At 37.9% G+C, this 72,089-nt stretch overlaps 1 protein-coding gene across 1 annotated transcript; it reads left to right on the forward strand.

Annotated features, from left to right (window-relative positions):
- Positions 1-2,568: 2,568 nt before the first annotated feature.
- On the forward strand, positions 2,569-31,273 carry LOC129238870 (putative tyramine receptor 2). The gene is made up of 3 exons (XM_054874097.1): positions 2,569-2,580; positions 5,400-5,558; positions 30,116-31,273. The coding sequence occupies exons 1-3, from the start codon at positions 2,569-2,571 to the stop codon at positions 31,271-31,273; spliced, it is 1,329 nt and encodes a 442-aa protein (XP_054730072.1).
- Positions 31,274-72,089: the final 40,816 nt, after the last annotated feature.

Genomic DNA, 72,089 nt, shown 5'->3' on the forward strand with positions numbered 1-72,089 from the left:
TGGTGAAAGAGCCAAATGAAGAAAAAGTTTCTCTAATAGCGGTCCTCCCTCGGCAGGCAATGGCAAACCTCCAAGTGTATTTCTGCCATGAAAAAGCTCCTCATAAAAAATATCTGCCATTCGGAGTCGGCTTGAAAGACGCATGCCACAAATAGTAGGAAGAGGTCGGCCAAACACCCAAAGAGGGTGTACGCGCCAATTTAATATTTATATATATATAAATAAATCAGTAAAGTCAACTCAAGCTCAGTTGAATTTTCTACAGGGACGACAAAAATTTCACATCGTAAGCATTTAAAACTTATTTGAATCCCACTGCTGGGTGTCTACTGCCCAGTCCCAGCGCACTGGTTAATAGTAATTAAAATTTTACACAACAAAACACAAATAAGCTTTCACTTACCTACACACCCATACCGATTTATGGCCTTAAAACAAGTATTCATTCATATCAAAGTAGCCACTTGACTATTGCGGAATTCGGACTTCGGTAAAGTTTCTTTCTCAGCTTCTATGCTGTGTGTGCGGGATATCTCAGAAGTCACACATACACACACCAATACGAGTAAGCGAATGTTTGCGAATTTACAAATTAGGAAATTGTAAAGTTTCTATCCTTCACTACGTGCATCGAATATTTGAAACAACGAAGATCTACTAGAACTTCCTGTATAGCAAAAATTATACATCTGCCTGTTGAGCAGCTTAAGTGTGGTAAAGTGGAAACGAGGGTCAGGGCCATCAGTGCTTCTTCGAACTCTGTTTTAATTAAATGCAGATTATGCACATCTATCCAAAGTTGTGTTTTTCTTTTCATTTCGCAACTCAGTATTTGTTTTGTTGAACTTCAGTCGAGCTCACAGTATCCACGCTTCAATGTGTTTACATATACGAGTAAAAGTAAATTAAATTTTTAGTAAAGCATTCGAAACTGTTACACATTGTTATTACACATAAATGCACTGAGATACAGTGCCGCTCAACTGAATAGGGTTGACTTCTTTTTTAGACTTAGAACATAATATCTTCATAACGAGCACTCGGATTTAAATTTTTTTTATATTTTTTTATTATATTTTCAAGAACATAGCTGAAAATCTACATTATTTTTGGCTCAAGTGAATAGGTTTGAACAACAAAACTATAAAAAAAAATTATTCACAGCAATATTTCATGGCAGCTTAAATAATAAAATACACTATTTCTGCATTATTTATTATTTGGTATGACCACCCTTATTCTTAATTATTTCAAACATTCGAGTTGGTGAGGAATCGTAATATTTTTCAATTTCACTCAGTGAAATAGTTGACCAGGCTTTTCTTATCGCTTCAACCAGGGTCGCCTAGTCTTGAAATTGTCTTCCCCCTTCATACACTCTCCTGGACAAAAGTCCCCAAATGTTCTCGATAATATTTATGTCTGGGGAGTATGGCGGCCACTCGAGCACATTCTGGTCCTTAATCCACCGTTTTGTAACCCGGGCTGTATGGATGGGGGCGTTGTCTTGTTGGCACGTCCATTGAATAGGTCCAAAAATTTCGGAAAACTGGGGAAAACCCTTTTGGAGCGCAGTCTTGTAGACATTTGCATTCATCTTTGATGAAACAAACTGCAGCTCGCAACTTCCATAAAACGATATGGCTCCACAAACCATTACGCCTCCTGTACAGGAGTGATGACGACTCAAAAAGCATTCCTTTTTTTCGCATATCGTGAAGATAATAGTTGTAGCCATCCGGTACGTCGAGATTGAACTTTTTTTCGTCGGAGAAGACCACAGCCTTCCACTCCTTGTTCCATGTCATGTGATCCCGCGCAAATCGAAGACGCGCTTCCTTCCGTGCATCATTTTTTTTTATTTTTAATCTTTTTAAGTGTTTAGCACTCCGAATAACCCGTTTTACCGTTGCCAAACTAGCATTTGCACCGCATTCACCCTGATTTTACTCGCAGAGAGGTGGGAATTCGAAGCAGTTCGAAGGATTAGTCGCCTCTCTGATGCCGTTGTAGCATATTTTTCTCCTCCTTTCATTTTTTTCCCAAAATCGGCTTCATTACGAAGAAAATTGCTTACCACGTTTTGGCTTCGACCAATCTTCTTTGCTATTTCATTATGTTTTAGGCCAGATTCAATATAGCCTTTAATTTGACCTTTTTCAAAATCGGTTAAAGATTTTCCCCGACCCATATTAAAAAAAAGGGAGCAATTACTTTAAATTTAAGTAGACCAAAGAAATTATATGTTCCCAATCACTCAGTCAATCAAAAAGTGAAGTCAAAGTTGTCAAATCTAATCAGATGAGCCAAAAATAGACCACAAATTTAGCGAATTTCACGATGAAAGCCAAATTCTGATATACCGTTGCATTTTTTTGTCATATTATGAGTAAACAAATGAATGTTCAAAACAAAAAAGAAAGAAGGAAAAAATACCATAGGAACAAAGAGGGAAGAAAAAATACAAGAAATAATTTTCAAACCTATTCAGTTGAGCGGCACTGTATATCCCTCTACTTAGATGAGTGTGGCGTTAATACAATTTGCTCTTTTAAAGCATCCACAGTAATGCAACAGGCAGTGGGTAACTAACAAAAATAGTAATTGTAAAAAAACAAAATAAAAATAAAAATAAATATAAATATAAATATAAATATAAATATAAATATAAATATAAATATAAATATAAATATAAATATAAATATAAATATAAATATAAATATAAATATAAATATAAATATAAATATAAATATAAATATAAATATAAATATAAATATAAATATAAATATAAATAAATTATATTAGGTGCGCAACTAAGTTCCCGCTGTTAGTCGATTATACAATAACATAACCTAAAGGTCATAAACCAAGCTTAGACATATGGTAAATAAACTGTTTCGACACATTAGTGATTTTGTTTTGGTATCATATACTTTTGATTTCGTGCAAATGTGTGATTTTTTGTCATTTGCGAGAAGTGTTTATTTCCCTCTTTCATTCGAAAAAAAACGGCGGCTGAAGCGCATCGAGAACTACAAAAAGTTTATGAAGATGCTGCTTTAAGTGAAACAACGTGTCGAGACTGGTTCCGTCGCTTCAAAGACGGTGATTTTAATGTTGACGACCTTCGAAGACGCTGAATTGGAGGCATTGCTCAATGAGCATCAGTGTCAAATGCAAGAAGAGCTTGCTTCAATATTAGGAGTTGCCCGCCAATCGGGGCGATTGCATGCTTTGGGAATGATTCAGAAACAGGGGCCTTGGGTTCCTTATGAGTTAAAATCTTCGCCTGTGAACAACTGCTCTAGCGGCAAAACAGGAAGGGTTTTCTTCATCGCATCGTGACGGGTGATGAAAAATGGATAATGGATTCATTACAGCAATTCAAAGAAATGAACGTCATAGAGACTGCCTGGTCATGCTTCTACCTCGTCACCTCGTCCGAATATTCACGCTGCGAAGGTTATACTATGTATTTGGTGGGACCAATTTGGTGTTATTTATTATGAACTATTGAAACCAAGCGAAACCATCACTGGGGATCGGTATCGATTTCAATTGATGCGATTGAGCCGAGCACTGCGCGAGAAGCGGCCGCAATACACGGAGAGGCATGCAAAAGTGATTCTACAGCATGACAATGCTCGCCCTCACGTTGCCAAACCCGTTAAAACCTACCTGGAAACATGAAACGGGAAATCCTACCCCACCCGGCGTATTCTCCAGATGTTGCGCCGTCCGAGTATCACCTGTTCCGATCGCTGGCACATGGTCTAGCTGACCAGCAGCTGCATTCATATGAAGACATCAAAAAATGGCTTGATCCGCGGATAGCCTCAAAAGATTAACAGCTTTACCGCCACCAGAAAGATGGGTAAAAGTAGTAGCCAGCGATGGGCAATACGTTCAATGATCCACTTGTAACCATTTTTTCAGAATAAAGTTGTATTTTCATAAAAAAAACAGCAAGAACTAGTAGTAACCTTCTAGTAGTACGATCTTTCTCATTTAGGTAAAAGATATATATTTTTATATTCTCAATGTAATTTCAATACAGGTGAACTTCCCAAAACCAATTCGAAGCAGAAGCAAATTTAAAAACCACTAGATAAATTGTGAAAGAACTGAAAGAACAAGGCTCCACAGCTCTTCAGTTTATAACCTTAATAAATCTGAATTCAACGAATTTGTAGTTGGCAAAATTTAAAAAGTCTGCAAAAAGGACGGCAGCTTTCAAAAATATTTTGATTTTACTTTGTCTCTCTGCCTCTTTCTTTTGATAACCAATTTTTCTCATTTCAATATATATTGGAGCTATTTGTGCACAAACTCACGCTCAAGCACCTAAATTATTTATTATTTAAACGCTCTTCCATATGTGTGTGTATGGCCCATAAATGTTTAACGGGCACACCCAAAGGTGTGTGGCTTCACACTATCCAATTTTTTAAACCGTTTAGGGATATTTACCTTAATTTCTTGCTATTTTACATCGTACAAGCGCAGCCCAAAGATTATTGCTTGTTTTATGTGTTTTCTGCCACGTACACTTTCCGGTGCCGAGATTTATTACCGCAAATACAATTCCAATTCCGACTCGCCTTCATCAAACTGTCAGTGCTGTTGTCACGTGTCCTATGAGTGACTTTAATTTTATTTTATTTCATTTTCATGCCATGCAATTTTTAATAAATATGTCGTTTTATGTTGTTGTTGCTCCTTTTATTGGTCTCTTCTGTTATTCCTTATGCTCGACTACGTGCCAATCCAGCGACCATTTTAATTGTTGTATATGAAGTCGTGGTCCATCCAACTCGTGTGCGAGCAATGTGGTCAGTGTGAGCTGCAATAAAGGTAGTTATACACCATAAAACAGTTATAAAACACACTTTTAATTGCTACAAAAATAAAATGCGTTATCGTTCAAGCCAAATTGCTAGCGCATTCGTCCGTTGCCTCAAGCAAAGCTGTTGCCACCGTCTGCAACACCACAATAGTTTTACGATTATTTAATCCAGCCACACTGTCATCGCTTATACATATGTACTTGTATAACAATACACACACAAGTTCATTTTTTTCGCCTATGCGTACGTAAATTCACATGCATTGCCATCTTGCATATGGATTCGCCTTTAAAATATTCAAAAAATGATTACTTTGAGCCGCAGCAATTTTTGCCTTTGTATTTTTTTTGTTTTTTCTGAGTACGCTGCAATGTACAAGTACAGTAAGTAGTTGTTGGTATGCGTGGATATATTTCGTTAGTACCCAAAGACGATAGGTAGATTTAGAAAAGCTTAGGTTAGGGTAGGTTTAGAAGACTAATTTAATCGAAAATATTCATTCAATAGTTATAAATATCTTCGTTAATTACTCAAAAACATTTTTATTTGCAGCTAAGCGAAGACATCGGTTACGTGTTATACTCAGCATTAGGCTCTTTCTACTTACCCAGCTGCATAATGGTTTTTGTCTACATACGAATTTATTTTGCCGCCAAGGCGAGAGCGAGACGCGGCATTAAAAAGCATCCTCGTAAAACAAACAACGAACAGGTGAGTGACAAATATACTTTTTTGTAGAATAAAGCCGCGCTTAGAGATAAATAGTAACTTTTTGAAGTATAATTGCCGGTAAAAATTATTTAGAAATGTCCTACACATTTTTCTTTCATTTGATATGCAACTGGCCATATTACATACTTTTATAGATGCAAGCAAATTTTTCGAATGCTGGGTCATAACTGAGCTTAACAAAGTCCTGACGCCTTGTGTAGTAACTCATTAAAGTTGCATGGTATTTTAACTAGAAGCCTTTTGAGTTGGTTTTTATTCTTAGATGATCGACTGAACATCCGCAAATTATCATTGTTAAGGGTTTAAGGTTTATTTTCGCACAATTTGGGCTCACCCTAACTTTATTTTCGCATCACCCACAATTTTGGGCTCACCCTATTCCTTTCACTTCTCTATCGCTCACATTTCATTTCATCGTTCACTTCGCTCTTCGCTGCTTTACATATTGTTGTTATCGCTCACATTTCATTTCATCGTTCACTTCGCTCTTCGCTGCTTTACATATTGTTGTTATCGCTCACATTTCATTTCATCGTTCACTTCGCTCTTCGCTGCTTTACACATTGTTGTTATCAATAACTGATCATTATTTTGTGCAGAATTTAGTACATCTGCATTGCCAACAACATACATGCACATCGATACAATGTATGCCGAAAAAATACATAAATCCCACGTCGCATCGCCTTCGCATGATCTCCCCTTCACCTAGCATCGATAAAGGGATAGCGGTGCCCAAAACCATTATAAAAGGACCAGCCTACGCACCTTTTGATACAGTTTGATACAGTTTCGTTTTCGTTTGCCATCACGGCTCCCCCGGTACTTGTAATTAAATTAAGCAAATTACTTCGTCGCCCCTTTTTTGCATCGGGTCTAAATATTGTACGTTTTTATAAAATAAAGAATTAGTTTTTGGATCTAATTTCGTGTTTCAATTTTGCGGATAAACCTAAGTCAACTGGGCTGGCCAGTCATCATCCATAAATTGGTCCTTCGAGCCGGATTGAAGAGCTGGCCATCGCCATCGTTGTCAACCAATTGACTTAAGTTTTAATCATCACATACAAGTATTGGAAATGGAGCCTCACAATATACCTGCGGTTACATCACCACCATCAACAACCCCCTTTAGAGAAAGCGATTCGGTGCATCATGAGGCGGGAACACCACGAACTTCCCAATCCGTGTGGTCTCAGGGTAATGATGCGTCTGCTCATTTGAAAACGCAAAATGAGTACCGCATCAAGGTCAAACAGCGTCAACAAATTCTGGATAGAATCAACATCGATCGCATACTTCCGCATCTTAGCAGTATTTCCGTGCACGAGCTCGAGGCAAAATTATCGGTACTGGAACGTCAGTACGAATCATTTCACCATCTACAATCAGAATTGGAGCTAATGAACGATGAAGAACTCAATCAACCACATCGGGATACATTCGATGAATCCTTTTGTGCAGCGAAGGCAATAATAGTGCAGCGCATAAATGTGCTTAACCCCGCACGCCGAGAAACTATATTCAACAGCATAGCGATTGCATCTCCGTCACATCGAGTCAACCTTCCGAAACTTCAACTCACGAAATTCAATGGTCATCATCGAAATTGGATGGATTTTTACAACATGTTTTTAGCGCTCGTTCACAACAACAGCCAATTAGCAAACATCGAGAAGTTTCAGTACCTCCGATCATGTCTCGTCGACTCAGCAGCTAGCCTCATACAATCGTTTGAGGTGACCGATGAAAATTATATCAAGGCGTTGGATCTGTTACAGTCTAGATATGGAAACAAGCGGCTAATTTTCCAAGCTCATATCCAACATATTTTCGAAGTACAGGGAGAAACAAGGCCGAATGCATCATCGATGAGGGCGTTCATAGACGTCGTCAATACCAACTTACGAGCTGTGCAATCACTAGCTTCAAATCAGCAAGTATCAGATGGCATACTCTTGCATCTGGTATCCTCAAAGCTCAATACAGACACGAAGGCCAAGTGGGAGGAAGAGGTTACCCACTTGTTTGATCAGCGATCAACTGCCATGAGTTTTCAACTGCCCACTTGGGAGGACTTAGCAAAATTCTTAGAACGTCGTTGTCAAATTGCAGATATTTTGGAAGCCGGGCAGCCTAAAACACTCGTACCAAGAACTCAGCTAACAACACATAGGCACAACAAACGTGACGCAAAATGGGCCATGGTGAGTACCAAACAAGCAAGGTGTGAATTTTGCAATGCGGTTCCCCATCATAATGCCTTCAAATGCGACACGTTCCGTGCCATGGATCCACTTGCAAGATATAACTGTGTGAAAGGACTGAACTTGTGCTTGAATTGCCTTGGATCAGGTCATAAATCGAATGATTGTCCTTCAGTCCATCGCTGTAAACACTGCAATGTAAAACATCATACACTATTACATCGAAATGATTCCCCCATTACCAACATATCACCAAGAGCAGGTTTGCTCTCATCATCTGCTCTTAAGGTGAGTCTCGATCAATCAGAAGTTATTCTTGGAACAGCAATTATTCATGTTTTTAATTCTCGGGGAGTGAGCATCCGAGCTCGCGCTCTGCTAGATTCCGGATCTCAACTGCATTTCATCACGGAGAAATTGGCACAACATTTAAGAGTAACTCGAAAGGGCGTAGATATCGACGTCAGTGGAATAGGTCAAAGGAGAGCAAAGGCGCAACATTTATGTTGCATAACGATTAAATCTCTAACCGAAGAGTATAGTGCTACCATTGATGCACTAATCATACCATCCATTACGTCTTGTCAACCTAGTCGTCGCATCGATCAGTCAACCATTTCGATTCCAGATACCATTTCCATCGCTGATCCGACATTCAACATACCAGGACAAATTGACATACTCATTGGAGCAGGATTATTTTTTGAGATACTTAGTAAGGGCCAAATACGTCTCAATGGTCCAGTAATACAAAATACCAAATTTGGTTGGGTGGTTGCAGGAGCAATTCCTGCGCACGTAACATCAGCAGCTGATCCATCACCTCCATACAAAGCATTCACATCAGTCACATCAGAGTCCATTTTAGATAAGCTCCTGGAAAGGTTTTGGGCAATCGAAGACATTCCAGCATCGTCATCGTCGACTCTATCATCGGATGAGCTCGAATGTGAATCCTATTTCAGCTCTACTACTCACAGGTGTCCCGTTACCAATAAGTTCATTGTTCGCCTTCCATTTCGTGAAGAACCGCATCACCTGGGTGCTTCAGAAGAAACCGCAGGCAAAAGAATGTTTTCGTTAGAATCCAAACTGAATCAAAACTCAAATCTTCGCAGAGATTACAATGAATTCATGGAAGAGTATATCGATATGAAGCATATGATTCCAGTTAATTTAGAATATTCACCAAGAAATCGCCTAAACTATATTCCCCATCACGGGGTCACAAAACTTGATAGCTCGACTACTAAGCTGCGGGTAGTCTTTGACGCCTCCTGCAAAACCTCAAATGGATATTGCCTAAACGATATGTTGAGAGTTGGTCCCCAGCTACAAGATACGATATTCACAATTTTAACCCGATTCAGAAGACACAAATATGTCATCATGGCTGACATTGCCAAAATGTATAGGCAAATCTGGGTCGACGAACGAGATACCCAATGGCAATGCATTTTCTGGCGCCCTACCTCTCAACAACCACTTACCACATATCAGCTACAAACAGTTACCTATGGTACTAGTTGCGCACCGTACCTTGCTGTAAAATGCCTTCAACAGCTGGCAATTGATGAAGCGAAAACTTACCCAATCGGATCAAAGGTAACATTAAGCGACTTCTATGTAGACAATTTAATAAGTGGCGCAGCTAGTATCGGCGAGGTCATCGAAATCAAAAATCAAACCATAAACTTACTGAATTGCGCGGGATTTCCTTTACGAAAATTTGCATCGAACGCATCCGAAATTGTTGCCGATATTTTACCAGAAGACAAAGAAGAGACAATTCGTTTCCATGACACTGAGTTTGTAAAAACGTTAGGGTTAAAATGGTCACCAGTTGAGGATTGCTTTCTATTTCATTTGGTAGCGGATAATAGCGTTAAAACTACAAAGCGTTCAATTCTATCAAAATTGGCAAGTTTTTTTGATCCGATAGGTCTCCTCAATCCTCTGATTGTAACATGCAAAATTTTGATGCAACAACTGTGGAAGCTGAAATCGCCATGGGATGATGAGGTCCCACCCGGGATCAAGGTTCATTGGGAACTATTCAATAAACAACTACCGCTTTTACAAACATTAAAAATACCCAGGTATGCTAATATTGATATCGATACTAAACTTCACGCATTTGCAGACGCAAGCACTAAGGCATATGGAGCATGTGTGTATGCAGCATGGAGTGATGCATATGGTGAGCATTCGTCACTACTCTGTGCTAAATCTCGAGTGGCACCAACGAAAGAGATTACATTACCCAGGCTAGAACTTTGTGCAGCCCTAATGGCCGCAGAACTGATGTCAGCAGTTAACAACATACTCAATCTTCCTGGCGCAAATGTATACTGCTGGTCAGATAGCACAATTGCGCTTGCTTGGATAGCAGCTGAACCGTCGAGATGGAACGTTTTCGTGGCCAACAGGGTAGCAAAAATACAACAATTAACGAAAACCTTTTCCTGGAATCACGTACCAACAGACCAGAATCCCGCTGATATTGTATCACGTGGAGCATGTGCCAACGAACTTTTACGAAATACACTTTGGTGGCACGGACCAGAATTTATCCAACAGAGCTGTGATTATTGGCCTTCAGCAGTGCATGTATCACAAAACGAATTACCAGAACAGCGGCTTCAAAGAACTGCATTAATTGCTATTCCAACTTCTGACTTCATTAGTAAACACAAGTATGTTAATAGCTACATGAAATTGCTGAGAATTTTTGCTTATGTAAGTCGATTTATTCGTGGATGTCGAAAGCAGTCATCAGCTAATGATTGCATCAACATATCCGCACCTGAAATGGATGAAGCATTAGAATTGATATGCAGACACATTCAATATATTTCATTTTCAGAAGACATCCACGCCCTTGAGATTGGAGAACAACATCGCAACTTAAAGCTAATTTCATTGTCGCCATTCTTGCATAAGAACTTACTCAGAGTTGGAGGACGACTTAAAAATTCATTATTGCCTTTTAACAGTAAACATCCAATTCTACTTCCATCATCACACGCATTTGTAAATACATTAATTCGACATTTTCATCATCATCACTTGCACGCCGGAGTCCAAACGCTTCAAAACATTTTGAGAGACAAGTTCTGGATAACAAACGCACGCCATGTTATAAGAAGGGTAATTCACGATTGCGTATTATGCTACCGCAGTAACCCAATTATTGCTGAGCAAATTATGGGGCATCTTCCAGCCGATCGAGTCCAGCAAACTTACCCGTTCGAAGTGACAGGAGTGGATTATTGTGGACCTGTCCTTATAACTCAACGAATTCGCGGCCGTTCACCAATTAAGTCTTATATTGCAGTATTTATTTGTTTTGTAACTAAGGCAGTACATTTAGAAGTTGTACCCAATTTGTCCACACAGGCATTTATAGGTACCTTAAAGAGATTTATTGCTCGACGGGAGAAAAGTCGCAAAATAGTGTCCGACAATGCTACCAATTTTGTGGGTGCCAATCGAGAACTGCGCCAGCTTTTGTCCGCTTTCGTTACCAAGGAACATGTAGAAGAGGTTCAACGTACATGCCTGGAGAATGGAATCGAGTGGCAGTTCATACCTCCCAGGTCTCCACACTTTGGTGGACTCTGGGAGAGTGCAGTTAAATTAGCAAAGTACTTTCTTCGTCGTGCTATCGGAACCACCACCCTAACGTTGGATGAGCTTCAAACTGTTTGTTGTCAATCCGAGGCAATAATCAACAGCCGTCCACTTACACCGATGTCGACAGATGCTAATGACATGCGCCCATTAACACCGGCTCATTTTTTAATAGGACGGCCTCTGACAACAATTCCAGACTCGAACTCTTTGGGCCGCAATGATAACTTACTGAAGCGCTACCAAATAGTCCAGCAAATACACCAAAGTTTTTGGGAAAGATGGCACTGCGAGTATCTTAAAAATTTACAACAGCGAACAAAATGGAAAACGGAATCTCAAAATTTACAAACGAATGACATGGTCTTAATAAAGGAGGAAAATACACCTCCACTCAAGTGGACAACAGGTCGCATCACTGAAGTCAAGCCTGGCGACGATGGTCGTGTTCGTGTAGTGGTAGTAAAAACCAGAAATGGTCTACAAACACGAGCAATATCAAAGATTTGCAAATTACCAGTATAATTTGCTGATTATTTTGGAGTAGTTGACTCCAACCGGGGGAGGATGTTAAGGGTTTAAGGTTTATTTTCGCACAATTTGGGCTCACCCTAACTTTATTTTCGCATCACCCACAATTTTGGGCTCACCCTATTCCTTTCACTTCTCTATCGCTCACATTTCATTTCATCGTTCACTTCGCTCTTCGCTGCTTTACATATTGTTGTTATCGCTCACATTTCATTTCATCGTTCACTTCGCTCTTCGCTGCTTTACACATTGTTGTTATCAATAACTGATCATTATTTTGTGCAGAATTTAGTACATCTGCATTGCCAACAACATACATGCACATCGATACAATGTATGCCGAAAAAATACATAAATCCCACGTCGCATCGCCTTCGCATGATCTCCCCTTCACCTAGCATCGATAAAGGGATAGCGGTGCCCAAAACCATTATAAAAGGACCAGCCTACGCACCTTTTGATACAGTTTGATACAGTTTCGTTTTCGTTTGCCATCACGGCTCCCCCGGTACTTGTAATTAAATTAAGCAAATTACTTCGTCGCCCCTTTTTTGCATCGGGTCTAAATATTGTACGTTTTTATAAAATAAAGAATTAGTTTTTGGATCTAATTTCGTGTTTCAATTTTGCGGATAAACCTAAGTCAACTGGGTTGGCCAGTCATCATCCAATCATCAACAAATTATTTTGCATAAATCAAAATACCAAATTTTACATGTAAATTGAAATTTAATTCAATCAACTTCCATGGTATTTTTTTTAACTTGTACTATCAGCTGGAATATGCCGGGTATTCTTAATCCTCCGTTGGACACCTTTTTTTAAACCTTTAGCTGGGCACACGAGTCTGGCCAATATTTTGATTTGTGAAAAAAATAGTTGTTTGTTTTCTTCTTTTTTTTTGACTCATTTCGAAGAAGGTTGCAGAAAAAAAAGTTGATTCGGTGGAAGGCTAGTGAAACATGTATAAGAGATTTTTGAGTGCTGTTGGCATAGTGGATTTTTGCGTTGTGAATTTATCGACTCCGGTTGATTGTTTGACTACAATATTCCCAGGGATAGTAATTGGTTTGTTGAAAAATGATTCCGTAGCCAAACGAGTAGTGAATTGAGAAATAACTCCAAGATTATTCATACGATTTTCAATGCTTGCAAGAATCAATGTGCTCGATAAAGTCGAAAAAAAATTGCATCTCGTGGCTATTATTGCACTGACACTGTTCGCAAATTAGTTCAATAATGGTACTATCACATTTTGCTCATGCTCAAATTCAAGCTCTTTTCCTTCTAGTCGGCCACAGTATAGTTTTCCTTGCACTGCTATTTTGTTTGGGAGTCACAGGCACACCGGTTTTGATGGAATATATTGTGTAAATTTAGTTCGGCCTCGATGTGAAAATAGTTGCTCGTCAGTAGTCATATTTTCATGCGGATCCTTGTTGTTGTTGTTGTTGTAGCAGTAATACAAGCCCGTCAGTGTAGGATATATTACCGGTCGTCTTCGTCTGGCTCATCTAAAAATAGGCCAAAGAAACATGCTGTTTCGACGGGTTGGGTCCAGAGGAAGAGGGGTGTTGGATGAGTAGGTTTTAGAGGGCATGTGAAAAGGTGGTTGGTGTCATGCGGGGTGCCTTCACATGCCAGACATATGTTTGGTATGTCGGGGTTAATTCTGGATAAGTAGGAGTTTAACCTGCTACAGTATCCAGAACGTAATTGTACCAGTGTTACGCGTGTCTCACGGGGAAGCTGGAGCCCTTCATTTATAATAGGTGCGGAGCCTAATTATCTTTGATGTTTTCATTCAAAAAATCCAATAAATCACGGTTGGCCACAGATTTTTCGGTCCTTTGAGAAACACGTGCTGAACCGTTATCCAAACGAAAATGTCGGGTCAACATTTTTAATCGAAGATAGGATATTGCTGCTTAAAAAATGGGCAAAGCATGCGAATGCAACAAAACTTCCGCTTTCTGCATATTATTGTGAGTTACACCCTTGGCCAAAAGAATACCAATAAATGCATCGAGCCAGGGCTAGTCAGATCAATCCAAACTCTTTGTTTTGCATCTGAATGTGTTTCATTCTATTTTTGAATGGCTTCACTTCGAAATCGATTACTTCCCAAAATGAATTAAATATTGGATGTACAAATTTTTTTAATACCCTAATAGCAACGGAATTTTCATGCCTTGGCCCGGAGCGAAGTCATATAATATTGTGTGGAAAAAAAAGGATTTGTGGGAAAACAACTCGTGGCTTTTGCTCAAGATAAGCACTGTCGGGCAGTGCCACACTATCCGCGAATTTTTGGCAAAGAACGAAACGAATACCATTCAACAGCCCACGAGTTCACCTGAGCTATTTTTGTTTTTTGACTCAAACCACTACGGGGAACGCATTTTAATAACCGCAAGGAAGTAACGAAAAAATCGAAGACGGCTGTGATAGCTATAAATATAAAATTTTATAAACCTAGCCCGAAATGGTTTTGCTTTTTGGGATTACGGGTAGTCCAAATTTTCAAAAATTGAATATTTTTTGCATTTTCTTAAATTGCAATAACTTAAATACATTGTATGAAAATTTGAAGTGAATCTGACGAATATTTTTCGAGTTATTCAAAAATTAGCAAAGGGCGTTCAGGCGCTTGAGCGCTCCAGAGTGTTTGAGGGCAAGTAGCTAGCAGCTGCAAGCAACCGGCATATGAAACAACATTTTTAAGGCGTCTGAAGCCGAAATTTTGTTGGAATAACAAAATTTCAAACAAATTCTTTGTTCAACTTGAATTTCCATCGTTAAATTCGAAGAACACACTCGAGCTTGACTTGTTTACAGTAGCACAGAAAACAAACTATGTGACATATCACGCTGAAATTTGCCATGTAAGCTTATAACAGTCCTACCAAAAAACAAAAAATTTATTTTTGCCATATGTCATCCGCGGACTGTTTTATTGATACCGTCTCGTTCATATTTGAGTAGAAGATATAACCTACATGGCAATATATAATTCGTGTCAATGGAAGTCGTAGTTTTCGCAAAACAGCTGTTGAAAGTTAAAAATAAGGCATTTTTGACGTTTTTTACTAAATTATCAAAGTTGATTAACTTTTTTCTGGAACAAAAATTTCTTTATACCGACATAAGATAGGTTTTCTGAAAGACAATTTTATCGCCTACATTTTAAGTCTAAGTTTGTCTGAATCGACGAAAAATTGTAGAAGTTATAACGTATTATGTGAATGAAGACAATTTCATCGTCTGTCGTATATCCTTTTCATATATACAATACGGTTTCGAACAAAAGTAAATCATGCCAGCCTGCGTATTGAGTCACGCAAAATAACTGTTCTTAGGCTCACAATATATATATATATATAATATATATAAATATATATGTCGCAGAATAGGCTTATTTGCCCATTCTACCAATTCCTGCTAAATAAGAGCTCGGTATGACCATTGTACGTCTGTGTATATTTTTCGGTGGCGCCATATTTCTGCCAGTATAAATTTGTGCACGACGACAGAGGGCTAATGAAGAATTTTGTGAAAGCTTTGGCAAAAAAACCGGAAAACACAGCCCTTAAGTACTTGAAAACCAAGTTCCCAAGATTGTTAACAGAGAAAATCAAAGCGGGTATATTCGTCGGTCCAGAGATAAAGAAATTGTTTACGGACACAGAATTTCAACAATGCCTTGACAGTTCCGAAGCTAAAGCTTGGAAAGCTTTCCAAAAAGGTATTCATGAATTCTTGGGAAACAACAAGAGCAACAACGACCGTCAATTGATTCATACAATGATGAAATACTTTAAAACTATTGGTTAGTATTGTAAAACGTCAAACATAGCCAAGTCAAAAGCTGCAAGTCTAACGACTTGTAATGATCACCGCAAGGGACTTCTGGAGAAACGGGCTCCATACAAACAGCCACAAACATTTTTTTTTTTTTTTGAAATCTTGCTAAAGTCAAGTTGAAACATGATGTATTAATACATAGGATTTTTGTAAAATAAAGCAATTGACTAGCAAACAAAATTTTGAAAATCATCATTTTCGGGCCTCTGACTACCCCTAACCCCTTATGGAAGAGGGCATTGTTTTGAAATAAGAGAACTTTTACCCTTCTTCCTTCTCTTATTTATCTGATATAAGTTTCTTGCCTTTTTTCTGCAAGCAATATACTAAATTACACTTCATTGCACGAACGAACATAAATTTTTTTAAAATCACAGTTCCAATATCATCATCATCATCATCAATAGTACTACAGTCTTGTGCAGACCATTGCTTCCACAAATATGATTATCCACTCCGATCGATCCTTTTCGACGCCTTGCGTTTTCGGTCTTCATCGATCTCTCCGTCCAACCATTGCCTATGGAACGCTATACTGACAGCTCTCCATTTGGGCATTCTGCACATGTGCCCCTGCCATCTGAGATAAAATTTGGGTAACCTCACATATACATACACCTCATTTTTTTGTAGGCGATTCCATACTTCAAACGAGGATAAATATGTGGGTTTAATATTCACAAACAATTTTTTCGTCTTATTGGATATTTTGATTTTTCAATAATGCACAATTTTCAGCCAACTACATTAAAATTCAGGTTCTTTGTTAAAAGTCTAAAGGCACTTCAGCCTATTGCAGCAATCCGACGTTTTTAGCGTAGTTCCGCGCACGAGAAGCCAAAAATTGCCAAGCCAAATGCAACGAACCAAAAATGCACATAACGATTTATGCCGCGAGCATGTAAACCCGTGCGCACAAATTAGACGTCGATATCGCAGAGTTTGTATGGAATACTACATATAACATTTTTTCCAATTATTCACCCGCTTGATGGAGTCTGAACAACGCATAAGCACCATCAGCAAGGCACACAGACATTGGATTCGCTCAACCACACACATACGACTCTTGAATGTATGTATATACACACATACACGTGTCTACTTATGCGCACTTATGCATACAAAGTCAGAAACGTCTATGTAGAGGTATTTCCGCAGGTGTTGCACCATTTCTACCATTCAATTGCCGCTATTAGTGCAGATTTTCAAAAAAAAAAGCCCATATTTGGCGCATTGAATTTTCCATAGCGCAGCATATGCCGACAGCTAAGCATTAAACTACTGAATCATAGGGTTATCGCCATGCATTGGCTGACATTGCAACTTGCCACCGCAACTGCATACAAATCATCCATCACCTAAGCAAGGGCTAGAACTATACACAGGTATTGTCGATTCGCTGCAAGTCAAACAGCTGTGGAAAATATTGTTGGAAAAGCTGTTGAAAATTCTGCTGTGATTTCTATTGGAAACGCTTTGCTGCGGTGGCAAAATGATTTGTTAGTTACAACACAACTTCAGCTGGATAAAATAGCAACATACGAATATTGGCAGCCTCCCTCATGGCGAACAGCAAGACATGCTCAACAGGAACTAGAGTTTTTGAAGAATGGTGATTGATGTTATTTTTGGTATTTTCTTTTACTAATGGTTAAAATTTAAATATTTTAGTCGTGTGAGTCTTAATGTCCTATGCAATTCATTTTCCATCGCCTATTCCAAATTAAATCGACTTCGTTTCAATCATACAAATACGAGTAGAGTTTTGAACCAAATATTAGTTTGGCCCTGGCAACCTTTTTCGTTCAAAATTGAGTTATTTTATTAAGTTGACCAAAAATGGTTTTCCGCCTATTCTTCAGTTTCGGTATAATGGAATGTTACATAGTAACATGCTCGCCCGATTCCACGTTTTCCATTAGTTTATCGGGGCCCCATTAAACCAGAAATCAAATTCATTCCTTGTGATACCATTGCAGCGGCAAAAGTAGGAAAAGGACATGAAAATAGAATATATGGTGGGGTTACGGAAATTTAGGGTTGTTTATTTATTTTTATTTATCTAAGATATATTGGTATATATTAGGTAGTCGAAAAAGTCTTTTCGTATTTTGTCAACAGATGTCTTTGGAGTCATCAATCTCCAGTGCTACCAATCACATTGTGCCATATCGTATGGTGTTAGAAAGGTGACATTTTAAGCTTCATTTAACCAAAAAAAAATTAAATTCGGATAACTTGAAAAAAAGTTATAGCTGTTCAAAAATGAATGAAAATAATGAAGAAATTCGTTATATTTTGAAATTTTTGTATAAAAAGGGAAGAATGGAGACGAAAACTGGATCAAATACGACAATAATGTGCGAAAAAAATCATGGTGCAAGGGTGGTGAAGCTCAACAAATGGTCGCAAAGCCAGGATTGACGCCTCGAAAGGTTATGCTGTGTGTTGGGTGAAATTGGAAAGGAATCATCCACTATGAGCTGCTCCAGCCTACTCGAACGATTGATTCTACACTTTACTGTCAACAATTGATGAGATTGAAGCAAGCAATCGAAAAAAACGGTCAGAACTGATCAGCAGAAAGGGCGTCGTCTTCCATCAGGACAACACTAGGCCACACACAGCTTTGATGACTCGGCAACAACTGGGAGAGCTGGGCTTGGCTGGGAAGTTTTGATGCATGCACCATATAGCCCTAACTTTGCACCATCGAACTACCATTTGTTTCGGTCAATGCAGAACTCCCTTAATGGAGTAAAGTTGCCTTCAAGAGAAGCCTGTGAAAATTACTTGTCGCAGTTTTTCGCCGAGAAACCAGAAAAGTTTTACACTGATGGAATAATGTCTCTAGAAGAAAAATGGCAAAAGGTGGTCAACCAAAATGGTACATATTTGGTTTAATAAAGTTCATTATAAATATAAAAAAAAATAGTTGAAGTTTGATTAGAAATACGAAAAGACTTTTTCGACTACCCAATATAAGACTTTTAGTCTTTTATAATACATTTACAGAATGGGGGTTACAAAATTTAAGAACTTAATTTTAGCACAATACAATGTAAACTCAAATCTCAAAACCCATCATCATAGCAATTACAGCTCAGGTGAGCCAATTCTTTCTTTCCAATCGCGCTCCATACGTGTCGGCTCGTTAAGTCGCTTCTCCTAGCAATTATAAGGCGTAAATCTGGATCAACATCCTCTGCCCATTTTTTTGGCGGTCTTTCACGCTGTTCACTGCCCATTGTAAGAGAGTTGAATGTCTATATCGTAATTCTATCGTCCATCCTGGGTAGGAGTCCAAATCAACACAGCCTCTGAGCTTTAGCGAATCGCTCAATGTTTTGACTTTATATCAGCGTTTCGATTTCACCATTGTATCTGATTCTGTAAGATCCATTAGCTTCCCTTATTGGTCCAAATATCCTTTATAGGATTTTACGCTCAAAACGGAGAAGGAAGTTCCCATATTTCGCGGCCAGAAGTTGCTACTACTGGTATTAGCGTCCTGTAGATTTTCAGCTTATACGACCTCGATAGTAACTTATTTTTGAGCAGCTTCAAGTGAGCAAAATGAATTCTATTAGCAGTTTGTAGTCTATCATTCACGCCGCTTAGGTCTACAGCGCAATAGCTCAAAAGTAGCTTTTCTCCAATTCCTTATCTCAAGTTTTTTGGTGTCTTCCTCTGGTTCGTCGGCCCAAATTGTTCTTGGTTTTCATCTGCGCCCCCATACTGCTCATTCTTGGTATATGAACCAGCCATCCAGTGATGAAACCTATAGAATTGTTGCCATTTATAAGCTGGCTTAAGTAGATCATCATTACACCATATACGCAAGATCACAGCGAGTATCTTTGATTACTCTAAAACATTTTCTCAATATTTTTTCGTTCGAAAATTTGCAGTTTTGCTTTATCTGCTTCAATTGGCGTCCACGATTCAGCTTCTTAGCAAAAGACTGGTCTGATGTTGGTTTTGTACCGAGTCAATTTGCATTGTCTGTTTAGTAGTTTCAATTTGAATATCTGTTAGTTGCTATTGGATATGATGGTAAAACCCTAGTTTGCATTATATCTACAAAAATGAATGTCGAAAAATGCATAGAGCTGATGCGGTCCTTATTGACTTTGAGGATGATGTAATTGATCCGGAATAGATACGAGGTTTGTTCAAAAAATATCGCGAATTTTGTGTTTTTTTCAAAAATTATTTATTTATTTATTACTATCTATTTTGTCCCCTTCAAAGTAGCCCTCATGAGATATTATGCACTTGTGCCAACGTTTTTTCCAATCTTCGAAGCACTTGAAAAAAATCTTTTTTTTTTTATCTTGTTCAGCCGTCTGTATCTCGTCAATCGTAGCGTAGTCCTTTCATGGGTCTCTTCAGTTTCGGTGGCTGTGGCATCATTAGTGTGTTGTTGTTGGCCAAGAAGTCGCGCACAAGCAACGAGCAGGGGCGTTATCGTGATGCAAGAGCCAATTTTTGTTCTTCCACAAATCCGGGCATTTGTGACGGATTGCTTAGCGCAAATTACACATAATTCGCAGGTAATATTCCTTATTGACCGTTTTACCCTGTGGCAAGAACTCATGATGCCCAGTGCCGCTGCAATCGAAGAAAACGGAAAACAAAACTTTTACATTCGACCGAACTTGGCGCGCTTTTTTCGGTCTTGGCTCGTGCGGCAGGCCATCTCCATTGAAATGATTGAGCTTTGGTTTCCACGTCATAACCATAAACCCACGATTCGTCACCAGTTATGACCCTCTGAGCAAATTTGGGTCATCTCGGACAGAGTACAACATTTCATTAGCGATGCTGCTTTTGGTCGAAATAGAGCAGTTTTGTTACGAATTTTGCAGCGACCCGTCTCTTGCCCAAATCATTGAAAAAAATCGAATTGCACGAGCCAATCGATATGTCTTCTTTTCTAACGGTGATTTGACGATTGGCCAATACCATTTTCTGCACTTCACCAATTTTTTCGTCTGTTGTTGGAGCGCTCGGGCGTCCGGCACGCTTTTCGTCGTTCACATCTTCTCGGCCTTCTGAGAACATTTTCTGCCACCGATAAACGTTGCTTTGGTCCAAAGTAGCTTCTCCATATGACACAGTCAACATTCGGAATACATCCGCAGACTTAATTTCATATTTCACACAAAATGTGATACAGGTTCTTTGATCCATCTTTTTGAATAGGTACAAATCGAAGACGAGTCGAAACACGTGCAAGCAAAGCACCTGTCAACAATTAACTGAACATTCAAAATGGCCGAACTCGTCGTCGTCGGCATGAATGAGTACCAACATATCGCCACAAAAAAATCGAAATTCGAATATGCGTAACCTACGAAAATTCAAAATTCGCAATATTCTTTCAACAAACCTCGTATTTCAACAGGATAACGCAGCAGTTAACAAAGTGAAAAAATCTACATTTTTTTTTAAGTCCCATGGAATCCCATTATTCGAATGGCCCAACTTCTAAAAAAATGGGTGACAATTTGATAATGTTAAGCAATTGAAAGATGTAATCCGAGTTTAGTGGTGTCGGATTGATCAAAACACCGTCACGAAGCTGATGGATTCAATACCACGACTACTGTAGTAAGTCATAATTACCAAGAGCTCATCCACAAAATATTGAAATGCTGACGTTAATCTTAATCGGTTAATTTTTATAAAACTTGTCAATTTCTTGTATTTGGCTCTATCACCCTTGTATCATTTCGTGAAATTATTTTGTTAATTTCTATTGCTTAAATACTCACCATAATTGATGTTTGGTTAATTCAAAGAGCTAAAATAAGCTACATATTAAAAATAAAAAAATACATTTCCTTCAGATATAAAAAATACGAATTTTTAATTCACTTCATTTGACCCTATCATCATTTCGTTAAGTGTATATGCCGTCAGCACTTGCTGCACTCTGCACAACAGGTGCATTGAGAACTACTCCAACGATAGCGCTTAAAAGAATACTCAACTTGTCACCGATTGATATTGCGACGGAATGCCTAGCAGCTGAATCCGCCGGAAGACTCAGCGCGACAGGCGAATTTACCGGTAAAATATTCGTACAAAGCTCAATAGGCATTAGTTATAGGGTCCAAACGCACTATATGACTCCGAAATGCAATTGGGTGAAGAAATCCCGAACAACAATAGAAGAAGAGGCATGGAAAAAAGGAATGAAACCTAGCCCAAATACTCTTAATATATTTACTGATGGCTCGAAAATGTTAGACGGAGTAGGGGAAGGGATCTATTGCGCAGAGCTAGGCATCTTAGAGCTAGGCCATTTAAGCTTCCTGAACACTGCAGTATCTTTCAAGCAGAAGTCGCTGCGGTAGGAAAGGCTGCAGGAATAGCAATCGCAAAGACATCAAGCAACTCCAAAATAAATATATGTATACGTTGACAGCCAAGCTGCGATAAAAGCAATAAGCTCATGTGAAATTTCATCTAAAAATGTTCTAAGAAGCAGGGAAGCCATAGAGAGATTTGCCGCAGACAGACGGTTGCATATCTATTGGGTACCCGGACATAAGGGCATTGCAGGCAACGAAATTGTAGATGAGATTGCCAAAAGCGCTATTTACAGACAATTCGAACAAGAAAACTACATACTGAAACCTTTAAATATGGTATACAAAGACATCGCTGCGGACATGAAAATACGGATAGGAGGTGGAATAATCTAGCCACTTGCAGAACCGCGAGAATTATGTGTACACAGAGTGCAGATAAATACGTCCGATTCGTACTAGCCCTGTCTAGAAAAGAAAGCAGAACTATCGTAGGTATGCTGACAGGCCACAATTTGCAAGCGGCGCACGCATACAAGATAGGAATTACAAACAATGATAGCTGCAGATTTTGCAATGAATTGGAAGAGAGGGAAACGCTAAAACACCTTCTATGTTCCTGTCCTGCATTAGCTAGAATCAGATTAAAATGCTTAGGAGCTTTACAATATGAAAAGTTAAAAAACCTCTCGGAGATAGAGCTCCAAAGTTTACTTAGATTCGCAAAAGACGCGGACGTGTTACAAGATGTCTACTACAAGGAAACATAAGAGTCAGGCTCCCCCTGGTAACACTAAGGATCATTAGGTTTATGTAATGGCTATCAGCCAGCCATGTCAACCTAACCTAACCTATGCCGTCAGCGTCAAAATATACACCAAAAGATTGGTTTCGTTAAAGAAAAGTTTAGTTAGTAAGGAAGCAAAACGTGAAGAAGAGATGTGAAAATACATATAAGTAGGAGAGGTAAGGAGAGAATATGTAAGGGAGTGTGTGTTGTTGGTAATGGCCGCATGGGTAAGTTACTATATAAGAAAGATGTGGAGGCACAACCAAATGGTAGTCATGCACTAGCCCAATCGGCTATGGTGGCCGAGATATTTAGAGGAACAAGAACTACCGCATACAACTAGGTTAGGTTAAATGGCTGCCCTAGCTTAGGGCACACTTGGACAAGTATTGAAAATTCGTCCGTTGTGATGCCATACATGGAAGAGAAGAAAGGAGAAGCGAAGGAAGAAGGTGCCTTGAGATTAGAGACGATGTTGACCATGCATTTTACAACGACGCCGGCATGGCTGATTTGCGTTCATAGTTAGCCGCAACAAGCTACTGATGAACTTCTCCAAATTTATGATATTTAGACGCGCTATATCCGCAGGCCTAGCGAGAAAATGAGAGCCCAGGTGTCTAAATCTTTGCCAGACGAGAGCAGGACAGCTGAGAAGAAGGTGTTGAGATGATTCCACCTCGTCCTCAAGACAGCTTCTGCAGAACTGACTTGAGGCAATCCCAAGTCTCACGGCATGAACACCTTACGGACAATGTCCGGTAAGTAAGCGAGAGCTGGGGCTTTGTTAGCCTTAGGAGAACCCTGGCCAGAAGGATCTCGCGACCTTGCACGTTTGCGCACTACCCCAGAGCTCGCTGAGTTGACTAGAGGCCCATCTTTCCAGGAGCAGACCACAGGTTCTTAAGGAAACCCCAATTCTCTCATTTCGCGACGAAACCATCTCCAAAGTTCCCTGTTTAGCCAGCTCATCATCCCAGCAGTTTATCCTATGCCGCTGTGACGCGGAACCCAAATGAGCCTGATGTCGAAGTATTCGGATGCAATCGAGAGAGAAACCAGACATTCCCCGACCAATCTCGAACCCACAAACAACGAGCCCAATGCCCTAATTGCTGCTTGGCTTTCGGAGTAAATATTTACTTCCTTAACGGTAATTACCGAGGTAAGCAACTAGTCCATCGCTTCCTTAATTGCGGATACCTCCGCATACATATTAAACCAGTTAATCCATTAGTTGCTGAGAAATGTATGCTGACAATTTAGATGTTTTTCTATGGTTTTATGTATGAAAAAGCTAAATTTTTTAAGTTTCAATTTAGAGTACTAAAAAAGTCATACTGATTAATTATGGCAATTAAGAACTTTGCACACCCAAACAGCTCCTGATGACAGCTGCAGCTAAATCTAAGTTTATTGGCCAAAGTTTATTACAGCTTAAAAGCCACTTAAAATAATGTAAGAGATATTAGAATCAGCTAATCCAAAACCAATTGCAAAATTTGGCAAATCGAATTTCAGCCAAAATGGCAGGAAAAACTACTCAAGTATTCCCATTAAAAATGCTACTTTAAGTGGTGATTAGCAATCGAGTGCTCAGAACATTTAAGTGGCAAACGGATTTCCATGTCAGCTACACTTTAGTTCCTACGCTTTTTACTTTTTCATTACCTTTCTTGGATATATGTCGACAGAGTTATAAATGAGTGCAATTAATTCGAATATCTTATGGAAGCACAAAAAGAATTTGAACGTCAGAGCAACGGGAACGGGTTGTTGGATTGCATGCAGTTCGCCTGCGAGTAGAATTCGATATGTACCCAACTCAGCTCATTATTATTCTCTTTTTTTATTTGCTTATTTTAATGACAGAGACTACGAGTAATGAAAAATGGCGTACGTGCTACTTTGACGTAGTCGTTCATAGTCGAATAACGCTGATAAATGAACTACCATCGTAGTAATATGTCAATTACAGCAACAACTGCAGCAGTTATGATGAAATCGACTACGCCAAAAAACCACGAAAAAAATATTATATTGTAATCGGAAATTTTCCAATTCGATACATTTGTACTGCTTGGCGTTTTTTTTTTCTTTACTGTGTTTTTTGCTTCTTATTCATTTTGCCGCCATAGGGAATTCGCTTATGCTTAACTTTTGTTGGAGTATTCGCTGTGCGGATTATTAATGAATTTGCACGATGAAGCCTGTATTTATTGTCAAATGGATTTCCAATTTGTGTTTGCAGCTCATTATGGTCGAAAGCGACATATTCAAATATAAATTTGCACATGCGTACATACATACAAATGTCACTGTAAATTATGTTGGTATGTAAATTAGGATGGTCGCTAATTTTAAATTTCTTCCTTTAGAAAAGGTAAGTTATCAAAAAACCACTAAATACTGTATCTTCTACCGAATGAGATCGGATAAAGTTTAAAGCTTCCAACTTAAGCCCGACGTTCGAGATATTACGATTTTTCTAATGTACGCATTAGGGCGGGTCGACTTAAAAATCGCTCATTGCTCTGTGAAAATCGTATTCTAGGGATCAAAATAAGAAAATTTGCCAAAGGAACCATACCTCTAAAACGAATTCTGATGTCCCCCAATTTAAAAATATCACCATTTTTGGCCTTTACATGAAAAAATCAGCTGAATGGCTATGTTTTTTCTTTATTTTTATTTATTTATTGTATAATAATATTTATTATTTATTTATAATAATATCTATTTTTTCTAAATTTTTAAATGAAAAAATTAATTTAAGTGAGTTATAGAAAAGAAACTAAAAAGTTCGACCCAAATTGGGGGGCATCAGAATTCGTTTCAGAGGTATGGTTCCTTCGGCAAAGTTTCTTATTTTGATCCCTAGAATATGATTTTCTCAGAGCAATGGGCGATTTTTTTTGCCTCCCACAAAACGACTCGGCCTAGTACGCATATATAATTGGCTCATATACCATTTGTGGTGTGCGTCCTGATGTTGTTCCACAGTTTTAAGGCAACTCCAAACGGCAAATGTTTTTTTTAGTTATGTTTAGTTTTCTTTATTTTTCAAACAATAATTGCATTGCTGTTAGATCTTGACGTTTTTAACCTCAATGGATAGTCAGAACTGTCAGAAGCATAACGACTGTGAAGTCGAGATGAATCAGGAAATTAGAGCAATGAACTACTCCTCTAAAGCTCTAAAGCTCCTCTACTTCTCTAAAACTGATTTTTTTTACTGACTTGCTGAAAGCATTTGACTACAACTTTAAAAGTTATCGGGATTAGCGAGCGTGGTCTAGATTATTATACAAAAATAAACAAAAAAATCTGAAATCTGAAAATCTTGAAAAATAGCCAAAAAGAAAATGTTTTTCTTTTACATATAAAGCTTCTAAATCTTCTCCGATCGGGTTCATATTTAGTAGTTGGAATGTGTGTGTTTTTTCGCTTCATACAAATTATGATCACCCTAATGCACATACGTATTAACACTATATGCAGTAAATTAGAAATGCAAGAACCATGGAGGCAAACTCACTGGTCCTGAACTACTTTACTACCTGCTTGCTTTGCAGCTGAAGTAATTTGTCTGCTATCTTTCTTCAGTGCTAGAAACTGTTTCTTTTAACATGGCCATATCTTACGAAATGTCAATTGTCCGCCTATGCATCAACGTCATACCATTTAAAGAATTTTGCGTAGTCATCTTTTCAGGATACAGCAATCCTTCTTCTCGAATATGACGTTAAAGCGTGAAGAAGCTTGAGGCATCTCGGCCGAATACTGCCGGAAGAAAAGCACATACGCTCAGCCAAACGCAATTCAATCTCACATCTATTAAGGGAACTTATATGAGATACCATGGTCATGAGTAATGCAAACCTCATTTGCATTCATTGATTTATTTAACGAACCAGTAGGCCTAGTCCAATTTGTGGCGAAAAGCAGCAGTTTTTGATGAGTTTAAAAAGGGAACAAAAATTTATAAATGAACATTTTAAAAGTATTTTGCATAAATAAAATATTGCACACATTTTTTTTTTTCATTTCGTAAAATTTGTTGTTCAAGTAAATATGATTTTATTTTTAGAAATTTCATATACTTACCCATTTTTATTGCGTTCAAAGCCGGATGGAAGCAATTTCAAACAAAAGTTATTAAATATTTCGGTTAGAAAAATTGTTTTTAAAATTAAAGAAATAGAATAGAATAAAATAAATAGAAAATTAGTTAATATTATATATATATATATTATGTATATATATAATATATATAATTGGCGCATACCCCTTTTTGGGTGTTTGGCCGAGCTTCTCCTCATATTTGTGTTGTGCGTCGTGATGTTGTTCAACAAATGGAGGGACCTACAGTTTCGAGCCCACTTCAAACAGCAGATATTTTTTATGAGGAGCTTTTTCATGGCAGAAATACACCATTGCCTGCCGAAGGGCGACCGCTATTAGAGAAAACTTTTTTTTAAATTTTGTTCCTTCACCAATAATCGAACCTACATTCTCTCTGAATTCCGAATGGTAGTCACGCACCAACCCATCCGGCTACGGCGCCCGCTATTATATTATATAGTGACCACTTACTCCGCAACTGGTACAATTCTAGACACTCTCCACCTAATATCAAATACCTGTTCATGCATGGGAATTTTCGCTGATTTGTTGGGCTCTTCATTGCAGAAAAAAAACAACAGTAACGAGCAAAGACATGCTGCTAGTATTGGAATTTGTAAAACATTCGTTTCTTTCACACATACATACACACATGCATGTGTCGTAGGAATGAGTTCAGGTCTCAATCATTTTTGTGGCGCAATCTGTTTACTTATGCGCGGTCTTATCGTATATCTTTTTTGCTTGTAAATCTAAAATACTTTCATAATGTTGTGTATGTGTAATATATGTGGTTCTTTGTGCAAACGCAGAGTATTAGCGCCAAACATTGAAATGTGATTTCTCATGAGACCATACATGGCAGCACCGAAGGAATGCTTGCAAAGCAATCGCAATGTATTAAATATTCATTTTATTTTGTATGTGAATCCTTAGGAAGGCTCACACACTCTAGTAATAATTGCTAAGCACGTCCCAGTTATCTAATGTACAGTTATTTGTACTAGATTATGAATATAAATACGTACATACATATTAATATGTGCATAATATCTCGGCATAATGAACAATCTAATGAGAGTAAATAAATTTTTGTGAGATGGAGTTCTGTGAAAACGAAACGTGGTATGAGTGTAGCTTCAATTGGTGAAGTATATATGTAGTAAAAATGTCTCATTACTCTTCAGAAATTATTCTGAAACTTTATCCGTAGCACTCTAAAATAAACCAAAGGTAAATTACCCGGCAGCTGTAAGCATTGGAACTGCGAAAAATATCAGATTTTATATATTTAATATATGTAAATGACGGTGGTTCATGCATTAGCTCCTATGCAAAATATGGTCAGTCGAAAGCATGCCTGCCGATTGGAACTTAAGTGTGCTCTGTCCAATCCATAAAAGGGCGATCCTGCAATTTGTGCCAATTACCGCGGGATTAGTCTACTAAATATCGCCTATAAGGTTCTAGCGAGCGTCAACCAACTGATTGGACCTTATCAGTGTGGCTTTAGACCTGGAAAGTCTACCATCGACCAAATATTTACAATACGCCAAATCTTGGAAAAGACCCACGAAAGGAGAATCGACACACACCATCTTTTCATCGATTTCAAAGCTGCATTCGACAGTACGAAAAGGAGTTATCTGTGTGCCGCGATGTCTGAATTTGGTATCCCCAAAAAACTAATACGGCTTTGCAAGATGACGTTGCTCAACACCAGCACCGCCGTCAGAATTGGGAAGGACCTCTCCGAGTCGTTTGATACCAAACGAGGTTTCATACAGGATGACTCGCTGTCGTGTGACTTCTTAAACCTGATGTTGGAGAGCACCGTACAAGCCGCAGAACTTAATCGCTCAGGCACAGTATTTTATAAGAGCGTACAATTGTTGGCGTATGCCGATGATATTGACATCATTGGCCTTAATAACCGCGCTGTTAGTTCTGCCTTCTTCAAACTGGATAAAGAGGCAAAGCGAATAGGTCTGGTGGTGAACGAGGAGAAAACGAAGTACCTCCTGTCTTCAAGCAAACAGTCGGCGCACTCGCGTATCGACACTCACGTCACTTTTGACAGTTATAATTTCGAGGTTGTAAAAGACTTCGTTTATTTAGGAACCAGCATTAACACCGATAGAATCTCTCTTGCCAACAAGTGCTACTTAGGACTAAGTAGGCAACTGAGCAGTAAAGTCCTCTCTCAACGAACAAAACTAACACTCTACATTACTCTCATCATGCGCGTCCTAACGTATGGCGCAGAAGCTTGGACGATGACGACATCCGATGAAGCGACGCTTGGAGTGTTCGAGAGAAAGATTCTGTGTAAGATTTTTGGACCTTTGCACGTTGGCAACGGCGAATATCGCAGGCGATGGAACGATGAGCTGTAGGAACTTTACGACGACATAGACATAGCGCAGCGAATAAAGATCCAGCGGCTACGTTGGCTGGATCATGTCGTCCGAATAGATACAAACGCTCCGGCTTTGAAGGTATTCAATGCGGCACCAGCTGGTGGTAGCAGAGGAAGAGGATGGTTTCCTCGTTGGAAAGATCAGCTGGAGAAGGACTTGGCTTCACTTGGTGTGTCCAATTGGCGCCAGTTAGCACGAGAAAGAAACGACTGGCGCGCTTTGTTAAATTCGGCCAAAATCGCATAAGCGGTTATCGCGCCAATTAAGAAGAAGAAGAAGAAATGACGGTGGAGTCATACAAAGCCTCACTGACAATTAAAATCATAATACTTACATTTAGAAAAACTTCTTTTTAAAATAATTTTTTAAAATAATTTTTTTTTGGTCATTTTTTTCATTTAAATGATGCTTTTAATGGTAATACCCACGCGTCATCAATAATCCACAAATACTTAAGTATTTGTTCCACTTTGAGAAATAATATGCAGATATATTATACATTCATAAAATTACATACAGGCCTAGTATTTGCCAAAAATATTTCAGCTTTTCATAATTCCTTGCAAACAACTTCATACAGACCATCTCTTACACTTCGCCATACTTTTTCTAACAACTTATTTTTTACTTTTCTCTCTTACAGGTCACTAGCTTCACCACTATCGGCAAGAAGGGCACCATTCCGATGCCTTCGTCCAGCGCGATAAGCGCGCTGCAAATGAATCAGGAGCGTCAGATAGCCACCATCGAAACACCACCGAACAGCGCCTCGCTGCCAATGCAGATACCAACTGTTACGTGCGATCTCGCATCAGACATCTCCACATCGGAGGCAGCCGACATGGAACCGCATCCACTCGTCTACCCCAATGGCAACTCAAGTGTACCGTCCCCGCTCAGCATGCTCACACCCGGTTCTCCTAACTGCACACTATCCGCAGCAGACAAGGAAACACTCAAAGTAAGTACGATAGCGACGAGTCGAGGTGCTCTAAATGTGCCCGTGCCGCCGTCTATGGCCGCTGCAGTGACAGCCAATTCAGCCACTTCCAACAATAATAATAATGATAGCGGGACGCCGCTGGCCACAGATGGCATGACAAGTGGGACGGCTACAGCAGCGCAACACGGCGCCGCAGCGTCTAATACCAGCGCTACTGGAGCGACGTTAACCACACCGAATGCTAGCGGTGGTGCAGCGGGATTGGGTGCATCGCCGAACGAATTGCGCGTATCGCCCATCGTAGGACGGTGTCGTGCACTCTCCGTAGGCATTGACACCGACATGGTTAGCGAATTTGATCCATCCAGCTCCGATTCAGGTGTGGTGAGTCGTTGTGCAGTGGTTAAGCCGCTGAAATTCAGACTGTGTCAACCGATTTTCGGCCGAAAAACGGCGAACCAAGCACGACGAAACGAGGCAAAAGCAACAGCCACAGTAGTGGCGACATCGAAAACATTAAAACCCTCCGAAGTGGTGAAAGCCGAACTGGAACCAGCAATACCGAAGGTGCAAAAACCGCGTGATCCCGAAAAGGAAAAACGACGCATCGCACGGAAGAAAGAAAAACGAGCCACACTCATATTGGGATTAATTATGGGCAGTTTTATTGCCTGCTGGCTACCATTCTTCTTTCTCTACATACTGGTGCCAGCCTGTGGCAGCTTCTGCAATATACCAGACTCCGCTTTTGCCATCGCATTCTGGCTGGGCTACATGAACTCCGCCTTGAATCCGGCCATTTACACCATCTTCAATAAGGACTTTAGACGCGCCTTTCGACGCATACTATTCAAGTGATGTTTGGCCTATGTGTGCTGTTATCGGTGCGTTCATGCGAGCATTGAGAAGGCCACCGAACGTGCCATGGGCAGCACACCCATTAGTTATGGCATGTACCATTACAGGCGATAGGTTTGGTTATTTGCTTTTGTGCGCTAAAAAAACAACAAAAACAACAAGCTTGACTAAAAACAATCCCCTCTTACAGTTCACGCATGCCAAGTGTGTGTATGTAACCATGAATGTGTATACGAAGGTAGGCTGGTAGACTGGTAAAAAAACATACTTTGCACTCAGTGCGAGCTCATAACCGTTGCAATTATGCTTTGCTATGCCTCGTCTAGGCTGAGAATTATCAAGTCTGGTTGTTATTTCAAATGCCTTTTGAAGACTTCATTTAGCAATCTGACAATATTAGTTGTTGCTGTCGCTTTGCTTTTTCAGTTTGGGCGTAAGCGCGTAAAAAATTATTATGATGTGTAGTTATAAGGAAAATTGTTGAGAATATAAAATTAGTGCTCATTTTAAAGCAATGAATGGCTGTGAATCCAATGAGTAATTCATATTGCTTTATGATTGAATATTGTAATTAAATTTAGTTGTTTGCCTTTAGTTGAAATGTTGCAACTTTGTAATAAATTTTAAACAACGATTTTTTCTCGAGGCATTTGGAACGGCAACTTTGTAGCTAAAATAAAGGGCACGACCATATTTTTAACTAAATGAATTTCTACAAATGGAGAAGCAATACCCACGAACGACAGCTTCAAACTGTATTATTAATTTCGTTACATAAATTTAAGTAACTTTAAGTATTATTATTACCATTTTTCTTTTTTTTTTTTTGTTAAGTGCTTTCATAAAAGTATTTGTTTTTCATAACACGTTTTTTTTTTATTTTATTTTATGATACCAAATATTTAGTTATGGAGACCTTGAAAAACCTATGAAATTTCAGGATGTGCATACGCTTCGTAAATATCAGTAGTCAAAGCATACCAGGTGGAAGCAATTAAGAGTAGTAGGACACATTTTGCCCCCTTAATATTACTTTTTAAAAACCTATCATAAGACTATCCGAATATGGTTACTTGCCTAACTCGATTTGAAAATCGGAACTTCAAAATTTAAAATGGAGATCGCTTTTTCAAAAGATTTTAGTTTTCGAATTATATATAATACAAGGTGGCGCAGAATTAATCATTCAATTTTGTTTTTGAAAATTTGGAAATCGAAGCTTCAAATTTTAAAATGGTGATCGATTTTTTAAAAGATTTTATTTTTGGAATGAAATACAATAGAGGCTTACGCAAAATTAATCATTCAATTTTGTTTTTGAAAATTTGGAAATCGGAACTTCAAAATTTAAAATGGTAATCGCTTTTTTAAAAGATTTAATTTTTGGAATTAAATATAATACAAGGTGGCGCAAAATTAATCATCCAATTTTGTTTTTGAATATTTGGAAATCGGAACTTCAAAATTTAAAATGGTGATCGCTTTTTTAAAAGATTTAATTTTTGGAATTAAATATAATACAAAGTGGCGCAAAATGAATCATAAAATTTAGTTTTTGAGTGATCTTTATTCTGACCTTTACACGCTCCATTGCTTGTTTGTTTGCATACTGCAGCTGTCTAGTACGACGCCATTTACAAATATTTTAAATCTTCCAATAAGGTGATTAATTTTGAGCTACCATGGGTAATATGGGTACTGGGAGTGACTTTTGAAGTAGCTGGGTACAAATAGTTGTTTAACAATAAAAGTGTTTTTAAGCAAATTAACGATATCGACATTCAACTTACAATAGTGGAAACTTGCGTAGCTGCAAAATAACCTGCCCCTTAACACACATGCATGCATACATACATCCATACATATTTATGTTCACATATACATACAAAACTCTGTTCCATCAACTTTCACTTTTTCTAGCAAAAAATGCAGAAATAAGCAAATTTCATTTTTTTCTACTCATTGATTTTATATAGAAAATAAAGTTTTCCCACAGACAATTTGACAATTTTCTGCATTCTAAGAATTTCCGATTTTCGTTCATTGCAGTTTACAGGACATTTATCACAATTTTGTAAATTTTCCAAAGAAATTTACATCTGCCAATTTGCCATTTGCTTGGCCTACAGTAACAGCATTTATTTTTGTTGGTTTTTATTTCGATAAATGTTTTATCTTTCTTTATTGAATTGGCCACAACTCAGGAAACTCTTAGTAAAAATTTAAAATTGATTGATTTTAGACAGAAATTTATTGTTGGCATATGCCAGACTCTGAAGGTTATCTACCACAATCTAGAATAGGATGGGCAAGAGCATCTGCTTGCCAAATGTGGAGTGAAGACTCAAAAAATTAAACGTCTATGGCAAGCGACTAAATGGTTTATGGCATTTTTCAGAGTGTTTCAAGTATTGGTTGCTTTGAATTTAAAATTATTACGCAGCAAAACTCTGAACTGGTGAAACCAGAGTCTGGCTCAGAACTGGTGCGATTTGGCCAATTCCAAAACAGAGCTTAACAATGCCAGGTCGGAAAAGTGTACACAAGCAATCGTTTTGTTAATTGTTTCAGTCATCTTCATTCTTCCTCTTCTTCTACTTCTTCCTTGCTTTTGTCGCCATCCTACTTGGGGTCAGCTCTTTTAGTTAGCAATGACCAATTTTTTCGACCCTGGCCCATCTCGGTGTTTAAATTCGCACGTTACATGTCGCTTTCGATCTGCTCCGTTCATGTATGTTGGATCGCCGTGGCTTCTGTAACAATGTTTAGACCTGACTTTATCAATTCGATTTCAGGTTTCCTATGGACACAACAGTTCCACTGAGGATGGCGCTTTCGTATTTTTTGATTAATCGGCGCAATTTCAAGGCTTCCCCGAATGCATCGGTTTGGTACTTTGTTCAATGTTGTGGTCCATGTTGACCATCTCAGGATTTTTTAAATGAAGTTTTCTTTCGTGGCGCTTTTTTAGAGACCAGCATTCAGCTCTGTATGATGGCTCTAGATGCCGTGCGCTGCAGAAGGGTAAGCTATCGGAACCATTTGAAGTTCGAAGCGGACTTCGCCAAACATGTTTTCTATCGCCCGTGTTATTCTTCTTAGTAAGCTTAAGCCTTAAGCGCTCTTCACAACTGCGGCCTTAAATGGATGATAATTACCACGCTACAACACAGCGACTATGCTGACGGCATATGCCTCTTGCCACATCGCCTAACCGATCTTAAAAAAATGGGTTCCTCGCTTCATAGGGAACATATGTGGAGATTGCGGACAACCCTATCGAAACAGTGGGGGAATTTACATACCTCGGCAGCAGAGTTGCCCCAGGCGGTCGCACAGATGTAAACATATGCTTCCGAATCGAAAAAGCCAAAGGAGCATTCGGGATGTTGGTAGTGTGGCCTGTATGGCGAAATAGCAACCCGAGTTCCAATTTAAAGTTTAGGCTTTTAAAGTCGAATGTGCTTTCGGTACTGCTGTACAGTAGCTCTACCTGTAAAATCACCACCGCTATAATCAGTCGTTTATAGGTTTTTGTCAACTGCCGTCTAAGGATTTTATTCCGAACTTTCTGGCCTAAAATAATGCCAGGCAAGGAATTGCTCGAGAAAGCAAACATGCGGCCGCTAGACATTTGGATTAGAAGACAGAAATCGAAGTGGATTGGCCACACTTTACACAAAGAACATGGTAACATAGCGAAGAAGGCAATGGAATGGAGCCCACTCACAGTGAAAGGAAGAGCGCCTGGTAGGCCAAGGGAAACCTGGAAAATAACTGTGGATCGCGAGATAGCAAGTGAGGGCCTTATTCAGTAATCGAGTAATCACGAGATGGCGCGTAGGGGTTGTTGGTGACCCATGTCCCGTTAGGAATTCACGGAAACAATGATGATGATTCAGTTCCATATGTCAGTGTGGCGTCCGCAGCCGTTTTAAAGATATTATCTTTTAGATGAAGCGGCATCCTTCTGTCGCATAGCGCGCAGGTTAGTATTTCCCCACTTTAACCATGCTGAGTTAGCAGCTGCACGTCTTCTTTGACCTCTCCGGTATTTGCTACAATGGATCCCAAGTATTTAAACATAGAGACCTCTGGTTTTTGATGTTGAATTGGATTCTTGCAGCGCATAAGCCACACTAAAATAAAATAGGGATTTTGCTTATTGTCCCCATACTTCTCTTTTAAAATTCTTTTTAGTCTAGTATTTAGCCCAAATCTTGAAAGGTTGACTTATCAACTTGATTGATCTGAAGTTGCCACAATCTGCCGGTGTAACTTTTGCGTCAGCTGTTTGGAACATTCCCGAAGAGTATATCATTACATATAGATTTTAGATAGCTGGTACCCGTTGAACCCAAAGGTCTGCATACCTCAGCTGGCATGTTGTTCGGCCCTGTTGCTTTATCATTTGCCATTTTAGTTGGCACTTGTTCAATCTCTTCGGATGCTATTTGCGGAATGGAGCCCTCGACGTACAACAGTTTTGAGATTTCGTTAGTTGGGTATTCTTTATTGAGCAATTCATTGAAATACTGCTTCCATCTGTGGCATATTTCCGTGCCAGTTGATATTACATTGACAAGTATAATTAGCAGATGCTCAAAATCTTCACCACTCACCACAAATGCAACTCAACTAAGAGTGGTCAATGTGTGCAACAACAACATTTTATACTATCTTCCTAATATTTGGCTTATTCCATTGGACCATTGAAAATATTACACATCCTAAATATACAATTACATGCCGAATAATTTATTTACATACACCTACACTGTTACAAACTGAACCTATATGCATGTATTTGTGAAGGATTATAAAACCACAGGACACCTATGTTGACAGAAGCTTCCCTTATCCACTTCAAAGCCATAAACAACGTTCTTTATTATCAGTACTAATCCACTTATTTACTCGTAGTTGTATATTAAATGGCCAGATCATAATTCTCTCCTGCAAATGATGGTGGCGTAATATTTCTTGAAGTGAAGGCTGGCATACATCGCAGAGAATCAAATACAAACACGTGTGTATGGACAAGTTTTAAGTGTGTCTGGCACCAGGCAGTAGACAAAGCGGCAATTAAAATCTTATACAGGCTATTGCACATACACACACGCACTCACACATTGAATGCATGTCGATACATTTTAGTCGGCTACTTATTCTCTGGGAGAGTGTATTAGAATAAATTGTTGCTTTAAGCTTTACTATCACATAACTGTATTCATAAGTGTGTTTGTGTATGAGAGTGCAAGAGTATATGTATGTATGTACGATGACATGCGTGCGCTTAAAGGAACCCCATGATACGTTGAGATTAGTGCTCAGCTGGTTTCGTGGAGTGTCTTGACATGGAAATAAATTGATATCGGGTGTACTCATACATATGCATACACACATATAACTATATTATATAACTACATATTAACAAATATATGCACATGCTCCCTGTGTTATTTATGTAAATAAGTGTGTATATCATATGAACTGCAGCATGAACATTTTTTTTTGTATGCCACACGATATTTCAACTAATGACTCTGTCCGACAATATTTTTTGAACCCAAACTCGATCATATGAAACTGGCCGCAGAACAAAGTTACGATCCAGCAACCTCCAATTTTAGTTTTTTGACAGTGCGTATAAATTTCCAAATTTTCGTCTTACATATATTTATACTAGGTATTAAAAGTTTTGTGACTCGAATTCTGTTGGAAATACAGGGTGCATACGGTATTTGCAGGCAACTTGAGAGTAAAACTAATTAGCTTTAATTTAGAAAAAAATTTAATGAAACTTCATGAATTTTTTAAGCAACATTAACTTATTTTATATCTATAAAATCATTCAATAAAAATTCCATTGTAATAATAGCCTCGATTCGGGTCGGCAAATGATGCCCGAATCTAATGCTTTTTATTCATATTAATTATAACGGTATTAATTGCAACCTTCAGAGAAGAAATATTGCTAAGAGGATGTTTATTGGTTTCAGCTCAGCTGCGCTCCATACGTTGCAATACAGGAAATTAAGGTATGTGAAGTTAGGCGGCCATAAGTCCGCTGTTATGTGGTAATACAATTTTTCAGACATCTTAACTTCTACCGCTTGCTGAAAGATGTATGGACTGTCACTGCGTTAACCCAGGGTTTCATCACTGCTCCTGGAACTTCGATATATGCAGCACAATTCACTCGAAACCCTTGAGTAAATAAGTGTGGCAGCATGGCATGCTTCTTGTGACTCACAACACCTAAAACCATTACAGTAGCTGGAAACTTCGGGTGTTTGTCACCAGAAACCTCCGTAAAATTGCATCCATCTTTCATTCTTGACATTTCTGCCGTTGCTCTTGATCAAGATTTTTTCGTCAGAAAGAAACCATAACATCTCCGGCGCTTCAGGGTGTTAACGTTTCAGGGTGTTAACGTTTCTGGCTGTTCACGTGTGTGCTCCGCCTTATAAAAACTGTCTTCTGCGCATGAAGTAGGATTTATACCGGAAACCTTCATAGACAACTTGACGGTTAAGACGCTCAATAATCCCTTGCACTTGTTGAATATATTCTGCAGATCGGACACTGTCAGAACGCTCCTCGTGTTTTTCGACTTTTCCGACAGATTCTGAATCGCCGCCTGATGCCTCCAATTCATGGCGAACCTTGTGAGCGAAGGAACGGGTGCACTTAAGAAAATAGCGACCATATAGCGACCATAACTCCATAACTCCATGTCTCTTCATATCTTGAATTAAATCGTAGTCCTCCATGTCCTATCTGAAGAAGCGCAAAAAGAAAAATAAGGGTTTCGGGAAGTTATAGTCCTCAAATATAGTACGCACCTGGTATTATCGTAAAATTATTGTAGATTTTCATATTCATATTTGTGGAACAATTTTAAAAAGTCCTTTACATAGGTCAATTGGGAATTTTAATGTTCTACGATACCATTTATCAGAAAATTTCAGTAAGAGGCTCTGAAGACACAAAAGTCGTGAATGCTTACTCATAATTCACAGCAGTGGTCTATTCAGAATATACTTTGTGGGTTATAAGGTCCCTTTCTGTTCCAAGCAAAAACAAAGAACACGAAATAAACTTCTTGTACTGCATTGCTCGAAAAAATGATAAAACGTCCACCAAATGTGGGTATTACAACACCCTAACAATTATTAATAAAAGAAATGCGCCCAGCAGATGTGCACTTTATGTATGTAAATATGTGTGGTGCTGTGCAACAAACATATGCGACAAGATTTATGAAAGTGCTCAGGTCTTAAATAACTACGCAAAAGAATTTTTTTTTTTTTTTAATAATATAATTACTGTCTTGAGAGTTCCTGGCATTTCATAAAACAAAAAACTACAGCAGGCATAATTCATAATGTCAAGGCATTCATCTTCATAAAATCTCCATAAATTAGAAACATAAATTACAAACATTCTGATCTAACACCTCCTGTAAATCATTCAATTCATTAATTCATTACACTTTAATACGAAGTTTTATATATTCGCGCACAACTGAGATGTTGAAAATATTTTCTCGCATGAACTGAAAGGCTGGTGGGCGACTCTCGAGAAATAATCCAGTAAAGAAACTTCGAAATAAGAAAAAACGACTAGGAAATGATCCGAAAATTTTTTGTATCAATATTTGGATAACAAAATACGTACATATTTACTACTGCAGTTTTATTAAGATTCCTATGAATCGAAAGGGCTTGCACTTATATAATCGCGTATGTGACTTTGATTATTTCATTAAAAAAGCAAAAGGTTGTAATAAGCTAAATTAAAATTACAATGAAATGTAATATATGTATGTAAGTACGAGTATACCTACAAATGTATTTATGTTAATAAATTTCAGATAAAATTAAAGAAAATTGAAAATTTCTTAAAATAATTGGGCAAAACGGGCAGTGTGCAGTAAGCCTCACGGCAGAAGAAAAAAGGTTGGGGAGTGAGATGAAGAACTGGCTTGAGAATCAGGACACTTTGAAGACACTCAGCTTCAGATTTGTTGATGATATTTGGGGGTTAATGGTTATTAAAGCGGAAGTATAAACTTTCAATGTATGAAAACGTCACCAAAAACTACAAAACATGAAAAAATAAAGGGCGTTCAAGTGTTAATCTGCGGCAGACACACTTGGGCGTTAGTCGCTCTACCCAATTTTTTATGGGTTGTGGTTTGTTCATTTCTCACATCCGGTTATTCGTTAGCTATATTTTTGCAACGCCAATTTTAGCCTTAAAATTAATGCAGTTAGTCCTCAGTAGTTGGTGAACACCGAATTTATGCAGATCTAAAATAGTAATTGGGTGAAATTTACCCCAGTGTTTAGTTCGCGTTCTTTTTTTGCATATACAGTCAACGTCAAAACGATCACCGTCATTAAAATCAATTATGTCATCAACCATATCAGATAAAAAATTTTTCACCTCGGTTTCCTTTAGAGGCCGACTTTACATTATTACTCTAAAAGGAATTCACTTCTTATGCAAACTGAATTAAAACAGTTAAAAATTCAATTGTGGCAAAATTAAGCTAAATATATATATATACATATATATATATATATATATACATACTGTCAGCCGCAAAAGAAAGTATACACCACATAATGATAAGTTTTGATTATTTATTTATTTATTTTTTAATTTTAATTAATTTTATTTAAAAATATGGTTCATGCTTACCCCAGTGTGTCTTTCACGTAAAAATATGTGTGTCTACCGAAGGTTAAACCATTGCTCAATGACGATTTTCGCTCTGCTGCTCGCTCTGACACAATTTGCCTTCTTTCCATAAGAATACACATACGGCATTTTAAAGCTAGAAATGGCACCATATTGTCGCACTGGTTGTAGCGCTCACTAGCCATCAACCTTACAGCTAACCAACTTTCTCACATAAGGAATAGTTGTACTTTTTGTGGAGTATATTTTTTAAAAACTGTCTTATTTGGGTAAGAACCGTAAGAGTGTAGACTGCTTCAAAAGAATGCAGAACTCAGTTCTGAGCCAACCCACCTTATTAGTCCTGTCTTATGCCTAATACTTAATGGAAGTAAATTGCTCCAGGGACATGCAGTGCGGCTCAAGCGAGCTTTGTGTACTTTAATTAAATGCCCCGCCTTTGAAAATGTATAATCGATTACAAATCCTGCTTATGTTTGGTCCAGAGATTTTAATTTCCCCATAGTTCAGATCCCGATGGTGAATGCCGCATGGCCGAAAGTGGAGCAGAGCTTGTGGTTTTTGCAAAAACTGTGAAAACTGTGTTTGCGACTCAATTTTGATCTTATTCAGAATCAATGCTAGATTTATCAAAATGCATTTCAGCAATTCTGTAATATCGCCACATTTCGGTATAAAATAAATTTACAGAGTTTCTATCACATATCCATATTTAAAACAAACTGACCTCCACATAGCGGTGTCCTGGAGCCGCTGCATAACGCATTTTCCGTATGCAGCTCGAACTTGCATGCTGAAAAGATTTTTAGACGTGGTCTATGTAGCAGACCGTTATGCGGCTCTGAGCAAATTTGACAGAATCGAATGATGGGCTGACCTCACTAGGGATGTGTTTAACAAAATTTAGGTTTTGTTAAGGATATACGAATGCCACGGATGGTAAGAGCACTGGTTGTGTAGATTTTTTTCGTCAGACAAAGTTCCCTTCAAAATTTTGTTTCATCATAGCTATCATGCAAACCATAAAATATATCATCCTTGCGAACTTGTAGACACTTTCTGAATCTTTTACCACGACTGCACGCCGCTTCATTGCTCCGTTCCTCCATTCCTCGTTAATTGCGCAAGAGTTTTGGTGGAGAAAAGCATTGCAATGTTGCTGCACCAAACCTATAGCCCTGATACTACCCTCCCCAACCTTTTCGATTTACTAAAATAAAAATGCATAATAAAAGGGGAGCATTTTCCCAATGTTGATTAAATTTCGTATAATTTGCTTTTGGTAGTTTCAAATGAAAGACTTATGGAGAAAAAGGCGTTGTAGCGTTTTAAGATGAAATTGGTTCTTACCGCTCGTAATTTCTTTCACTTAATTTGTTTCAGGCTTTAGTTAAGTAATTTGCTAAAAGTTATTACTCTATTATTCAATCTTCATCCAATTATAATACACCGAATTTCATTATTATGTTGGAGAGCATCGTACGAGCCGCAGAACTTAATCGCTTAGGCACAATATTTCATAAAAGCGTACAATTGTTAGCGTATGCCGATGGTATTGACATCATCGGCCTTCACAACCGCAGTGTTAGTTCTGCCTTCTCCAAACTGGATAAAGAGGCAAAGCGAATGGGTCTAGTGGTGAACGAGGACAAAACGAAGTACCTGCTACGGCGCTCTCGCGTATCGGCACCCACATCACTGTTGACAGTTATAATTTCGAGGTTGTAAAAGACTTCGTTTATTTAGGAACCAGCATTAACACCGACAACAATGTCAGCTTTGAAATCCAACGTAGAATCTCTCTTGCCAACAAGTGCTACTTTGGACTAAGTAGGCAACTGAGCAGTAAACCCCTCTCTCGACGAACAAAAGATTCTGAAGCAAGATTTTTGGACCTTTGCACGTTGGCAGCGGCAAATATCGCAGGCGATGAAACAAAGAGCTATATGAGCTTTACGACGGCATTTACATAGCACAGCGAATGGATACAAACGCTCCGGCTCTGAAAGTATTTGATGCGGTACCAGCTGGTGGTAGCAGAGGAAGACTGGCGCCGGTTTGCACGAGAAAAAAAGGACTGGCGCGCTTTGTTAAACTCGGCCAAAATCGCGTAAGCGATTATAGCGCCATTAAGAAAACGAATTTCATTATTCTACACATGAAACGTATCACTCCACAAGTTGGCCATGGTATTTTCCCCTAATATAATAACTTCTGCCTAGTTTTTCAAGCAGGTACTCGCTTTAGCTTCAAGAACACTCGAATTTTTCAAACAAATTTTCCTTTTGTCTTCGCTGCTATCACACAACATTAGTACGTACTTATATATACATACATGGAATCGAAAAGACAGCTCAATGCTATAACCCAAAAATTATTTGATACCTGTTTCCGACTCTTGCAATCGAAAGCTCTTAGAATTTCATTATTTCCATGGAAGCAAATTTCTGGTTACCAAAATTAACATAAAAAAATTGAATATGAAAACGAATCCACAAATCCTCGTGCATATCAGCAAAAACCAGCTATTATTTATGTGTATTTCCTTCAAACCAATGTCAATGTCATTTTCCATTCTAGCAAAGGCTACACAAACATTTAGTCACCGTCAGCCAAGGGTTAATATTAGCAACCATTTAACCTTGCAGTTTTTGTGCATCTTCACACTGTTGCCGCTTAGTCTCTCGAAAGTGCATTCGTATTCACATAAATATAAATAAATACAAAGCCATTCACACACACATATGTGCATAGCTACATAAATAACGCTAGTTAGAAAGGTGTTATAAATAACATTTGAGAAGGCTGCCAGTCGCCTGCGGCTGAAGCAGTGCCATGCGAAAATTTACAACCCAAGTGGGTGTGGGAAGATATGCAGGACTTGGAAATTTTACAAATGAGAAAACAAACTCATTTAAATTATCAATGCGCTTGTAAGTATGTTTGTATGTGTACATACACATACATACTTACATACGTATATGTGTGCACTTTACTCTTCTTGAGTAGGTTTTTGTGTACTCCCATTGGCAACACATTAACACATTTGCAAGAGCAGACAATATTGACATTGACACTTTTGCCAACGCATCCGTTTACTTTTTGCTTTTACTCGACTCGGTGAAGGACAACGCTCAACCAAACCAGCAGCAGTTCTCGAATATGTCGACATCAGCTGGTGTATGTGTGCATATGTGCACACATACATACACATGCATACATGCAATCATATGAACTTTCGATTGGGGACTTGCATGGTGCAAATAAGGCGCAGTGCGAACCCAAGTTAAAGTGGCGACGCATCAAAAGCATTCATTTTCTTATTGTAGATGGATATGTACGAACATATGTATATTTGATTAGAGACAGTTGCAAGCTCCATTCACTTTTTATGAAATTTTGAAGCCCAGATTTATGAGTTGGAGTCTGCTAAAATTAAATTTATTTACATATTTTAAGTCATAACCATAAATTCTTTACTTATATTAATTTAGCATAACTTATCTGTTCGAATCTCGGTTAAACACCAAAATTAATAAAAACATTTTTCTAATAGGGGTCGCCCCTCGGCAGGCAATGGCAAACCTCCCAGTGTATTTCTGCCATGAAACAGATCCTCATAAAAATATCTGCCGTTCGGAGTCGGCTTGAAACTGTAGGTCCCTCCATTTGTGGAACAACATCAAGGCGCACACCACAAATAATAGGAGGAGCTTGGCCAAATACCCAGAAAGGGTGTACGCGCCAATTATATACATATATATAACTTATCTGTGCACAAATCATGCAATGAAGCAGGAATTAGAAGAATTTGAAAATCTCAAAATTTAAAAAAAAAATTGGCATACCTTTAATTGTTAAATGCGTACACATAATGCAGATAAGTACGCCAGATTCGTACTGACCCTGTCTAAAAAGGTCAGCAGAACTATCGTAGGTACGGCCTGTTAGTCCACAATTTGTTAGCGGCACACGCAGACAAGATGGGAATTATAAACTATGATAGCTGCAGATTTTGCAATGAACTAGAAGAGAGGGAAACTCTATAACACCTTCTATTTTTCTTGCCCTGTATTAGCTAGAACCAGAATGAAATAATTTGGAGCTCTACAATATGAGAGGTTAGAATGTCTCTTGGGGATAGAGCTTCAGAGCTTACTTAGATTCACAAAAGGCGCAGGCTTATTACAAGAAACCTACTACAAGGAAACGTAAGAGTCAGGCTCCATCTGGTACCACTAAGGACCAATAGGTCTATGTGATGGCTTTCAGCCAGCCAGAGCAACCTAACCTAACCTTAGTTGTTAACTAGGCTTGCAGCCGAACTAGGAGTAAGGCTACAACTAGCACAAAGCCTGTCTCATTATTCAGGATCTACTGGTAATCGCCCTCTCCCAAGCATTACACCTACAAGGTGGCAAAAAATTAATCATTCTGTAGGAATATTTATACTTTTGCAAATAGCGTCATACGTCAGTCATATTTGACACTTGTGAACCAGACAACTGCAATATGCGAAAGACTTCCATCACTTGTTGTTTTGTAATGAATAAAAAAGTTATTCGAAAACCAATTTGGATGATTAATTTTGCGCCACCTTGTGGATACGCATATACTTCAACAAGGCGAATTCTTACGAAATAACAAATTACACTTTCTGTAGAGCATTTTTCTAAACTTGTTAAAAAGTAACTAGTTGTGAACTAGTTTATAAATAGGGAGTTTCGGACTAGTTCAAAAAAATTCATTCATGAACTAGATCATATGGAAAGAGTAAAACCAGTTCAAGAAGTAATGGAGAAATATATTTTATTTTTTAGTTTAAAATATATACATATTTATATGCATATACATAAACAAAAACGAAATTAATTTTAAAATATAAAAATGCCAAGGAGGAGTTGAGGAAAGCTCAGTTTTATTTTGGGCTATCCAAATTATTTAAATTTATATTTATATTATAGTAACAGTAAAATGTGTACTGCTAACGGTAAAATTTGGAGTTGTCAAATTTTTAAAACTACTTCTTTCGAAATTCATTGTTTTTTAAGCCTTAGATTTTTGACGGATCTAAATTTCCTCGGAACACCTGTTGGGCACTTCCATCAGTTTGCCATAAAGTCAGAAAGGAGTTCTCGGCCAATTCTGGCTGTTCCCCAGATTAAAAACGGCCCTCAAAGGAAACCGATTCTATTGCAAAATAATAGCAGGAATTAGTACCGAGAATGCACTAAATGTAATACCAGAAATCCGGGCATGAAACACCAAATGAGAAAAAGTTTTTCCAAAAGTGATCGCCCCTCGGCAGGCAATGTGAAACTTCAGAGTGTATTTCGGCCATAAAAAAGCTCCTCATAAAATAACATCTACTGTTCGAAGTTGGCTTAAAATTGTAGGTCCCTCCATTTGTGGAACAATATTAAGACGCACACCACAAATAGGAGGGGAAGCTCGGGTAAACACCCAATAAAGGGTGTAAGGGCCAATTTTATGCATATGTAATACCAGAAAATAAGTCCCAAAGCGGTTTCGAAAGTCAAAACATAATTTTTAAATGAATGCAAAATTCTTCGAAGAATGCTACCAGCAGGAGGAAGCCAAATAAAAAATTTAGGTGATAGTGAAAAATTGTATTAAGTATGTGGCCAAGCCTCTGCGCCAAGCCGTGGTGCACGTCTTGATATTACCCGTCAAGTGGAATGGCTTACAGGTTTCTGTTGGCCTCGAATGCCACAGGATTTTCATGGTAAGATTTTTCGTGACCAATGCCTTTTACGTGGCCATTGGTGTAGTACGACTCCTGTTAGAAAACACTCTTTTCATCAATTAATGCCTCATGTCACCAGTGAGAATCAAACCCGCAACTCATGGATTGGTAGTTACATACAAGCGAATCTGTCTATGCCGGCTGTCGATACAAGCAATATAATTTTTAATAATAGTAATTTATAACAGTTTATAATTTGTAACAATAAAAATATACAAAATAATTTTAATTTTTGTTCAAAACGTTTAACACTGATGGATGCTAGATGAGATGATGAATCATGTGATGCGTTCGGTCATACAGATTTTACTTGCGTAGTTCTGCTATTCAAACATCAAGTGATTCCAAGCATCCTATCTTGCGGAAGTATCAAAATTTGGTTCATTATTTTTTTCTAAAGTCGTATCGACCGACTCTAATAATGGTAAAACGAATTACAGCGACGCACCAGGTCAAGGCTCCATCCTCTAAAATTTTACGCGAGTAAGCACAACCCTTTAGCCGAATAAAGCAGACATTTTGAATTGTTTAATATTTTAATAAAAAAAAAAGATTTTTTCAAGCTCATACAACACCATAAATTTCATACTTCGTATTCCTTCTATTATCACTTCATTGTCCATTTTTCCACCTCACTTTAGCGAATCAATCATTCAAGCTTCACTTCGTCACACCACTCGACTGCCTACTAATTGCTTAATTACTTTACTTACATTCAACCACAAGCACCACAAACTCAAACTCAATCGGATCCACACGTGCAGATGGACATTATTGTAAAAATTAAGAAATTAATTATTTATTTATGTGCATATAAAAGTGAAGAAAAAACATTTAATTAACAATAAATAAATACAAGCTGACTGCATTGTAGGTTTTCTTGTTATTATTTTTGTGAGTGCGGCAAAGTGATATTTGCATATCAAGTCATTAAACGTAAATTTAATAAATAAATGCAAACCAATTGTTTTGCAAAAATCCGCTCGTGTAAAGTGTACGTGCATGTGGAAGTGTGTAATGAGCTTGTATGTGTGTAAACCAATGGCACATAAAATGACAACAATTCGCAGCCAGCGCAAACACTGCTGGAAAAAAGTTCACAAGCACAGGCAAGTTAGCAGTCATAGAGCCCCGGCAGTCAAACCTACTGGTTCGTTATAAAGTGCACCCAAAAACTCTTGTGCAATTTATGACGAAAATCATCGGTTTTGGATGAGTTGAAAAAATGGAGAAAAATTATATATGTATCTTTTAAAAATACCATATTTTTTCAAAAAACTAAATATTTCTCACATTTTTCTTATCTTAAAATTTGTTGCTCGACGTGATATTGTTTAGTTTAATATTCATTTCTTGAAATTTAAATTGAGACTCAGTAAATGCATACACTTTTTTTATTTCTCTCATATTTTTTTTATAACTTCTTTTTATCCATTCTAGGATTCCTTGCACATCTGTTGTCCATTTTGCTTTGGTAACTTCTGTTGTCTGCCTCAGAGCTCAGACAATTCATTGGTTATACTCCAGGCTCTTCTCAATAGCCATAACAAAAAAGCAATCTGATCGGTCTATAGTTTTCCAGATTTGTTGTGTCACCTTTTTTCTAAAGCATTACGGTGACGGCATTTTTCCATTTTGTTGGAATATTCCCTTGTTCAAATAGCTTGCAAAAGCTAACATCTTTCAATTTTTAGTGCTTCTACAGCTAATTTATCTTCTCCTGGTTATTTCCCATGTTGCATTTGGTGTATGCAAAATTTTACTTCCTTACAATCAAGGAATAGATAGATCCTCGGATCCAACATTTTCACCATTTGATTGTTGCGATTTGTGCAAATTTTATAGAACTGCTCGACCACTTCCACTTTTTGATTAGTTGTTTCTTGTCCGCTGTCATCTTTCATCTTTTAGTTTGAAAATTTTTCTTGTAATCTTCTAATCTTCAGTTTTCTTCTAATGTTTGTTTTATCTGTGAGGGTTTTTTATGTCTTTTCTAATTTCTTTAGAGATGATTTTTTTTAATTTGCGTGTTTCATTGACATTTTCCTACTTTCGAGCCAATGTCCTTTTCTCCATTAATTGTTTCTTGGCGTCACTTGTTTTATCTTCTTTATATTTAGACTTTTTACAAAATTGCTTCTGAGCTTCCAAAATTGTGTCAGTTATATTATTATTGTGCTTCCGACGAAATAAAATTTTTCCCAGCTATTTGCAAGTGCTTCCAATGCAGGTTTATTTAAGCCGATTGGTTCTTCTATTCGGCCCTCGCATAGCGAACCGGAGATAGCTATTATTGAACAACTTATTGCGAAATAAATAAAAATAGTAAATATAATATAATTGGCATCCATATTACGTGCTGAGCGAAGCATAAACTTAGTTTTTTCGGCGTTGACATTCAGTCCTAGAATTTTTGCTTTTGTTTTTAGCAGCTTGAATATGCGAATTAGTTTGTTTTTGTTTTTTGGCATGATGAGAACGTCGTCAGCATAAGCACATATTTGAAAATCGATGTCAAATATTGTTCCGGACAAGTTAATTTCTTTTACAATTGTGTGTAACGTAAGGTTAAAAATCAGAGCGGGTAATGCGTCTCCTTGTTTAACACCAGACAGGACCTGGAAGGGTACAGACATCTCGCCTTGTACTAGCACCTTTCTAGTAGTATTCTTCAATGTGCAAAAAACCAGTTGAACCAGTTGAAACTGATTCAACGGAATGCCAAGTTTTTGGAAACAGTGTTTGATTTGCTTTCTGTCTAGACTATCAAACGCTTGTTTAAAATCCATAAATAGGCTAAATATATTAATAAAATTATTATTATATTAATAAAATTAAAATAAAATTTGATTTACCAGGATACCTTGACCAATTGCTGATCGATTGCTTCTAAAGCCACACTGGTATTCATCTATTATTCCATCAGCATGAACTTTGATACGCTCGTGCACAATATTTGTGAACACTTTGTAACCAACGGTCAATAGAGATATTCCTCGATAATTTCGACATTCAGTCTTATTGGCACTATTACACTTGTTAGCCATTCATTTGGTATTTTATTATTTATTTTCCCAAATAGTTTTTACAAGATAGTGTATTCGCTTGTGCAAGGCTTGCCCTCCATGTTTTATGAGCTCTGCCGGGACTCCGTCTTCACCACCTGTTTTATTGTTTTTTAATTTATTTATTGCTGTGGTTACTTCAATTATGCTAGGTCCGTCAATCAATACTTCAGCTGCATGGATCTCTGTTTTTGGAAGTGTAAATGAATTCAAATACTTAGGACTCGTTCTATCAGCGAGTAAAGACACATCAATTGCAATAGATGAAAGAATTAAATCTGCTAATAAGACGTACTATGCAAATATAAAATTGTTCAGAACAAAGGTTTTATCACGAATGCAGAAAATCAAGATGTATAAAACTTTGATACGTCCGGTTCTTACTTATGATGCTGAAATCTGGACACTGAAAGCTAATGACATAAACCAGCTATTGCCATTTGAAAGATCCATAATGAGAAAAATCTACGGTCCTATTCGGCTTGGAAACAGCACGTATCGCATCCATTATAACAATGAAATTGAAAACCTTATTGGTAGTGAAAATGTAATACGTTTTATTAAAGCGCAGCGGATTAAATAGATTGGCTACATCATAAGAATGCCCAACGAAAGAATCCATAAAAGGGTGTTTACTTTGTGTCCAATTGGAGGAAGAAAGAGATGGATTGATGACGTAGAAGCAGACTTAAAAGCGATGAACGTTCGTAATTGGAGAAATGAAGCAAGAGAAAGGCTGAATTGGAGGGGGATTGTTGATGAAGCTATGGTCCACCACAAACTATAAAGCTAAGAGAGAGAGAGAGAGAGAGAGAGAGATATATAATAAAAGGAGTATAGAAATCGAAGTAAAAAATACTCAAAAATAGGTAAAAAAATCATTTTGAGGTTTCATTTCGCAGATGTTTGACTCCATTAACCTTTTAATGGTTATTTTGCAACTGGTACAATTCTAATCACTGCCGAACTAGTAGGACTTGTTCCAACAAATACTACTTTAGTCACCAGAATTCTTGTTGAGTAGTTCCGTTTTTCACTGCGAAAACGTGTTGATATATGTATGTATGTATGCATGTACATATATGTACATGAATTCATGTGCGAAATGTGCGACTATTTAATATGTAAATTACTCTGTTTGTATGGAAATATTGAAGAAGATATTGAAGTGGCCATTGAGTAGAAATATGTTGATACGCATTTTAAATTGGTATTGAAGCATTTAAAAAAATGAACGCGAAACTCATTATTTATTTTATTTCATTTATTTCTTCTTTTCTGAAATGAATAATCCAAATTTAATTCACTTGTTTCATTGATAAAAATGCTTTCAATTTATATTTCAATAGTTATAGGTATATCAAAGCTATTTCGCTCTTTCAAAACTTTTTTTGTTCTTTTGTTTTTTTTTTTTTAAACAATCAACATTTTTTCTGACTGTCACAAATCCACTTGTTTGAGTACAGCACTTCCGCATAGACAATTTTAATCCTTGTAAGGCGCATCTTCCTAAGCAGAATAAAGAATTTGGCTGCAATTCATAGCGGATTAGAGGAATCTTATCTTTAAATACCTTTTGTGTGAGAAATCATGCAGAGAATGAATCATTTAACTGTCCGAAGCTTCGTATTATGCTTCAACGGCCAGAATATCTCGGATAGTTTATATACCTACTTAACTTATTCACAGCACCGAAAGCATTCATTTCATCTGTTCGAAAACAATAGGTCCACTAGAGACACTTTGATCTTCGAATATGGTTTTTACATGACAATTAATTTTGATTCAAACAACCTCTCAATCTGAATTGTATGGACTTTTTTTTCTTGTAGCAATTTTAAAAAGCATTAAAAAATGATTTCCTCTTAACAAAAAACAGAAAGGGCTTTTGGCGAAAAAATTGATTAAATTTACAGGCCCGCGTAATTTTTCTACTTTGATACCTTCAACTTTTGCAACAAAACTCCCGCGATGCAAGTGCAACACTTTTGTTTTCAGTTTTTGTAGTGAAAATTATGTTGCACACATGCGGACACACATACTTATACATAGGTATATTCCCACCAACAATGTTGTATAAATTAAAGCTGCACCATAGATTAAAATAACAACATTTTGGTATCATCGTATTCATTGGCATATGAAAAATATAATCGTTCAAATTTATATGACACCGTTTTTTCTTTCTCGTTCGCTCATATTAATTTTTGCGGTTTCAAATTTATAATGAATGTATTTTTGCTATTATATATCTCCTACTCCTCATTAACCTTTTTTAATTTTTACTATTATTGCAGTTGCTTACATGGCGAGTGTTAACAACATAAACTTTACGCTTTACAAGAGGAAAAAACCATTTTTTTATAGACATCAAAAACTACAAATTCAGCGGTCATAAATTTCAGCACTTGCACGGCAAGCAAAAAACAACACACAAAAAACTAACAAGCAATTGTTCATGTTTTGTTTATTTTGCTGATGATTAACGGTGTCGCTATTAACACTTTTTTGCCTGTGGCATAATATAAATAAAATTTATGTATTTATTTTTTTTTAGGTATTTTTGGTTTGTTTTTAAGAAGAGGAAAACACTTTCATGTTTTTAATTTAGTATTTTTAGCCATTTATCTTCGCAAAAATAAAATTATATACTCAAAGGCTTAGGAAACGTGCACTTGTTGTACTAACATCAAACTCGCTTGTACTACAGGGTGGGACATTTAGCATTTGTGATTCAATTCAATTCGAACGAAATATTTTACAATGATTTCTTTTCTATTGGAAGGAGTACATTTTCCATTTAAAATTCTACTTCAATGCCATTCAAGTGACTCTCACGGCTAGAAATACAGTAGCCCATTCTTCTTCAGTAAATTTTTGCAAGTTTCGGCACTTACCCTCATTAATTTTTACTTGTAGTTGGTGTCACCGCCTTCACATGCCAGACATATATTGACCAACCGAGGTCGATTCCGGATAAGTAGGAGTTTAAGCTGCTACAATATCCACACCGTATTTGAGACCAAAATACGCGGGTCTCACGAGGCAGCTGAGGTGGTTCGTGTGCAATAGGTGGTGACTAGACTCGGACAACGGCATTCGTGTATGGGGAATTTAGGAAGGTGATAAGAGTCTCCCATGAATGACGTTTAGCATCTTGTATTTCCGATCCAATAATTGTAGTGGTGTTTGGTCCTGGATCTCATCGGTGTAGGCGAAGAGGTGACTTCTGTGCGCCTGGGCGGTGGCTCAGGTTTCAGAAAATGTCTGCACGAGTGATTCCCATGCTCTTTGGCTGGAAGCATGCAAGCCTCAAGTGCAAGCAAGTTTGGCAGGAGGGACATCAGGAAGCATCTCGTGTGTCTGTCCTGATAATAGTATTTTCATAGGTGACCAAATGGGGTCTTAATTTGTAATCTCGCGTTCCCGATACTGACCCGCAAAATAACTAAGTATAGAGTTTGTTGTATTCAGATTAGCGGATTTCCTTTAGAAGTTTAATTGCGGTTGTTTGAGTTTGATGTAAAAAAAAAAATAAAAGTAGATGAGAGAGAACGCTCTGCTTAAATTTTTGTTAGGTGTATTGATATATATTAAAAATTAACGATCATCACTAAAAAAATGTAAATTCTTTCATCAGAACCATTAACGCTATATTTAATGCATTTTTTAACTGGTATTAAAAGCCCTATGCAAATTAGCCTTCAAGCTAATTGCTGAGTGTGCAGGGCCATTTTAGCTGTTATTCTTCTTCGTTCTAAAAAATGTAAACTCAACTGTTTTATAAAAAGGATGTTGCGAACACATAAAGCCTAACTAAAGTTTATTTTCTTTCCTCAAAGACAATGATGATAAATTAGATAATTTGATGAAAAAAATTATACTCAACAATCCAAAATTTTAATCGACTAGCATTGAAATTTTCCGAAATCACAGGATACTGAATTTCTGGAACTGATATTCCTAGACCTTAAAATAATTTATTGAATTGAAAGCTCAGCTTATGGGTAGCTAATTGAAAGTCACTGTTTCGGCTGAATATTAGATTTTCGAATGATCTTAATATTTCTCAACTTTGTTAGAGCAGTGACTTATTTTGCAAATTTCCAACCATTAACTTAAATTCTGATACGGATGTTATTTCATTTGTCAAAATAAAAAAAGCTGTAGTTCAAATTCCAAACGCAGAATGCATCAACCTGTAAAACGCTGCAACGTCAGTCAACGCCATCACTCATACGCCCCGTCGGAAGTGAGAACTACATGCACGTACGTGTGTGATACGAGTATGTCGGAAATATACCAGCGCCCACATACCCACATACACGTTATATAGAATGTATGTAGTATTCTCTTCGAAAAGCACTCCCTTCAACCTAGTTTATTGCTTTGTTGTTTAAATTCAAATGCACTAATAATTCACAAAATCCTAAGTATTATCTGAAAACACATGGGTTCTGACAACCGCACTACCGCTAGAGGCACGCAGGGGTTGGGTGTGACGTGTAGGGTAGAACATGAAAAATTGGCTGTAATAAATTTTCATTTTCATTTCCGCCACCTCAAACCAACCACAATGTTGCACTTAACTGGATGCATGTGTTGTTGTTGGATGTATACGTAAATGTGCAGGCGTGCATACACACATACATATTTATACACAGCACCAACGCGTGTGTGTTTATTCGGAGAAATACGCTTCATTAATTCTCACACTATTTTTGCGCTGATTTTATTCATTCCTGTTGCACCAAACTAAAGCACACAATAGCCTTGGGCGCGTGTTCACTGCGTACAAATTTATTGAAGGCATTCGAATGCATGGAAAATTTAGTTTTATGCATTAAAAGTTTACAAAAAATTTATTTTTTTTTTTACTTTTTCAACAAATTTGGAAAGAGGATTTTAAGTGAGTGCTCCAGATTTTCAGGGATTTTTTCACAAAATTCATATGTTCGAGCCCTCCGGCAAAGAATTTTTTGAACTTCGAATTAAAATTGTAATATTTCGTAGTATTTTCATTATTAAATATTATAGAGTATTAGATATGTATGTATGTATGTTTGTTACTGGTATGTCTGTGTTGGGAACTAGAACGTTGAACGTTAGAGATCGCAGTCGGTCATATAACCATTGAAAATGTAATCGACACGATGCTGCGCAGCGAGGAAACGTGAGAAATCCTCTGTGGTTTCGCGGAAATAATTCTCCTGATGAAAAGATGGGGCCTGGATAGAGGGCATAGATCTTGTAACGAGGAAGATTTGAAGAAATTCTGAAATAATTCGAAAGCGGTTCCGGGGTGGGCGACGGTTCCAAACGAGGAGGGTTAGGTGTTAGATATATATTAATCTCCGCATTCCAACTGATTGTTTTCAGTCAACCGACCCACTCAATAATAAAGATTAACTTTAAATCTAAACAGCATCATTTATAGGCAGAGGAAAATACATTTGAAATAATTGAAGAAATCCAAAAGAGAACAGGTTCAGATGCATCAAGCTACTCCGCGAATTCAAGGTGTATGTTTTTGATCCTTCACATGGAAGGATCTGCAATTGTACACCATGTCAGGCCTCCATTGGGCACAAAGGTTATTCAGACCCAAAGATTTTCGACGGCCGTATCTTTACTGCGTATGAAAAGTAATTCCTTCCAAGAAAAAAAGCCAATTTCAAAAAGGAATTTTAAAGCTGGATGATATTGTGGTATACGTTCATCAATTAGTCGCCAGGACCATGCGACTTGATACTCGCCAATTATTTTCTCTGGGGCTATATCAAATCTTTAGCGAATGCTAACAAGCAATCCACTTGGAACGAGTTGAATATTGCCGAATATTAAAGAGAACTGGTACGGTAGTTATAAACTTGATGAAGAGGTAGGAGGAGGAGTTTACTCTAAGATCCTAAGCATCGGTGCATCCTTTCACTTGCCTAATCACTTCAGTGCCTTTCGGGCAGAAATTATCGCTGTAGCAGAGGGTTTATTGCTCTTAAAGAAAATCACCTAACAACGAAGGAAGTAATATTTACTCCGATAGTAAGGCAGCTCTGAAATAACTCTTGAAACATTTAGAGTCAGTAAAACACTCGTCAGAAACGGTAATTGAATGCCACAATTTTTTACGCGAATTATCGCAATATTCTGAAATAAAACTAATCTGGGTACCAGGTCATAGAAATATATAAGGTAATTGTAAACCAGATGAACTTGCAAAGAAAGGTACAGCAATAAATATTCAGCTACTTAATGTATTAATACCGATTCTCTTTGGGGCGTGGAAATTATTTTAGATAGACACTCTATCAATGCTGCTAATGCCCGTTGAAGGCAAATAAGCAATAAGCTTTACCAAATAAGCAAGCAAAATTGGCCAGAATGGAAGCACGGCCGCACAAAATCACCACTGAATCTTTGGAGACAGGATACGAGAAGCACGGAAATGGTACTAACAGGGCATTGTCTAATTGGAAGGCATGCAAATGGACTGGGTGTACCATATAATGACTTTTGACGAAGCTGTCAAGATATTAAAGAAGAAGAAAACGTGGAACACCTCTTGTGTATCTGTATTGCTCTATACAGAGAAAGGCTTTCCATGCTCAGATTTGATTTTCTTGACAGCATTGAAGAGGTCTAACAAATACCGTTCACAGTTTTTCTAGGATTGCTGTTCACTAGTTGGTTCAAAGAAGACTCAGTAGCATGTGACGGATGGCAGACACTCAACCCAACCTCTCCTAATCTAATATAAGAACCGAAAATTGTAGATTTACTACAACAGCAACGTGATAACCACTTAAGCGGATTTAGCCGAGCTTAACAAAGTGCGCCAGTCGTTTCTTTCTCGCGTTAACCGGTGCCAATTGGACACACCAAGTGAAGCCAAGCCCTTCTCCAGCTGATCTTTCCAACGCAGAGGAAACCATCCTCTTCCTCTGCTACCACCAGCTGGTCCCACTTTGGGAGCCGGAGCGTTTGTATCTATTCGGACGACATGACCCAGCCAACGTAGCCGCTGGATCTTTATTACCTGCGCTGTGTATATGTCGTCGTAAAGCTTATACAGCTCATCGTTCCATCGTCTGCGATATTCGCCGTTGCCAACGTGCAAAGGTCCAAAAATCTTCCGCAGAATCTTTCTCTCAAACAATCCAAGCGTCGCGTCATCGGATGTTATCATCGTCCAAGCTGCTGCGCCATACGTTAGGACGCGCATGATGAGAGCCTTGTACAGTGTTAGTTTTGTTCGTCGAGAGAGGACTTTACTGCTCAGTTGCCTACTTAGTCCTAAGTAGCACTTGTTGGCAAGAGAGATTCTGCGTTGGATTTCAAGGCTGACATTGTTATCGGTGTTAATGCTGGTTTCTAAATACACGAAGTCTTTTACAACCTTGAAATCATAACTGTCAACAGTGACGTGGGTGCCGATACGCGAGTGCGCCGACTTTTTGCTTGATGAGAGGAGGTACTTCGTCTGTCCTCGTTCTTCACCAAACCCATTCGCTTTGCTGTGTGTATGTGGTATTAATCCAAGCCTTAATTCTCCACGAAAACTTTAAAGTAATTTTAAAAATATCTGACATTCTGTGGGAGACTAAAAATGCAGACTTACTGCAACTTCACTTCGCTGAAGGAGAATACAAATAGATTTTCGTATTTATGAGAGACACTGTTATAGGTTCAGATATAGAAATAAGTACATATTTTTTTATTTTCAACTTTTTTTAATTAAAATATTAACATTCTCACTTGCTGCGGTTGACCTCCGAAAGTGCCAGGTTTTAGTTATTCAAATCAGCATAAAAAAAGTCAGCATTCCAGTCATCAAAATTTTCCAATTTTAATTGGATATGGAAAAGAAGCTATTAACTCAAAAATATATACATAACTGACTGCAGGAAAAAATAATTAAATTCTTGACAAACGGCATAATCTTGCTTGTGTCTACGCATTCAAAGTATTGCCAACAGCAATTATGCAGTAATACTTTCCTTCCATTTGCTTCGCGCATTTTCAGCACAAATCCCGACGTACAGACGTACCCAAGTATTGCGCGGATGTGCAAGTATGCGTGAGTGAACGTGCAAAGACAAGTCAAAGCCGTGAGTCGCATAATTTACTATAAGTTTCATTGAAAACACAGAGAAGACAAAAGCAACACAAAAGTCATGCACACTCACACATATGCAATATCAATACACATGAGCTGAAAGGGAATTTTAATTAGAATATGAAATGCGCGCCACAGATACGCCCACCACCACCCTACCCCACATATACCTGTGCACAGAAACCTTACAGCAAATTTTATGAAAATTCAATTGAATTGGAAAAAATTTGAATTCGACGAGCGACAGTACAGCTGTAGCGATGCTGATGTTGATGGATATGGTGGGGCAAGAGAGGCAGCGAAATATCTGTGCATGTAGGAATCAAAACTTATGCGCAGCACACAATCGCCAAGTGTTGTAGCAAAGAAATTTATGAAATGTGAACAAACATTTCCTTCCTTCCTTCCGTCGGTATGTCCGTCCGTCTATTTACAATCGCCGCATTCTGTTTCAAGCGCTATGTGCGCCTAATGCAGCATGTAAATATCGACAGAACAATACTCACACTCACACAGCGCACAGACAAAGCGAAATCGAGTAAAATGCGAAAGATATTTTTGTAATTCTCTGTTTTTTTTTTTTGTTTTTTTTCTTTTTTGCATTGACTATTGCAGCAGTCCTTGAGTGAAGCGACGAATTTCAGCGGTGTTAGTGGCAGAAGAGACACGTGAGGCACATGGGCGCGCGCTCGTAGCGTATGAGTGTTTTTGCTGCCTCATTGCACAGGCGCAACACACACACACCTACATACGCATACATCGACATGAATAAGTTGCAGCTATAGAGTGCAGCCAGTTTACACAACCGCACTTTTATAAACCACTCCGTAGTTATTCTTTTTTTATTTTTATTTTTTTATATTTTTTTTTTCTCAGCATTCCTCTTTCCTCTTCATTTGTGCTAGTTGTACGTCCACCTTTGCTTGTTTGCTGTTGTCATTCTATCACCGCAGAATAGCAGAACGAAGTCGCAGCCATCGGCGTTAGCGGGAAAATGATTTTTCAGCAAAAACAATGATTGTTTTCTTCTCTCGCGCGGGTCTGCAACTGCTGTGAAAATATCCTCAGCACTTTTTTTATCAAATCCCTTAGGGACAGGCTCACCATGCCATAAACGCGGCAATGCAATGAGTTTCTAAAGTTTCGCAGGTCATCCCGCTTGCTAAATGCCATTCGCGCCAAGTTGTCCTTCATTCACAAAAACTAAAAAAACACAACAACAAAAACAGAAAACAGTGTCACCCACACATGTACTTGCATATGCACAATGCGCGAATTTAGTATACATATATACATGCGCACACGTAACTGCTCATAAGCACTCAAGCATTTGCCATTGTCCCATTTCTGTTCGTCAACGCCCCCAAGATGCGAAATTTCAACAGTTTGCGTTGACTGACTGGCACATCGCTGCAGGAGCAACAAAACTGTTTGTCACTTTTCCCTTTCGCTTTTCTGTTATTTCATGCGCTAAGTCAGAAAAATAGGGAGGTTCTAAATATATTTTTAAGTTTTTCAATCTACTTAACCCATTCGATCCCATTGTACTCGCTTGAGTACAGAAAAAGCATCTTTTTCGAAACGACGTCAAAAGCCAACGCTTACAAATTTTTAAATGTACTCGCCACTTTATAATACAGAGCAATGTCGAAAAGGAATACACATGTTTCTCCTTCTTTTTTTTGAGTCCCGTTATCCGTTATTCACTTGTCTTTGCGTGCACCTTTGCTATTTTTCATCTTTTCATGGTTTAGTTTGCAATAAGCTCTCTGTTTCACAAAATCTAAGTTATCACGGAAAAAGTTCAGTGTTGTAATATTCATAATACATATAATTTGTATACTTTATATAAAAAAAACGAAAAAAGTTGTGGAAAAGTGCATTTCGGTAGGTTTAAATTCTAGTGTACTCGCATGGGTACAGTGGGAACATTCATATATATTTTGTGTGCATATTTCATGTAGATTTGGTAATGGATGTAAAAAAATTTTACCGAAAGAGGTTTCATAACCTTTCTACGGCCACCGACTATATTGAATCAAGCGACCGTAGTCACTTCGACTTCGCTATTATACCGCCAAATACCCACTGTGACACAGATGAGGAGGACATTGAAGAGGATAATATATTGCGTGATGATATTCCAACCTTGGAATCGTATTTTTCGATTCCTTCTTAGAATTTTGAAAGAACAAGGATTTAAGGCTACTGGGACTGTTCGTGAACGGCGGACCAAAAAATGTCCTCTGAAAACGAACAAAGAACTACAAAAGAAGCAACGGTCTCCCCGTTTGATTTTATGTAAGTTTATCATAATGATTTATTTGAATAGTTGTTTTGTATAAAATTTTGTAGGTTTTCTGACTCAGGAATACTTTTTGTGACGTGGAATGACAATAGCGTTGTGACAGTGGGAACAAACTTTGATAGAATTAAACCTTTACATACCGTCAAACGATGGTCAAGACAAGAGAGGCGCAAGGTGAATACCCATCAGCCGAAGTTGATAGCGGAATACAACTCAGGAATGGGAGGAGTTGACCTCCACGACCAAGCTTTGAATACTTACAATATAAAGTTTAGAGGAAAGAAATGGTGGTGGCCTTTTTTCACCACAATGATAAGCTCGTGCGTAGTAAACGCATGGAAGCTTTATAAAATGGCAAGTAAGAGTCAATGCGACTTGTTGCAATACCAACGTAAAATTGTGCGATTTTATTTACGCAATTATAATATCCGGGACATATCTTCAAAACGATCGACAACGGCATCAATAGCTGGTTCCTCATATAACCATTTTCCCAAAAGGATATTCCTTAATAGAATTGTTAATTTTTTTCTAAAATAACTCCCATTCTATGAAGAAATTACCGGGAATTAATCTCATAAAAAAACCTTGAAAATATTGCCAAAATTCCTAAAAAAAGCCCCAAATAGCGCCATTTGAAAGAGGAAATTCTTTAAAAAAGATCAAATTAGAGGAAAAAACTCACGAATTTACATGCTCGCCTCACCTCATGATTCTACCCACCACTTCCAAAGTACTCTCCAGTATACTTTTAAGCCGCTTTAACCCAAAGCTTGACCGAGCTCTGAGAAAGCAGCAACTTAGTTTTCGTCCAAACCGTTCGTGTATTGACTAGATTAGCCCCCTACGCATCACAGTTGAGCTCATGAACGAACTTGCTTTCGTTAATTATAGCACGGGGTTTGACAGCATACACCGGGGAGGTTTTTAAGAAGCGCTCAGATCTGGAGGTGTTCCTGAGAAGCTGACAGTTTGAATCAGAACACAATCTGTGGATTTCAAGTGCAGAATACTCCACAACGGGGAGCTCTCAAACAGCAACACAACCAGCGTAGGTGTTCGGCAAGGATGTTTACTTTCGCCGATCCTCTTTCTTATTGTTATTTATGACATCTTAGACAAATCCGCAGATGATAAGAAAAGAGGCATCTACTGGAACTTCACCGAACATCTGGAAGACCTCGCTTGTGTGGATGGCATTGCCTTAAAATCAACATCGACAAAACGAAAACAATAAAAATAAACACCAAAAATGGCATCAATTTTATGCTTCCTTGCCAAGAAATTGAAAAATTCGAAGATTTCACCTACCTGCAGTGTAATATCTCCTTGAATAGTGCGGGAAAGGTATCCGGGCCAAAATAAATGAGGCAACTGGCGTATATGCTCAGCTGTGCCAAATCTGGAACTCTTCAGAAATATCCTTCCACAGTAAAACGAGACCATTCAAATCAAATGTCAGCTCAGTACTGCTCTATGGATGCGAGACCTTTCTTGTAACCGACCATCTAATCGAAAAAATTCTAAGTTTTGTAAACAGATGCCTCCGGCGTATTCTCAAGGTGTGAGGGCCAAACGTCACCAGCAACGATGAGTTATATAAAAGCAGCAACTTGCAGACAGTGGCAACCATAAAAAGTTACGAAAGACGTGTGCCCAGGGTGTGGCCTACTACGAAAAGATGCAACAGAAGATCGCTACAAAAATAAATCGATGGGTATGGGAAATCGTGGAACTAAAATTGATAGCCAAAAGCAGGGCCAGATGGAAATGATTATTGAAGTCCTATGCTCCAAAGGGAGATAAAGGAAATGATGATGATGGCCCCTCGAGGCTAATTAGGACGGATTTCCGCCCAAGAGCTCAAGAAATGTCACCCAACTAGCACTTTGACTTTCGCTGACTTTTTTATGTTTCCAACGTACAAATTAACACTTCATGGCACCCGTTTTCTGTATGGTAGACATAACATAGAATTCGTGATTTGGGTTATAGTTGATTCCTTAGTAAATAGCTTAAGGAGACCAAAGGAACCGAGCTGGAGTGCCTGCCTTAGCTTTTGTGTGATCCCACGATTGAGTTTCTCGTTGCAATAAGTAGATCACAGTGCATATCTCAAACTTTTCATACTAGAATAAGTTTGTACAATAAAATAAAAAATAACGTTTTTGTTTTTTGCTTACGCTGTTCTGCTTCTCTAAACTAAAAACTTGGTTCGTTCTGTGAATTTTATTATAAAGTGAGGTCACACAGAAGTAAAAGAAGTCATACAATTAGAGTTGGCGTTTAAGCTCTTAAGCTGACCAAATAAGTTTTCAATATTTCTTCAAAAACATTGAAGTAAACTTAAAAAAAAGTGAGGTTACCTCATATTAATAACTTTCTACTAATTTTTTTTTTTAATAATTTAAATAAATTTTTTTTTATAAAAATATATTTCATTCTAAACAAAAACCACAGGAAACCAGGTTTCAAATGTTGTCCTAAATTTTTGACTATTCGTGCAATTTTTGTCAAAATTTGACACTCTTTATTCAGAATTTTTAGAAAATTTTTGGATACGCAGTTTCCTAGACTATTTAGTTTTACTAAACCCGGAAGTATACGAGTTCAAAACCAGCGGCATAAAACACGAAATGATATAACAAATTGCTTCTACATAGAACTGTCGCCTTCGGCAGGCAAAGAGAAGAGTTGTAGTTAGTTTCTTCTATGAAAAAGCTCCTCTATCTGCCGTTAGGATGCGGCATAATGCTGTAAATCCTTCCATTTCGAGAAAAATATGAAGAAGCGCATTAAAAATTGGAGGAGGAAGTCGGAGTGTAGATGCTATTTACACTTCTCGTCATTAAAATAGGTACCCTCAAGTTCATACGGAAAATGCTAATTTTCCAAATTAATAATAACAGATACTCAATTGTTTGTAGTTTTTATTTTCTTAATTAATATAAAAAATATAAATAATAATTGAAGGATATTTTAAGACTAACACTAGTGGCAATGGGAACAAAAAGGAATTATTCATGTGGCCATTAAAATAGTTACGAAAGAGAAAAAGAAAATGAAAGTATCAAATACATTAAAACAGAGCGTCTGAAATTGCTTCTTTTCCAAGAAAACGAAATAATAACTATTTTTTTGTATTTTCACTTAAAAACAAAATTCATTCAAACCTAGTTTTTTTATTAAAAAAATAGTGGTTTATATTATCTCCCTCCGTGTTTTTCGAAGTTTCCGCTTTTTTACTTTACTTTCTAAATTTTACTCTGATTCTTTTCACACTTATCTTTGTTGTTTTCTTGGTTTTATCGGTTATGTAGTTACTGCATTTTTTTGCTTTTTTCTCTTTTTTTTTTGTGCTCGTCGGAATAGCATTTGCACATAGTGGCTTTAGTTGTTGTTATTTTTTTTGCTGTTGACAACGCCGCTATTTAGTAAGTATTGTTCGTTGTTGCAGCAAATGACAATGCAACAGACAACAATATCTGGGCAATGTTGCTTGCAACACACCATTGGCAGTCAGAACAGCCCACTGTAGGAGGGAGAGGTGAGGGGAAAACGCATTCGTATTCTCTTAAATGTATTTAATACACAGTCGTTGATTTCACGAAAATTTCGCGGTAAAAAGTTCATTTTATTTTTTCAACTGGGACGTTTTTTTAGATTGAACGAATTCAGCAGTTCTTGTGTGAAGCTCAGACTCTTTGAGCGATACGCTTTCAATTGCAGGGCTGGCACTGAAGGAGCTGATCGAAAATGTTGGGATGACTTAAGGACATATAGGAATGGGACTGAAAAGGGTACTTCCTTCGCACTACAATGAGAGCTATGCCTATTCAGTGAACTCTTTTTATGCGAATGCTTGAGTGGCCATATGTGAGATTGAGCTTATAGCCCAAGCCCCTCAGCCTGATTGCGGTACGTGCAGCGGCAATTCTGCCTGCGATGTCTATAGGTACCACATTTAACATTACATTAGGCGCTAGAGTAGGAGTAGTTCGAAGCGCCCCACTGATTCCAGTGAGTGCAGACCTGTGGACTCTCTCTCCAGCTTTTTAACTGATGTCGTCCTCTCCAGTGAGTTCCACCAGACAACGACTCCATATAACAAGATTGGCTTTATTATGGTGTTATAGAGCAAAAATACAACTCTAGGCGAGAGGCCCCATCTTTTACCAATTGCGCCCTTGCATCCATACACGGCGATTGTTGCCTTCCTTACTTTCTCCTCAAGGTTGGGCTTCCACGTTCGCTTACTGTCAAGGATTAGACCTAGGTCCTTCACCTTGCCGAAAAGCACCAACGGGACGGTCCCCATCGAGGGGAGTTGAGCTCTGGGTATTTTATATTTCCTCGTGAAAAGGACGAGCTCCTTCTTAAGAGGATTCACCGATAAGCCGCAGTCCGCTGTCCATTTAACAACTACGTTCAGATATCCCTGCATTAAATCGTACACGGTATCTCTAAACTTTCCTCTAACAATTAATGCCACATCGTCAGCGTAGGCAATCACCCTACAGCCCCTCGTCACCAGCTCCTCCAGCAAGTCATTGATAACAATGATCCAGAGAAATGGTGAGAGAACCCCACCAAGTACACTGCCACACACACAGTGATTCTGAAAAATTTGCTGAGAGCAGAGTAGCGGCACCGCGATCGGCGTCACCTTATTATTCTCTCCATCGTGAAATCAACTGATGTCTCTCCCCCTTTGTAATCTCAAGGGCCATTCGTTACAAATCGCACAAATTTGGCCAAAATTAAGAGCAAGTTTTTGAGTCAGCTGTAATTTTAGGGGTATATATGGAAAAAACATTAAACTTTCGATTTTTTTTTGGAAATTTTCGTGATTTTGGGCTTTTAAAAACTCTTCATTTCAGTTCTATTAAATCTATTAAAGTTGTTTTGTTTTTGTTTTATTTTTAAACTTAAATAGTGTAGTCTGAAAACTCAAATAATAAAAACAAGTGGCTAGGAATTACTGTTTTCCTCTTCTTTTACCTGGCATTATCCTATTTCGGGTCGGCTATCCTTGTGCGATATTTCTATGTGGAACGGCCTTGAGTCGTCTCTTCACTCACGCTTCTGTATCACGCGTCGTTTTTATACTATTTTTCCATGTTCTTGCTTGCCTACCTAGCCCTATTTTTAGCTCCTCCATCTGCAACACTTGCCTCACTGCGTGGTCCATGGTCGTCTTCTTATAACATGGCCGTACCAGCGGAGGCGAGTTTCTTGAAGTATTACGCTAACTTGAAAGCAACATATTCACTAAGAAGCGAACCCAAGAACTTAGAGCTATTTCCCATTCTCATAAGGGCGGTATCGTTTGGTAGAGCTGGACACTTGCAACTCTATGCTACAAAAGGAAACTCTGTAGCTTCGGTTTTTATGCGGCTTATTCGTAGCTGGTTAGATTCGAGAGCGAACACCCACGTTTTTAGTTTTCCTTCAAAAATATCTTTGTCGCATGCAAGAAGGGCTACATAGTCAGCATACAGCAGTGTCCAAGGAAAATTGAACTGGATTTCACGCAATAATAAAACTATCACTAGAATAAATACAAGTAGAAGAAAGCTTAAAGGTGAACCTTGATGCACTACTACATTTACATTGAAGCTTTTTATCAGACCCCTCGTACGCTTGACCTGAGTGGTAACGTAGGAAGTAGGTACCGATGGCATGTTTCGAGACAATTTCTGGAATCAGGTGGTTTTTTAATGCCACCTTTTCAAAGTCAATGCAAATTCCAAACAGAATTCCTTTGTTAAGCCAGTGTTTTTCTATGACAGGGCGGAGAATATGAACAACATCAATAGTCGTTTTGCCACTCACAAAGCCAAACTGGTTGTTGGTGATTTTCCCAGGACTTGTTCCCAGATCTTCAGATAGTGTCACTTAGTTCTATTCCATAGTAATTTTAGCAGCATCGTTTTTGTAGAATGACAGCTATTATGTCACACTTCCGCAGCAATCTTGTTAAAAAGAGATGTGAGACAGAGAATGCCTTCGGCACCTGGGAAACAAAAGATATCCGAGCGATATATTTTTTTGTCATTTGAACATTTCTGGCATTAAAAGCACAGCTCTTATTGCATTGTTTCAAAAGTTTGAGAATGTTATTATCGGCTTGCAAGAATTAGCTTAGAAAGATTTTCATTGAAAACGAAACGTGTGATCAGAAAAATCGGTCTAACGCTCGATGAATATTATCTACGCCCATAAGTTCAGAGGTGTAAAGGCTAAACGATGCAGTTTAATGCTTATCGCGACAGCGAATTTTTTCTACAACTTCTAAGACGAGGCGTAAGTGTCGAGTGTTGAACATAAACTTTACCAGTGTCTTCAGCTTAAGGGGACAGATACCTGTGAACGGCCATATTTTCGCTGATTTTCATTAAAATTATTTAAAATGAAGAAGTCAATATATTTTTGGCATACAGTTTATTTACACATTAAAATAACATAAAAACTTTTTTTTTATTTTAATCACTTAAAATGGCGGATGTACATTCAATTCTTCCAGGAAGGTCGCAACGGGGCTTTTCAATCGGCGGGCATTGTGGCATTGGCGTCAGTGACCTGAATACAAAAAAAAAAAAATTTTTTTGTTTACTAATGTCATAATTTCTATATGATTTAAAAAAAAATGGAAAAAAATCGCGGAATAAAGTGCTTAAATAAAATTGGAATTTTGGGCCGAATTTTCCTACTATTTTTGCTTCAAAAACTTGTAAATTCACACAGAAAGTAATATCATAAAAAAGATATGTGCAATACTTCAGGAAGATCGGTCAATAACTATTTAAGTTATCGTGTACGCCAATTCGAAAAATATTGTTTTGAGAAAAATGCCTCTAAAGTTTGAATACAACGTAACTATAACTCTCCCAGCGCTCGAACGCAAAGAATAGAGTCGTCACGGTTGACGATCTATAATATAAGAATTTAAGTACGTTCTAAAAATTTATTGACATATTCTTAAAGGATAATATTAACATTTTATGAAAAAAAAATTTTTTGGAAATTTTACAGGTATCTGTCCCCTTAAATGCGGAAACTACCACCAAATCACCACAAATATATTCGAATGCATCAAGAACGGAAACTCGAAGAAACTTCAAAGATTCCTTAGTTTCAATAATATTATTCAGTTCCTCAAATTTATGGATAAAAATGAATGAAATCCATCAAGAAATTGTTGGCGTCATGGTATGCTGGCCTCAAGAATATGGCTTAAGCAAAGCAGAAACACTGAATCACCAAAAAAACCACTACTCAACTAAATCCTCGTATTCTAAGTCCATGCGTGGGCATAAAGCCCACTGTGCAACGCAATAATTTCACAAAGTATATTTGCTTTGTTGTTAAATACCGCACATTTTGGAAAATCATAGAGCCATGAAGCGAATAGAAATGTAGAGAAGAAAAAATATAGAAAGCAGGTCTGAAATTTGCACAAGCTTTGCACTCATCGTTGTTGTTGTTCGCAGTCATTGCGGCGACACAATGCGAGACGCCGCTGTCATTTTGTTGGCGTTAAGCTGCAAAAAAATGCTAGCAAAAAGTGCTACAACAACACAACAAAATCACATTTAAGCCACCACAATGCTGTATCATTTGTGATAAAAATTGGTGTTGCTGCCGCTGTGGCTGTGGCTGTGGCTGTGGCTGTTTACAAATGCACAAAACTTCTGCTACCGAACGCTTTTTCAGTCCAAGTTTGTGCTTCTGCTCGTATTATGCACTCACACTTCTTCTTTTGTAGCGAATTTATTCTAATGACACACAAATAAGGCTCACTTGAAGGAACTATATTTTCCAATTTACTCGCTATTTTTATTCAACTGTGTATTTGTGAGCATTTATCCTTTCCTTTTGGCCGCGATACAACAGCAAAGTGGATGCAGCAACATCGTTCTTGGGATTTGCACTACGCATTTCGCATTTCCTTGCTGGCATTGCTGGGACTGTTTGCCCACAAATGAGATTTTTATGCTGCATTTCGATTGTTTTGAAATTATAGCCGCTGGGATTTTTTAACTTTGTCGAACTCTTTCCTAAAATTGTCCTAAATGCAAGATTCAAAACGGAAGCGGCAGTGCTATTTATCTCAGTTCATCGCTTCAAAATATTTAGGAATGAATATCAAGAATTAAGTGGCTAGACCACTCACTTATAACTACGGAAAAAATTATCGTATTTTGGGAAATATTCTTTTAAGTAACCCACAAAACCTAAATTGTGAAAAAGTCACTTAACCTTTAAGCAAGCACGAGGTGTCTAATCACGCCCAATATAGTTTCCTTCATAATATTACTCGTCACATGCATTTCTCATCCCTAGCAGGCTTTTTTATGGTATGTTAAATCTCCTAAAGATAGACAATGCTATAAGCAAGGCTTTCCTTTGCAGGGCAGGTAAATTAACTGCTTGTTACGTCATTGTCTCGTGCAGTTTGATCCTGCCTCTGCAGTCTTATCATTACTGATTTTGTGTAATAGCTTTCAGCTTCCTACTTTTCATGTGGAGCCAGCACTTGTCGAGCGAGTTCATATGCACTCAGTCTGCAGTTCAGTTCTCATTCCACCAGTCTCCACAGTTCCGTGAATCGCACGCAATCTGGGACTGAGTCGTTCGACTTAATCGACACAGATATTGTCTGAAACGTCCACAACCAGAAAGTAACTGAGCCACATGAAAATTCAATTGCCAATGCTTGCGTTCACTCGAAGTTCACAAGTCTGCAATTATGGAGTGTGTCCATCATGCCCTTTGTGCTGCGCTCCACTGCCGTTGCCATTCATCAATGTATGTTTCTGTAAGTCTATTCCTATTCCGATCAGCCTGTTCGCAGCAAAGCCACGCTGCTTCCGCTGCTTTAACTTCGAGATCAATGGGTAACATCGTAGAAAGTACAGCTACTGCTTCATCGGAGACTGTACGGTAAGCCCCCGGGCAGTACTTGAGGAATTACCACGAAAAGATGAATTGAGTGAATCAGAACTCAGCGGCCAAGATTCAGAAACTTCCGAACCCCTCTAAGTGTTCAGGAGCTTATTTGCTTACAACACAGCTGAGTTACATTGAGTCTCAACAGTCTGTAGGTGAAAAAAAATCTGCTTCCAACATTCTGCAGCCACAAAATGTAACCACATCCGCTCAGAAATCTTCCGTATACGTTTTTCTTCGGGGTTTTAATGAGATTCGTATGGTTTGCGCATGAATTTAAGAACCATCCTTAGCTGAGGATATAATTTTCTGTTTAAAAAAATACTCTTCAATACATATTACTTTTATAACCTTCTTCCAAACCATGTTTTATCGAGCAAATTCGACATGCGCTTGCTTTTAGCGAGGTAATAATCGGGGTACTAGCTCAAGTTTCTGACAAGTGGTAACCAACTTTAAAGCGCGGTTTGTGGTCCACCGAGAATTATTCAGCTGGCGCTCACGCACCAATTTGCCTTCACTTTCGTCATGTTACCAATTCTTTGTTTAGATCGGAGGTTGCCCATAGACAGGGCACACTTGGACAAAAATCAAAAATATTCGTCCTGTGTGATATCATTGTAAAGGAGATAAGAAGGCTAGGAAGAAAGCAAGGAAGAGACGACCGAATGATGATTGATTTACGGTGGCGGTAACCACTTCGTACTGCTGATAGAGTTCATCAGGTGTTCAATATTAATACGTGGTATATTAGCAGACGTAGGCAAGAGATGAGAGCCAAGATATTGAAATACTAGCCGTACAAAAGCAAGGCAGCTGAGGGAAGGTGCTGAGTTGAGTCCACCCCATCCTATATACATCAGACGCAAATAGGAATCGAAGCAATGCCGAGTCTCACAGCATTTATAACTCCCGGTCAATGTTCTGTAAAGAAACCCACGAAATTCGAGATACGTCCACTCTTCTTATAAGTATATAACTTTGAATAGCATACTATTGGCTACGCTGTGTTCTATATAGCTGCACAGAAGATGTAAGGAACGATAAGAAAAAATGGAATGATTTTCAGCGCAGATTTAAGTCAGTTTTTGCAATTTGGCCTACCTTTTCATACAGTTCGTATTGCGTGGCAAATATTGAGTTGTAAGACATGACAACACTCAGCAGGGATACTGATGGGAAAAGCAGACAACCAAATTCACCCAAATCCCTACTGTAAAAAATACAACTGCTTTCAAATATCCATCAAACATTTTCCCTCATCATTAATAACTTATCCATAAAAACCTTTAAGAAATTTTGCCTTCGCACAAAAATGATTTATTATCTAACAGAAGAACGCATAAAGGACGAACATGAGTGAGTTTCCTGAATGAGTGTTCATGAAAAGAAAAAATGAATTTTGTTTAAAGCAGGCCCATCTTATACCTCTAAGCATTAAACGCAAGTAGTTAAATTAAATGAAGCGCATATCCGGATTACGGTCAGACGAATGTTTAAACTGCAAAAAGAATCACTGACCAAATTGAGACCGCAAAGTAGAGAAAAGTAAAGCAAAGGTAAAGCCAAGCAACCCACAACAAGCAACACGCAGTCAGTGCCAACTAATGTGGGGTCAGGATTATCTGTACGCAACTAAGGATTGGGCGCTGTGCCACATCAAATAAATAAATTTAAAAAGTAACGACGGGTTTACGAAGATGCGTAGGTTTTTTTTTTTTGTTTTTTTTTTTTATATGTAAGCATACTTTGTACATACAGTGGCTCAATAAAGCACTCGGACACCCAAGTGATATGATTTTAAAACTAAAAATATGTATTAAAAAGCAAATCTTATGCGTTTATGTGTCACATTTCTTTTGGTTCTTCAAGCGTACTTTTCAAACAAAAAACTTAAACACACTTCAGCCCATTCGTACATAGAAAATACAAACATAAAAACTTAGCAAAATACATGACAAAAAAGAACTCGGACATTTATATAAAATAGAATTAGGCAAATAATATTTAAGAAAAAACAATATAATTAATATTTAGTCAGAAAGCCTTATTTTTTCTCACAGCATGCAGTCTTCTTGGCATGGATTCGACCAGCTTCTTGCATGTTAAAGGATCTATTTTTCCCCCACTCTTCTTTAATACCATCTTCTAGGTCTTTCTTGTTTCTAATAACATGCTTTTTCATTTGGTTTTCCACAGATGTTCAACGACATTGATGTCTGGATATTGTGGAGGTGTTTCAAGTACTTTAGAGTTGTTGTACATAAACCATAGACGGACATAAAGTGCCTTATGCTTGGTATCGTTGTCTTGATAGTATTGGATTCCCCACTTTTTCGGAGCTTTGTACCAAATTTTCTTTGACAATGGTTAGGTTTTGTTTTTGGCCCATATTGGCCTTAATGAGGCACAAATTTCTAGTACCAGCAGCGGACATACAACCCCATACCTTTACCGTCCCACCCCCATGTTTAATTGTCGGACGTATGTTTTTTTCCAGCAACTCTTCATTAGGTCTTCTCCACACATACGATTGTCCATCAGACCTAAATATGTTTCATCTGCAAATACAACATGCTTCCAGAACTCGAAATCGTTATCCCCATGACGCTTTGCGAATTTTATTCTCTTGTGTTGGTTAATCTCGTTGAAGAAAGGTTTTTCGTGCAACTCTTCCATTATAATTACTCTTTCGCAACACTACACGTATACTTTCGGGGTTGTAGGGTGACTTCTATTGCGAGCCTATCGCAATAATGCCAGATATCCGACTTCTTTTTCCCACCAATTTTGAGAATGGTGCATGATAAATTTTTTATATTAAGGATATAATAGATTTGTAAATTATTATTACTATTCTAAAAATCTTATTTGAATACCCAATAGAAAAATATAAATATTTCATTTGCATTGCTTACAAACATTTTGAATTTGAAGCTGCCTGCTATGCATGTCCGCGTTCTTTATTGAGCCACTGTACGTATGCTGAGCTCTGGATTAGTCTGCTTCAGCAGTAACTCACTCACTCTAAGCACTGTATTTAGCTTTTGTTTCGGAAAGTGCTCAACCGGAGCACATTAAAAAAAATTCTTAAAATGTTGAAAAATGTCAAATGAAATGTTGTACGTGGGCAGGAAAAAAGTAAAAATTCAGGCAGATAAACACACATGGGCATAAATATTTAAATAAACAGTTACGTATAGACAAAGTACCTTAGTTCCTTTAAGCAAAAACTAGTGTAAAATATTACTAGAGCAAAATATATATTAAAAAATAACTGCAAATATTTAATAGATCGTTTAATAACTGCTTTCGCTCAGTAGAACAGGCCTAAGACTTCTAACTGCTTACTTTACAGATCACGATAGCAGACCAAAAATTTACAGACTAAGTTTACAGACCAAAAAAATTACACTGTTCTCTAAAGAACTTAATCTTATAATTTTAAGGGTCAATGATTCATAAATTAATAATTTTAAATATTTAAAAATCCAGTAAATTTTAATATCACCAAAAAAAATTGAATATTATAAAAAAATGTATCTAACAAATTTAAATAATATTAAAGGGTATTCTCGACTAAATAAAAATGTTAGCTTTTTTACTAAAATATTAGTTTGGAGAAAAATAAATCCGTTATTATCACGCAAAATTTTTGCGAAAATGGTTCAAAGCTGTTTTATAGTCGATCTTTAGCTCCTGGGCGATGCTAAGACCACTAACATGCCAGTCAGCTTTGATTATTTCTGTAATTTTTTCGACATTTCCTTTAACATCAAAAATGCCTGAACGGAATCGCCGAAGTCACAATTGCACGTAGCAGTATCGGCACCATAAACAGCTTTCATAATTTCAGCGGCCTGGCTAGCATTTCCTCCTTTATCAAAGAAAAACTG

The sequence above is a fragment of the Anastrepha obliqua genome, chromosome 1 (genome assembly GCF_027943255.1).
Source record: "Anastrepha obliqua isolate idAnaObli1 chromosome 1, idAnaObli1_1.0, whole genome shotgun sequence".
Taxonomy (NCBI): Eukaryota; Metazoa; Arthropoda; class Insecta; order Diptera; family Tephritidae; genus Anastrepha; species Anastrepha obliqua.

What these genes read in the sequence shown, in the direction of transcription:
- LOC129238870 (XM_054874097.1), top strand. An exon ending in GTAAAACAAACAACGAACAG is followed by an intron (nt 5,559 to 30,115) that starts GTGAGTGACAAA and finishes TCTCTCTTACAG; the next exon opens with GTCACTAGCTTCACCACTAT.